Here is a 72,089-nt window from a genome sequence, read left to right on the forward strand (position 1 = left end):
CAAATAAAGATATTAAGCACTTAGGAAAAGGGAGGGGGAGGGAACAGGGAGGAGAAGAGGGAAACATAAGGAATATTGGGTGGGGGAGGATTGGAAACCTGAGGGCCAGCAGAAACCATGGAAACAGGAGGTAGGATTTGGGAGGACCCTCCAGAATGTACCAGAGACCATGGAAGACACTCTCAGGACTCAAAGGGAGGGACGTCAGATGAAGTGCCCTACAATGGGAAGAGGGGATTTGTAGAGCCCACCTCCTGCAAAAAGCCAGATGAGGGAGGGCTTGCCAACCCACGGTCAAAAATTCTGACCCATAATTCTCCATATAGTAATAAAATGGATGTCATAGCTTCTTGAGTTGTCCAATTTGGATGAACTTTCTGTAACTGAATTGTCTGAACATGAGACTTTTTTTTCAATAGCTATAGAGTAGAATGTTGTTAATCACATTCATTGGTCAATATATAATTTTTTGTCCATGCACATATATACTATTTCTTAGAAGTCAAGAGAAACTGAGTTCAAGGTCATTATGAAAATGGCTAATCTGTACCTCTCCTGGGGATCCACCACAAAAGCAGTTACCAAATCCAAGCACTATAGCTGATGCCAAGAAGTACTTACTGGCAGGAACCACACAGAGATGCCCCCTCAGTGTCTATGCTAGAGTCATATAAATACATGTGAGGATGCTTGCAGCTAACCATTGGCCTGAACTTGGGGATCCCAATGAAGTTTTTAAAGAAAGGACCTAAGGAGCTGAAAGGAGTTGCAACCTCATGGGAAGATAACAACACTATCAACCAACCAAACCCTCCAAAACTCTGATGGAGTAAAACACCAACTTTTATGGGCACTTTGAGAGAACTATTGATCCAGTTGTGTATGTAGCTGAAGACAGCAGTGTCTCACATCAATGTGAGAAGAGGCTTTTGTTCATGAGAGGGCACATTTTCCCAATGTAGGGAAAGAAAGAATACTAAAAGCAGTAAGGGAAAAAGTTCAGGTAACATTGAAAGGCAGGCCAATCAGACTCACACCCGATTTCTCAACAGAGACTATGAAAGCTAGAAGAGCCTGGAAAGACATCATGCACTCCTTAAGAGAGCACAAGTGCCAGGCAAAGGTGTTATACCCAACAAAACTATCAAACACCATCGATGGAGAGACGAAGATATTTCAAGACAAATCAATATTCACAAAATATCTGACCACAAACCCAGCACTACAATAATTATAGGTGAAAACCCAATACAATGAGGGAAAATACGGCCTAGTAAAAACAAGAAAACTCCTAAACAAGAAAACTAAAAGAAGAAAAAAACACAGACACAACTCAACCATAAAAGTAATAATGGCAGGTAACAGAAACAACTATTCCTTGATATCTATTAACATAAATGGACTCAACTGCCCGATAAAGAGACATAGACTATCAGACTGGATACATAAACAAAATCCAGCCTTTTTCTGCATATCGGAAACTCATCTCAGATACAGAGACAGACACTATCTCAGAGTAAAGGGTGGGAAAAAATCTTCCAAGCAAACAGCTACAAGAAGCAAGCTGGAGTGGCTATTCTAATATCGAATAAAGTAAATTTCCAACGAAAAGTTATCAAAAAAGATAAGGAAGGACACTTTTTACTCATTACCGGAGAAATCTGTCAGGAGGAACTCTCAATCTTTAACATATATGCTCCAAATAAAAAAGCACCCACATTCATAAAAGAAACCCTACTAAAGCTCAAAAAATACATCTCACCCCACACAATAATAGTGGGAGACTTTAATACCCCACTCTCACCAATGGACAGATCATGGAAACAGAAACTGAAAAAGGACACTTCAAAACTAGCAGAGACTTTGAACCAACTAGAATTAATAGATATATACGGAATATATTATCTTAAAGTAAAAGAATACACCTTCTTCTCACCACCCCATGTCACTTTCTCAAAAATTGACCACATAATTGGACACAAAACGAGCCTCCATCAATATAAGGAGATTGAAATACTCCCATGCATCCTCTCAGATCACCATGGTCTACGACTGGTCTTTAACAACAACAAAGACAACAAAAAGCCCACATACACATGGAAACTAAACAACGCTCTGTTAAAGGATAGCAGGGTCAAAGAAGAAACAAAAAAAGAAATTAAGGATTTTCTAGAATTCAACAAAAACAAAAACACAACATACCCAATCCTATGGGATGCAATGAAAGCAGTATTGAGAGGAAAACTCATAGCCCTAAGTGCTTCCAAAAAGAAACTGGAGAGAGCCTACATCAGCAACCTAACAGCACAGCTAAAAGCCCTAGAACAAAAGGAAGCAGATATACCCAAAAAGAGTAGACAGCAAGAAATAATCAAAATTAGGGCAGAAATAGACCAAATAGAAACAAAAAGAACCATTGAAAAAATGAACAAAACCAAGAGTTGGTTCTTTGAGAAAATAAACAAGATTGATAAACCCCTAGCCAGACTAACTAGAGGGCAAAGAGAGAGTATCCAAATTAATAAAATCAGAAAGGAAAGTGGAGACATAACAACTAAAATTGAAAAAATTCAAGAAATCATCTGATCCTAATACAAAAACTTATACTCCACAAAATTGGAAAATCTGGAGGAAATGGACGATTCCTAGATAGATACAAGTTCCCAAAGTTAAACCAGGACCAAGTAAACCATCTAAATAACCCTATAACACCTAAAGAAATAGAAGTCATCAAAAGCCTCCCTACAAAAAAAAAGCCCAGGTCCAGATGGGTACAGTGCAGAATTTTATCAGACATTTATTGGGGATATAACACCAATACTCTCCAAACTATTCCAAAAGATAGAATCAGATGGAATATTACCCAACTCATTTTTTGAGGCTACAATAACCCTCGTACCTAAAACACAAAGACCGTACAAAGAAAGAGAACTTCAGACCAATCTCATTTATGAACATTGATGCAAAAATACTCAACAAAATCCTTGCAAACCGAATCCAAGAACACATCAAAATGATCATTCATCATGACCAAGTAGGCTTCATCCCTGGGATGCAGGGATGGTTTAACATAAGGAAATCCATCAACGTAATCCACCATCTAAACAAACTCAAAGATCAAAATCACATGGTCATCTCACTAGACGCTGAGAAAGCATTTTACAAAATCCAACACTCCTTCATGTTAAAAGTCCTGAAAAGAACAGGAATCCAAGGTCCATACTTAAACATAATAAAAGCAATATACAGCAAACCAACAGCCAACATCAAACTTAATGGCGGAAAACTTGAAGCAATCCCACTAAAATCAGGGACTCGACAAGGCTGCCCAATCTCCCCCTATTCAACATAGTACTGGAAGTCCTGGCTGGAGCAATTAGACAGCAAAAGGAGATCAAGGGGATACGAATCGGAAAGGAAGAGATAAAAACTTCACTCTTTGCCAATGACATGATAGTGTACTTGAGAGACCCCAAAAATTTCACCAGGGAACTCCTACAGCTGATAAACAAGTTCAGCAAAGTGGCTGGATACAAAATTAACTCAAACAAATAAGTTGCCTTCCTATACTCAAAGAACAAACATGTAGAGAAAGAAATTAGGGAAAAAGTACCCTAAGTACTTCACAATCCTCACAAAAACTATGAAATACCTTGGTGTGACTAACTAAGGAAGTGAAGGACCTGTATGACAAGAACTTCAAACCTCTAAAGAAAGAAATTGAGGGAGATCTCAGAAAATGGAAAGATCTCCCATGCTCCTGGATTGGAAAAATCAACATCTTAAAAATAGCCATCCTACCAAAAGCAATCTACAGATTCAATGCAATCCCCATCAAAATTCCAACCCAGTTCTTCATGAAACTGGAAAGATCAATGTGCAATTTCATATGGAATAACAAAAGACCTAGAATAGCGAAATCCATCCTCAACAACAAAAAAACATCTGCGGGAATCACTATCCCTGACCTCAAGCTATATTACAAGGCAATTGTGCTGAAAACTGCATGGTACTGGTACAGAAATAGGCATGTGGATCAATGGAATAGAATAGAAGATCCAGAAATGTGCCCTCATGTATATGGTCACCTGATTTTTGACAAAGGAGCAGTAAACATTCAATGGAAAAAGGACAGCCTATTCAACAAATGGTGCTTGTTTAACTGGCACTCAGCATGCAAAAGAATGAAAATAGACCATTTCTTATCTCCTTGTACAAAGCTCAAGTCCAAGTAGATCAAAGATCTCCACATTAAACCAGATACACTGAAACTATTAGATGAGAAAGTAGGGAAAACCTTAGAACACATAGGCACAGGAGAAAATTTTCTGAACAAAACACCAATGGCTCAAGCTCTAAGGTCAAAGATTAACAAATGGGACTTAATGAGATTGCAAAGTTTCTGTAAGGCTAAGGACATCATCAAGAAAACAAAACGGCAACCAACAGAATGGGAAAAGATCTTTACCAATACCACATCAGATAGAGGCCTAATATCCAAGGTATACAAGGAACTCAAAAAGCTAGACACCAGAGAATCAAATAACCCTATTAAAAATAGGGTACAGAGCTAAACAAAACGTTTTCAGTTGAGGAACACTGAATGGCCAAGAAACATCTGAGGAAGTGCTTGGCATCCTTAGCCATCAGGGAAATGCAAATCAAAACAACCCTGAGATTCCACCTCACACCAGTCAGATTGGCCAAGATCCAAAACTCAGATGACAGCAGATGCTGGCGAGGCTGTGGAGAAAGAGGAACACTTCTCCACTGTTGGTGGGGTTGCAAACTAATACAACCACTCTGGAAATCAGTCTGGCCATACCTCAGAAAATTGGATATAGTACTACCTGAAGACCCAGCTATTCCACTTCTGGGCATATACCCCAGAGACACTTTAATACACAACAAAGATATATGCACCACAATGTTCATAGCGGCTCTATTTATAATAGCCAGAAGCTGGAAGGAACCCAGATGTCCTTCAGAAGATGAATGGATACAAAAATTGTGGTACATATACACAATGGAGTACTACTCAGCCACCAGAAACAATGACTTAACCAAATTCTTAAGAAAATGGCTGCATCTAGAGAATATCATCCTGAGTGAGATAACCCAGTCACAAAAGAACAGACATAATATGCAGTTACTGATAGTGGGATGCTAACCCCAGAGGCTTGCACTCCCCCAGAAACAGACTGTATGAAGTCCAAGAAATAAAGAAAACAAAACAAAACAAAAAAAATATTTACAAAACAAGAAAACGTTAACTATTTTCATGTTACACTTTGTTTTACATGTACTTTATGCTCATTGTAACTATTAAGTTTTCTAGGCATACTATCAAACCTTGAAAAAAATCAAGTATTGACTGAAAAATATATTCATATAGTTTTATGTAAAAATTATGTTAAAATCTGAAAAAAGTACTGACAAAAATGTACAATTTTAAGCAAAAAATGTTTAAAATTTGTACATTTATCTTTGTTTTGTAAAATAAAGTTGTTTAAAAAAAAAAAAAGACCTAGCAAGCAACTGAAAGAGTCAGATGCAGATATTTAGCCCCAGCCAATGGACAGAAACTGCTTACCCCTGTGGTTGAATTAGGAAAAATCTGGAAGAAATTGAGAAGGAAGTTGACCCTGTAAGAGGACCAGCAGTCTCAACTAACCTGGACCCCTGAGATCTCTCAAACACTGGATAACCAACCAGGCAGCCTATACTAGCTGGAGTATAATAAAAAGGTTAGATAAAAATTTTAAAAAGAAAATGATATAAATCATTTGAACTACCAAGGTGGGAAATTTTTAAATGAAGCAATTACTCAGTTTATGTGAGAATATCTCTCAGTTATTGACCCAGTCTACATGTTTGGTAAAGAAAAGATGAAAGAAAATCCAAAAGTGTGTGTGTGTGTGTGTGTGTGTGTGTGTGTGTGTGTGTGTGTGTGTGAAAGAGAGAGAGAGAGAGAGAGCATCTGTGCAAATGTGCATACATCTGTGTAAAATATATAATCACAAAAATAATGAACAGTTATTAAGTAGTCACTGAGTTCCATGTTAAATACCTGGCAGGTATGAGCTTCCTTCTTACATACTACATCTTGAGGAGGAAGGAATTGTCCACACTTTGAGCACAAGAAACCTCCGGTGGCTGAAATTGGACCAAGTTTTAAATCTGCATGTATTTGATTCCCTCTGAGGGTTGGTCATCATCTTGGCATAATCATATTTATCCTTCTCCACAGATGAAGAAAACAAACTCCATCCCAATGGAGTTTCTCATCTCCCAGTAGAACACTGGTCCAAGTGGTTTAGCCACGGTCACGGTGCCATTGTCCATGTACTACTGCCAAACTGACAAAATGCATTCCTGGGAAAGAGGTGACAGCCAACAAACTCTGTACAGAGAAATATCAGACTATCGAAGAGCAAACCAAATTATGAGGAAACCTAAGCAGCTCTAATAACCATAGGGAAATAGTTTCTCCAAGGAATGAACTCTGTGGAGCACTCTCTCTGTGCTTGTAGCTGTAGGGTGTCTTGGCTTCCCTTTTATTAATGGCAATGCCTGAGTACTTATTACAAGCTCTCTGTGGAACAGCCACACACCATTCAGCCCAACTCGCAATGCATTCTAACATGAACACATCATTTTCTATTCTGTTTTAAAATCTGACCCTTTCCATTTAAAATTTGGAAGTGGAAGCCTAAGGATATTCCTCAGAGAGTAAAATTCTTGCTACATGAGTATACAAACATGAGTGTTAGATAGCCAGTACTCATTTGAAAAGCTAGAGGTGGCAGCGTGCCACTGTGTTCCCAGTGTGGGAAGGAGACAGGGAAGGAGACAAGATGGTGAACTATCAATGCTCACATTCAGCAAGACACCCTGTGTCAAAAAGTAATATGGAAAGAGAGGGAGAAATCCCATGTTGATTACTGGCCTCCACAAGGGAATACATGAACATACCTGTATATATATGTACATGTATGCATAACACATGAGGAAAAGCACAGAGGTACATTCAATAGAAATATAATTTGAAAAGTGAGAGTAAATGCTCTGGTTAGTTTTTCTGTCAACCTGACTAGACTTATACTGAGAGCATGCCTCTATCAGATTGGACTGTAGCAAGTCTAATCAGGGAGGGGTTTTCCAGATTAATAATTAAGAAAATAGTCAGTCCACTTTCAGTAGTGCTACCTCTGGACACGTGGTCATAGGTTATATAGCTAAATAACCTGAGCAAGCCTTGGGGAACAACCTAGTAAGCAGGATTGTCCCATGGTCTCTGACTTAGCTCCTGCCTCTACATTCCTGCCTTGGGTTCCTGCTCTGCATTCCTACACCATTGACTGTGATCTGGGAGCTGGAACACTGGAGTTTACTCTCTCCCCTTTGTTTTTGTCAGTGTTCTATCACAGCAGTACAAAGCAAACTCACACATAAAGTAAGCACAGAGAAAGACAGCATGTCACTTAGCAAACCCTCTGTGTTTGGTAGACAATAAAATAGTTTAAAATTTGGTCAATATGTCTAAAGTATCTACAAATTGTAAAGTGATGTCTATTCCAGTACATGAAGCACGAAAACCTTGTTTTATTGACAATTTCAAATATTCCATTTAAGAAGTAACATGATAAAATATATTTCTTGCTGCAATCAAATGTTTAGGCAGTTATCATAACTAAAATATAAATATTGGGGGAGAAACAAAATTCTTTATCTTAGTGACCATATGAAGTTCCAGAAAAGCCAAAGGCAATAGGTAAACTGTTTTCAAATATTGACCATAATATCCTAAAATCATGTACAGTAACACCGATAGCTGTCCTTTAAGATATTGGAACTCAATTAGGCAACTTCTGAAGGCAAACCAAAAAATGATTTGCCATACTAAGCAGAAAAGTAGAAAGAGGATAACTTTACTGAAAAAAAAAAAAAACTGGTAAATGCGTGGGCTTTGCATGTTTAGCTCACCATTTTAGCATCTCTTCTGTTGTGCAACCTAAGTCATTGGCTTGCTCATGCTTACCACTTACTACTGCTGGGGAAGGCTGAGGAAAGCCACCAGAATTGGGGGTTGAGGACAGTCCCCAACTGAACTATCCATTGTATTCCATGTGAAATGTAAGAGGGGAACTGTCAAAAATAGATCTCAAAGTGTTTTTATTAATTAAACTAAAGTTAGAACACTGAGTAAGAGAGCTCTAGATGAACTAGGAGTTTGATTTTGAAAACAGTAAGTTTGTAGTATCAACACCCTGCGTAGAAACATTGAGAATGTATTCATGATATGAAGTTCCATATTGAGTTGCATTCTGCATTGTGATTTGGAAATGCATTGCTTAAATATAATATACAAAAAGCTAAATATGTCAAGCTACACGTTAAGCCGGGTGAATGGCTGAACTCAGAAATGTAATAAGTAGAATGAAGAAAAGAAATTGAGTTCTCTCACACTCCAACATTCTTTAAAGAACAGGAAGAGGGAGACAAAAAGGACAGAAGGAGGTAAATTACTTGTAATTTGTCCAATGGCTAATGGAGCCATTTATTCTGCTGTAACTTTGAGTTTGCTTTTCCCATAGACAAGCCAAAAATGGTTCTGTGCCAGATGCAGGCCTAGACTATAAGGGTATGGGGTTTCTACCTTCATCACTAGTTATCCTGAACCTTCATGAATAAAGTTCAATTTCCTCAAAGTAAACTCCAGGAAAAATCCTGCTCTATAATATTTGAGTTAATTTCACCAAGGAACCAGCTGAACAAATAAAGATCATACATCATAAACAGACCTTCAGAAATTGTGTTTTGTTAAAACTTCACTGTAGCCAAGCCTTGTCCTAAGGCCAAGTCACAATTCTTGTTAGATACAATATATACATAAAGTCGTCCTGAGGAAGAAGGAGCATAGGTGACCATCATGGACAAGAATAGAGGAAGTGCCAGTTCAGCATAATAAAACCAATAGCCAAATCCCAGAAGTCAAATTACGACAGAATTCAAGAATTGCATTCATTTGTAGTATAAAATGGTACTTGAGTAAGAAGGAAATTGAGAATTGACCACTAATTGGTTTAGTGACATAAAGGTCACTGGCAACTATGTCAAGAGTTAAATCCTTAGAAGTTTGGAGACAAATCCTTTTGGAAATGGATTAAAGGAAATTTGGACTGATGGGAGCTAGAAGTGGAGAATTTGTAAAATTCTTGGACAGTCTTTCTAAAAGGAAACAATAGAAGTATATACAAGTAGATGATAATATGTCAACATGAATAAAGGGAGATATTCCAGTGAGGCTATGCAAATACAGAACAGCACCATGCTGTTGGGGATGTTCTCATGGGTATGAGGAAGTTACTGGAAAGGCAGAGTGAGGAAGACCACAACAGCACTGATCATGTCTTAAGGTTATAAATAGATCTGCCACACAAGTCGGGATGTTAAAACATAAAGCCCTATATCTATAGTAACATGAATAAAAGTCACAAGCGCTGAGACATGGAATTGAACAACATTATCATTTTTTTTTCAAAATGTTTTGCTGACACACAACCATATCATAGCTCACTTGAAAGATAGCTTGGCTATAGACAGTGGTAGAAATGGAGTATTTAATTAGAATATTCTAGCCAAAGTAATAAAATCTGTTTAATAAATGTGTGAGTGGTTAGCAAAGTGGGAATACTGCCTTATTGCTTCATGCTACAAAAATAAATTACATGTGCTAATAACACTACATAGCTTAGAATCAATCATGCACTATTTAAAAGCAAAACTAATGAAAACCTGAATCATGACAGATCTGATATAGAAATTACTCATAAGTTGCTAGTGAACCAGAATAACTGGAAATGGGGAGTTATCAAAGTGCATGTTAACCATCAAGTTACTCATTTGGTCTTCAATCACTTATACATAGAACTCTCAACTAGTACAAATATGCATTTTAAGTCACCTCTTTATTCCTGTCTCCACTTTACACATCTGTGAAATGTTTGAACCTAAGAGTTCTACACAGACTTAGGAAGCACAGGCTTCTCTGAGATTTCTGTGCTACTGTGTGAGAGCTGAAGACAGCATTCTAGGTTTGGAAGAGGAAGAAACAAGTGGGGAGATAGAAGAAGCCTTGCAATGACATCATCTGCAACACAAGAGGCATTACATCTTTGCAGTGTAAGAACTTTAGCTCATTGAACTGCCACAAACCCCAAATGTGTATGATCTTCCTGTTCATGGTAACTTTTATTTGGCTTATACATCTATTACTTCATAAAAAATAAATAAATAGACTAAAATGACCACATTTATTTTGTAGTGGTGAAAGAATGCTCAGGCTTTCCCTTTTTTACATTTCATGGTTGTGATGTTCTTTACAATTTCAATGTAGTAATCAAGAGTCATTTAATTACTGTAGCTCCCTCAAGAATACTCAAGTTAATGATTATGGCCCTGGGTTAAAATTTACTCTCCCAACTTATTTATTCCTACTATATACTCTTATATTGTTTCATTTACATTTTGATTTCCATTGATTTGGAGGCACCTGGAGTCAGATCTGGATTAAATCATGGATCCATTTTCCATCACTTATGTGTACTCATCTGATAAAATGAGAACATTTATACCATGTGTTGCAACAAAATTGAGGAGATAAAAAATAGCCCAATGAAAATGTTGTATGAGGCACAAAATCCATGAAATGCGCATTTCAGTTATTTTTACATTAATATACCAACAAGGAGAAACTGTATAGCTGACTTATAATTCAACTCTACTTGACTCTCAAAGCTCAATTTAAAGAGGTCATCTCAAATTAAATATAAGAGAAATGTTTATAGTAAAACTAAGTATATTTACAATTTCAACATGGTAACTGTTTTATTGTGTAATAGTTTGAATCAGTAATGACTTAAAACATTCTAAAAATAGAGAAAAATTTTATATGAGAATGAAATATAAGTGAATATATTTACATATTACTTTTCTAGACTATCCAATAAATAATTACCAATCAGTAAAAATCCTAAACATCTTACTGACTAAATTTTAAATAAAAAGTAATTGTGAATGCTTTCATGCTTACTATGCATATGCTTATAAATAATTTTGTTAAGTGATCTTTGATGAAAAAAATAAAGCTAATACTAAGTTATACCAACACAAGCAAAAGATTCAAAAATGGGAATTAAGAGATTATTTCTTACAAACAAAAATGAAACACCATTTGTTAGTGTGCTTTTACTCAGGTTTGCATGAACATTCAAACCTGAGACACACATACTTATATCATGTCACCGTGATGACTACAGTATTTTATAATGTATGTTCATTTAATTTAGTTAGAAGAAACACAGTCACATCTTTCTAGGTCTATTAAGATCTTACTTTATTCTGCATCTGAGATATTTTTCTGTCTGCAATGAATAACAACTAGGGAAAACCTCACAGAGGTTCCTGATCTATAACAGCCAACAAGTACATTTCCTAAAGAATAACAACAGAGAGAGCAGAAGCTCATCAGTAAAGAGCACTTAGTGCTCTTACAGAGGATCTGAATTTTGTCCCCAGCATCCAGTTTGGGTGGTGTATAGCCACCTGCATCTCCAGTTTCAGGGGAGCTGACTCCCTATTCTGGCCTTTGTAAACATCAACATTCACATGGTATACACATATACATAAAAGTATACACACATACATTCCTACATATATACATACATATAAATAAATCTTAAAAAAAAACAACGACAGAATGACTTGATGAATACAAGTCTGATGTTTTTGACCCCAAGCAGATAAGACTTGGGTGAGGAAAAATGATGTCCAGTAATTTCTATCATAGTTATCACACTGAGTGAAAAGTCATTATCAGCAATGACATCTAGTGGTCTTTTTCATAGAGTTACTACTGCTATGATGAAACACCATATGCAAAACAACTTAGAAAGGAAAAGGTTTAATTGGCTTAGACTTATTTATATATACCATTCATCACCAAAGGAAGCCAGAAAAAGAACTCAAAAAGAGCAGAAATCTGGAGACAGGGAGTGGTGCAGTGTCCATGGAAGGGTGCTGCTCATTGGCTTGCTCATCATGGCTTGCCCAACCATCTTTCTTATTGAACCCAGGATCACCATCCTAAAGATGGCACTACCCACAATGGGCTGGGTCCTCCCCCATTAATCACTACATAAGAAAATGTCCTACAGGTGGAAGTAATGGGGAACTTTTCTTTATTGAGGTTTGTCCTTTCAGAAAACACTAGTTTGTGTCAATTTACATAAAACTAGCCAGCGCAGTCTTTAAATACTTGGATGTTAGTCAGTTTCCCAAAGGGAAGTTGGAGAAGATCTTCAGTTTTCACAAGAGACCAATCCTGCACTTTCTTGGATGGATCCCTTACAGCCAAATTTTCAATAAAAGCTTCAATTTTTTTCAATGAACATATTATTCTACCTTGCTTCCCATTCAATATGAGCTCTATCATCACCCTTATATTTTTATATGTTACCCAACAGTGTTCCTCAAATATACAACCCATTTTCTCTAGTTTCAATATGTCTAAAACTCTCTTCTAGCTTTCAAGATTACTACACACATGTGGTTCATAAATGTATATGGGGCACTCAGACACATAGAATAAAAATAAGGCTCAGAAAATACAAAATAGAATTATATAATTACAAGATGGACAGAGCTCAGCATGAAGGCAAAGAGAAAGTCATTATGAGAAGATTTAATTCTAAAAGTTTTTCTGATTGCATTTAATTTCAAGTTAACTCGGAAATCAAGGGCTGTTCTGGCATATGGCTCATAAACTTGGTTAGTTACAGAACTGAAATTTGACTCTCTTCATATGCCTTCAAGGCAACACAGGAAGGATGTGGGGCAAAGAGACTGAATGTGGGTAACTGAGGAAAGGACAAAATCAACTGATGATATCAAATGTCTTACTAACAATTACTGAAATCAAGTTTTAACAGGGCCTAAATTGTGATGCTGAATGAGAATTTTCAGAAAGAAGCCATGTCTCAAAGACTGCATCCCTGTAGTGATGTAGCCAGGTTGAGATGGGGCAGGTACAGAGGTTAATTACCTCATTGTGGAACAGCTTTAGACCCCTGATTAGCCATCCCTTGTACCATCTTTGTTGGGACTAACATCCTCTGGTTTAACACTTACTGGTGTTTAGGTCAATACATTTTTGGAATCTATTACCTTAGCTGACTAGTAGCTTCCCCCAGTTCTAAATCTGGAAATGTCATCAGATAGCATCCAAGATGGAAAGGGGTTTTCTCATCCTGTTATAACTGCCTCTGTGCTGTTTCCATCAACTTATTTAAATCCTCTGAACCCTGCCCCACCTCTCTTTAGCAGTTCTCCAACTTTATTTGACATCCAGCAGTCTACGTTCCATCTACACTGGTGGTCTGTAGATTCTTTTAATGTGATCCATAGATTGTTTTTTTTAATATAGTGAAGCCTACTGGACAGGAAAAATTATTTTGCATTTTATTGTATATTCAAATGATCCCATGGCTAATCTCGTGGATGTTGCAAAAATAGAACTAGAGAAATGAATATAGAAAAGTCACAAGGAAACAGATATTATTTATAGTTTAACACCAATCTTAGCATGTTTCCCATTTCAATTCTCTCAAAGTGTCTGTGTTGCTTCTGACATAAAATGAAGGCCAGAAGGTAGCTCAGAAGTACAACCTGGAACACAGGAAAGTTGTAGATCCCACAGTTAGCAATGACTCCCAGAAAGATAATTGTTGATGAGAGAGTAGAGCTGAATAGCTTCATACAACAAAAGCTCCTGTATCAGTACTAGCAAGGGGCGCTTACCATTTTTGCAACTCAGGAATCTTCTTCCTTCCATCTTGCTCTGACTCACCCTGTTTGCTGATTGCCACTTGTGGTGGTTTGAATAAATAAGGTCTTCACAGACTCTTGTGTTTGAATGCTTGGCCCATAGAGGGTGGGAATATTAGGTGTGGCATGTGTCATTGTGGGGGTGACCTTTGAGGCTCCTATGATCAAGCTATGCTCAGTGTAAAACACAGTCTCTCATTGCTCCGTATGGATCAGGTATAGAACTGTTGCTGGCTTTGTGCCCAGCACCGTTTTGGCCTGTATGCTTCCAGCTATAACAACAATGGACCAAATCCCTAAACCTGTAAGCCATCCCCAACTCAATGTTTTCTGTCATCATAGTTGGTTTGGTCATGATGTCTCTTCACAGCAGTGGAAACCCTAAGATAGCCATTTACGGAAAACATTCATTCCTCCTCTGTTTCATTGGACTCCCTCAGATTACAACATACAAATGTCCCTTAGATTAATAAGACTTTGGTCATATGATACTAACCTAACTACAAAGGATTCTAAGAAATGGTGGGGAGCATCAGAGAAAGTCAGCATTAATGGCATCCACAGAGGTGAATGCTCAAGACAGTAAATACAGTATATGGCAACTTCAGGATCAGGTGCCAGGACTTCCAGTTTCTACCACAAGGCGGCCTCCAGAAACATCTGGGGCGAACATACTGGTACCTATAAAACTTTTTATATTGGCAGAAGAACAGTTCTTTTCCACTATAATAGCTTTCCTTTCATTTTTGCTTACAAAGAAAAAAATTTATCAAAATATGACCAAGGACTGTTAATTGACTTTCTAGTTGGATTACAAGACCCAGCCTGTATTATACTGTTTTCCGTGATTCATTCCAGAAGCCACTGTGCTATGGTTTGTGGTTGAAGTCCTTTGGATAAATGAGAAATTAAAAGTACTCCATTTGAACTAGCATCTTCCAGTAGCCAAGTCTAGCCTAAGAATCATAGATAAATGAAGGACAGATTCAACTTCCAAATATGGAAACTGTTCCATCCCCACCCCAATTCCTTCTAAGATTCCTGCTGCTTTCTGGGCACAATGCCTGTTTTATTGTTGTTGATGTTGTTGTTTTTGTTTTTTTTTATTTCTTTAAATCTGGAATAAAGAAACACATAACTTTGTACACTGGTTATTGTCAACTTCCACTTAATCATTCTTGGTTCACTGGTTTAGATCAGAAGCATGAGAGGCAATTTCCTCTACTTAACATTTGATGAACATATGTGGTTATCCAACATCTGAGTTATAATGAAATCCTAAATCAATCCCATATCTTAGGCAAGCCTATAAATATTCTTAAGAATAAAGCTTTATATAAAACTATAATGAAGGATGAAAGAAGACAGGACTCTCTTCCATTGATTCTCTTTTGACCATACTGAGATGCTGGGAGCACATTTCTGCCCTGAGAAACTCCAGGCTTTTCATGCTTTCTTTACTGCAGCTGGACAAATTAGCTGTTAAGCTTTCCAAGTTGGTGAACATTATCAGAAACTCCCATTCTTTGCTCCTGTAGCATTCACTTTCTGGATCATCATTGTCATTGCAGAGTTTAAAAACAGAACACTTTTACATTTGTGGTGTTCCTCGGTCACTACCTTCTGGTTCCCTTTCTCTTGGGAACAACAGGATTAAACTGTTGGCCATGGGCTTGAACATGCTATGTAGACCAGGCTAACCTTCAACTCCAAGAGATGTCTGCTGCCCAAATGCTAGGACTAAAACTGTTTTCAATCCTGTCTTTCCATGTGTCAAAAAATAGTAGTTCTATCGATCTAAGTTCTGTAAGACATGGAAAAAAACTTTAATATGCAGTCATTCCCTAAAGTTTAAAAATCTCTCTTTCTAATGCAGTGAAAGAAGTACCATCATTCAGAGTAGTCTGAGATAATTCTACATCAGTAAAACATGCTTAGACAAAAGCTTGAGCTACTAAGACTTTGTTAAATTTTACTTTATTTGCCTTTATATTTGTATAATAATAAGTGCACATATATTTACACACTACTAAATTAGGGTCAAAGTCTTTCTTACTCACCACATAAGTTAGTAGATTAATAGGAAAATTGAGATGGTGCACATTAATTCAGATTCTATAGTAAATCACAGAATAAACATTTTTACCAAAATAACTACTTAAACTTCCTTCAAGATAAATTTAAATTCCCAAAGTCAAAAATATTTTAGCATTCCCCAAAAGAATTTTAAAGCACATGTTATTCTAAATAAATTAAAATACCTTGTGTAATTGAATGGGTAAGATGAATGGACCCAAGATACTATTTAAATAAAAGAAAATGCATGAAAATTGTATTCACATTGATTCCAGATGTCACTAATTTTAATTTATGCTCCATCACAAGGAATTAAGGCACAGCTTTCAACAAAAAAATGAGAAGAAGCTATAGATCTTATTTAAACTTTGTTCTGTACTGTTTAAATTTTTTAATGATAATATAAGCTATTACTTTTATTATTAAAGCCAGAGCTGAGAGACACTTATTTAAGAAGTGACTAGCTTTTGATTTATGGATAGTAAATGTAAAAAAATTCAATATTATAAACAAATAAGTTTATAATTGCAGGTTAAGTAGACAGTCATAACAGTATAATTAATCACATTCCTGTATCTGGTAGTAAAATTACGACTATAGTCATTATGTTTTTAGATTCATGTGTCTAGCTAGTATTTATATTGTCTTGGCATTGTATTAAACATGTGGAGGTCTATTTTCTAATGCTGTACATATAAAATCACTAATGTCTGAAGCTGGGAATTTATAATTTAGAAAAAAAGAAATTTGCAGTCAACTGCCCACACCACCTTAATTCCATGCTCTCCTGTTTGCAAGCATTCTTCTAGTAACCTGCTCTGCTTTCTTATCGGCCATATTGTATTGCCCTCCCTCCATTAGCCTATTTTATCCTCTAATAGTCCTATATGTAGGTTCATGACCAATAGCCACAGACAGATATACTAGAAAACACACATGTGCACACATATGTACACACTCAGACACACACACACACACTCACACACACAAACTCCTTATATGAAGAAAAACATGGACAATTTGTGTCTCTGCTTATAGGTTACTCTGTTGAACATAAAAATTTCTAGTTCCATCCATTTTTCCCATAAATGTCTTGATTTCAACTTCTTAGGCATCACTATTTTGTGGGTTATATTTCATTTACTCATGTATCTGTTGTGATGGTTTGTATATGTACAGCCGTGGGAGTAGCACTATTAGAGGTATGACCCTGTTAGAGCTGGTGTGTTACTGTGGGTGTGGACCCTCATCCTAGCCAATTGGAAGTCAGCTTTCCATTAGCAGCCTTCTGATGAAGATGTAGAACTCTCAGCTCCTCCTGCACCACGCCTGCCTGGGCACTGCCATGCTCCCGCCTTAATGATAATGGACTGAACCTCTGAGCTATAAGCCAACCCCAATTACATATTGTCTTTATAAGAGTTGCCTTGGCTATTGTGTCTGTTTACAGTAGTAAAACCCAAACTAAGACATCTGTTGATGGACATTTGACTGATTCAGTTTTTTAGCACCAATAAACATGGATGCCCAGATCTCTCTCCAAAGCGCTAAGAGTCTTAGTACATCTCGAGGAGGAGTATACTGAAGCCATATGGTACTCATATGATACTTTTACCTTTCCAAAGCCCCTGTACACTGATTTCCATATGGATGTGGCAGCCATCCTCTGAACACTGATTAATGGTTACTTTTTGTTTACATCATCCTCTGAACTGGTTTTGATTTATTTTCCTGATGTAGCTTTTCTGAGTGGGATAAGAATGAATCTCAGAATAGTTTTAACTTAAAAATTTCCCTGATGCTTAAGATAGCTTAAATCTTTTAAAAATTTTATTGGCCTATTGTTTGTCTTCTTGTGAGATTTTTCAGTTCATTGGTCCATTTTCATACTCATCTTTACTTTTTTTAAATATATTTTAGATATTAATTTACCACTTGATGTATACCTGGCAAAGACTTTCTCTCATTCTGAGAGCTGCAGGTCTCCTCTCCCAAGTGATCTAACGGGTTCCTTTACACATCCCTGCCAGAGCAGATATCTTCACAGGAGCAAAAATATAAAGCTTAAGTGCATAAAGTCTTTTATTGAGGATGGAAGAATATCAGAAATTAAGAACGTACACCAGGTTGTCTTCTGAGGACTGAGAAACACAACCCTCTTCTTTTGAGTGTACAATACAGTATCTTAGTTCCTTCACAAATATGCATGATTTAAAACTTATGTGAAGCAGTATTATTCTGTCATGGTTTGTGGTAATGAAATAAACACAATTTAAATAAATAGTTCTAATATTCTATAACCATGTAATATTAAAGGAAATATCTTACAAAAGCAAATTTTTGTATTAAATGAGTTCTAAATACACCATATAACTACTTGTCATTTTATTGCTATTTAATATATATGAATACACTGTATCTTCTTCAGACATATGAGAAGAGGGTATCAGATTCCATTAGAGATGGCTGTGAGCCACATAATGTTGTTGATGGGAACTAAAACGCTGGACATCTGGAAGAGCAATCAACGCTCTTAACCACTGAGCTATCTCTAAAGCTCCAAAACTACTTATCTTTAAATCAAAGTATTATACATAATGTCCACATAAATAGAAACTATTTTACACTTTTATAATGACATAATTCTTATTATGACCTTGGAGTTGAATGGAAAATTTCCATTGTTAGTGGAATAAAATAATGAAATATATTCAAAATATAACAAAATCTCACACTTTGCTTTATGGTGGTATACTCTACCATATTTTTCTGTGACAAGACTAGTTGTTCCAGCAAAGAAAATATTACATTTCTCCATACTAATGGGTCATTTGCTTACTTAAGAAACCCACTTTTTTTTTCAAGAAAACCATTGGTCTGTCTCAAGTTTTAATCAAAACCAAATGAACCTAGTAAATCTAAAGGAAAAGCAATCAAGCCCTGTGGCCATACGAAAGGAATACACCCAGCAGTCTCACCTCCCGTTACAAAGTTCTCGAAGATTTTGTTGGAATACTAAAATCCACCTTAAAATGCTGCCAATCCTTATAAATGAGACATAATATATTTCCCTAGTACTTCTATAAATGGTTAAGTCACAAATGCAAAGCTCTTCATCCTAGACTTATACCTTGGCTATTTAGAAATACAGGTGATGAATCAATTCATAAAAAATAATAGCTAACATTAACTTAATAGTATTAAAATGCATAAAGCACATTAACACTATTCATTAAACAGAAATTTCAGGAAATCACTCCAGAAAGTCAATGAACAATTCCCAGAAATAGTTCTCCAACTGCTGATGTTGAAAACATAACACACTGAGGAGAAAAACCAGTAAGAGTCAGAAGGGAAAGAACAGTGAACAAACTCTGAGTTTAAAGTCTGAAACAGTTGCCCACAATTACAGTAGAAAGAACAGAACAGTTCACGTCCAAATTACTAGCTGAGGACTTAGGATTTTCTGTTTGTGACTAGTGCTGATACATTCCAATGCAAGTGTGCTGGTGTGTTTTAGTTAGACAGCATGAAGTTTATTATTATTCCTCTGAGATATTTGTTCTCACAAGAATACCTTCACAATCATTCAGAGTAGATGGCAATGGTGGTCATTTTCTGACTGAACCAAAGGCATCACAGAGAAAAGTGATTTAAAAGAGCTGACGTTGTGGTCCTGCCTAGGCTCAAGGACCATGTTTCTTTCCGTGTGCTTGGGTTCCTGCCAGACCACTTTTAAAATTATAGAGTGTTAAAAAAACAAAGAGACATAAAATATAACAGACTGTCTGAGGGAAAAACAAGAAGGAAAGTTTCCTTTCAGGAAAATGTTAGGTAACCTGCCTTTTTTACAAAGTGGGACCTATGGTGTGTGTTTGCTACAGTAATGTTCGTTACTGATTTTTTGCTGTAGAAGCCCTCTGGCCAACCAAGAACACACAATTTAATTATTATCAGACTCATAATTTTTATTGGTAATAATCTAAACTAAAATGGTAAATCTGATCACTTTCTTATATTAATGAATTAGTGTATAATGAAGTTTGATAATTTAAATATTGCCTTTAGTTAGTTACCATTATGCATACCTATGGTCAAAGAAATCTTTTTTTTTTTTTTAACTAACTACCACTGTCGTCTAACTAAAACTAAAAATTACCAGAAAATTTTTGCTTCTGTTGGACAGGCCTAACAAGCTTAATCATTACGTATTAAAACAAAATGTTTTAAATGTGCCAAATAACATGTATTCTTGATAAATTGCTGAGATAATACCCAAAAAAATCGAGAAACTCATTAAAAGACACTTGATTCTCTAAGTTACTGGAACTACTTACAGGATATAAATGAAGAACTGAGAAAATAAACTGCCTTGCAGTTATCATGAATCACATAAGGTGTTTGTCCAGGGTCCTAAATGATTGTGTATGTTGGGGTAAAAAGTTCTCTTAACATCAGGATTATTACCTGAAAGTACTGCACCCTAAGAATACTAGAGAAATAAAACTACATGTGCCATTGTATATAAAGCTCAGCTCTGCATTATAAGGGTCAAGACACTGTGTAACTTGAAAGCTTATGAAAGATGCCTTGTGCTCCTAAGTCCTCTGGACAGTAGTAAGACCAAATAGTTATTATCTGTATACAAAGACAATATAACACAAGGTTCCAGTGCAATTCTAAAGTGTTTCCTGGGATACCAAGTCTAAAACACAGTAAAAGGCAAGGTATTCAAGAGGTATACCCAGCTTTAAAGAAACAAACAAACAAAAATGACAAGCCCAGATAAACCTCATATAGTGGAATTTCCAAGAGTAAGTATAAAAGAACAGTACTTACAACTTTTACAAGATCCAAGTAATTTCAAGTGACATTATGCAGTTTGGAAAAAAGAAAAAAAAAAAAAACAAAACAAAACAAAGAAAAGGGTTTGCAACCTCATGGGAAGAACAACATTATCAACTAACCAAACCCTCCACAACTCCCATGGATTAAAACACCAACCATTGAGCACACATTGAGAGACCTATGACTCCAACTGCATATGTAGCAGAAAACAGCAGTGTCTGGCATCAATGAGAGAAGAGGCCTTTGGTTCAGTGAAGGCACATTTTCCCAATGTAGAGGAATGCCAAGGCACTGGGGTAGAGAGGGTGATTAGGAAGGAGTGTCTTCTTGAAGACAAGTGGAGGGGGAGGGGAGATGGAATCAGGGTGGGGGAAGCAGATAATATTTCAAATGTAAATAGAGAGAGTATCTAAAAAAAAAAAACAAGAGTATCATAGTTAAAAAGAAGACATATCTGGGTTCAGGTTAAATGCACTTAACCCTTAAGAGACTGGAGGCCCCAGGGAGTTTAGAGGTCTAGCATGGTAAGTTGGGTGGGAACATCCTTCTGGAGACTGGGGGGCTGGGAGGGGTATGGAATGTGAAACAATAGGAGGGTGGATTGAATCAGGAAGGGAATAAAAATTAAAAACTATATAAAAAATTTAAAAAAACAGAAAATTCAAGAATTTTTAGTGTTAAATTTAAAATTATTCAAATTTAGAAAATGTAGAGGCTGTATAATTGTGAGTACAGCAGTTCTGGAACACCCATAAAAACTCTACAGGAAGGCAGTCAATTGTAGCCCAGCAGTTTTTCTTCAGTGTGTTAAAAAAATGAGATAAATATTTCTGATCTTAAACACTAAAAATTAAAAACTGGAAATGAATAGAATACTTTCAAATCTAATTTTGTGAGTCTAACCTGTCCCTAGAATAAGACAGAAAAGGCAAAATTAAAAAAAAAATCTCACTCTTACAAATTCACAGAAAGTGTTATGTAACATCTGCAAAAGATCAAGGCAAGAAACATAACAGAATGGATGTCTGAGGTCTTGCCCTGATGAAAAGCTCTGGGGCAGTTGGGAGATGCTGGGAGAAAAAGTAGTTTCCTCCTTAGAGGTATGGCCAGTGGTTGGTCCAACATCCATTTTCCACACACATATTGGTAGCTCCAAGAGGACTCAGTGAGACACACTTTTCAGAAAAACAAAACACATGATGTTGGAGGGGTTTGTATTGAGGAGGGGCTGCCCAAAAAGAGTTGGAAGGGTTAATAATAGACATAATAAAAACTAATTATATACATGTATGAAAGTTTCAAAAAATAATTAAAACTCTTCTTTACAAATCAAGTAATAGGAAAACAATCTCAAATTGATGTGCAATAAATCCATACAATGTATACATATGCTTGTGTGTATATGTATGTATATTTATTGAGATCAATTAATAGTATAAATTGAGAGACACCATGTTTATGAATTTGAACTCAAGGAATATGTCAGTCCTTCAGAAATTATAGAATCCTTGGTAGAGCAAAGATTACAAAATGATTTATAAGTGTACAACCAACTCTAACTGGAAATGGTACGGATACCCATGAACAGCTAAGCACTCATGGATACTAGCCTTGCCTAATGGCATATACCTCTAATGTGAGACTGTGGGAGGCAGAAACTGGCAGATCTTAATGAGATTAAAGCCAGCCTAGTCTACACTATCAATTCAGGACAGTCAAGAATACACCAAGAGACTGTCTCAGAAAAACAACCAAATAAATAAGCAAAAAAAAAAAAAAAAAAAAAAAAATCAGGCAATTACTCTAAGTTATAATAACAAGGTCAATAATATAAAATTATTCAGGTTTAACAGTATATAAAGTTTAAAAAATCATAATGCTGTCATTTGGTATTCATTATTTCTACTGCTTGCTTAGAAAGATATGTTCAATGTCCTCCCACAAACTGACCAGATATTTTAATATCAGTTTATCTTCTAACTCTCAGCTCAGAGTCTTATCAAGAAGAAGGCTATAGTAAATATAAGGTGCCACACTCATCTATACAGTGCAAATGTATCTAGCAATCTGAAACTGTCTCAAAGGTGGAGTTAAATATTTAATTCATATTTAATTAGTGTTTTTAAAACTTACAAACTCCTGTGAATTATGATTGACCACTTAACTTCTAAGGCATTATAAAGATTCCAATGGACCAGCAAAGTATTCAAAAACATAGACTTTATGGAATTTTCCTAATTTTTATAACCCTGAACATTAATCATTTGATAAAACTTATAAAGAGGTAAACTCTTCTCTAATATTCAAGCAAAATAATACTTTAAGTGACCCCAAAAATTCCACCAGAGAACTCCTATAGCTAATAAATAACTTCAGCAAAGCGCTGGATATAAAATTAACTCAAATCAGTAACCTTTTTCTACTCAAAGGATAAACAGGCTGAGAAAGAAATTAGGGAATTGACACCCTTCACAATAGTCACAAATCATATAAAATACCTTGGTGTGACCCTAACCAAGCAAGTAAAAGATCTGTATGACAAGAACTTCAAGTCTCTGAAGAAGGAAACTGAAGAAGACCTCAGATGATGGAAAGATCTCCCATGCACATAGACTGGAATGATCAACATTGTAAAAATGGCAGTCTTGCCAAAAGCAATCTACAGAATCAATGCAATCCCCATCAAAATTCCAACTCAATTCTTCATAGAGTTAGAAAGAGTAATTTGCAAATTCATTTGGAATAACTAGAAACCCAGGATAGTAGGCTATTCTCAACAACTGGCAGTCAACATGTAGAAGAATGCAAATCCATTCTTATTTCATTGTACAAATCTCATAGGGGATCAAAGACCTCCACATAAAACCAGACACACTAAAACTAATAGAAGCAAATGTGGGGAAGATCTTAAAACACATAGGCACAGTGGAAAATTTCCTGAACAGGACACCAATGCCTTATGCTCTAACACCAAGAATCAACAAATTTGGCCTCATAAAATTGCAAAGCTTTGGTAAGGCAAAGTATACTGTCAAAAGGACAAAATGGCAACCAACAGATTGGGAAAAGATTGTCACCAATTCTATGTCCCATAAAGAATTAATATTCAATATATACAAAGAACCAAAGAAGTCAGACTACAGAGAATCAAATATTAAAATATGTATTACAAAGCCAAGTAAAGAATTATCAACTCAGGAATATTGAATGGCTAAGAAGCACCTAAAGAAATGTTCAACATTCTTAGTCATCAAGGAAATTCAAATCAAAAAAATCTCTGCGATTCTACCTCACACCAGTCAGAATGGCTAAGGTCAAAAACTCAGGTGACAGCAGATGCTAGGGAGAATGTAGAAAATGAGGAACTCTCCTCCATTATTGGTGGGATTGCAAGCTGGTACAACCACTCAGAAATCAGTCTGGAGGTTCCTCAGAAAATTGGACCTAGTACTACCTGAGGACCCAGCTATACCACTCTTGAATATATACCCAAGGAATGCTTCAACATATAACAAGGACACATGCTCTACTATGTTCATAGCAGCCTTATTTATAGTAGACAGAAGCTGGAAACAAAACAGATCCTTTTTCTGTATCCTTTAACAGAAAAATGGATACAGAAAATGTGGTACATTTATACAATGGAGTACTAGTCAGCTATTAAAATCAATAACTTCATGAAATTCTTAGGCAAATGGATGGAACTAGAAAATATCATCCTGAATGAGGTAACCCAGTCACATAAGAATTCGCATGGTATATGCACTCACTATAAGTGATACTACCCCCAAAGACTCTGAAGACCCAAGAAACAACTCATAGTCCATATGAAGCTCATAAAGAAGGAAGACCAAAAATGTGGATACTCCAGTCCTTCTTAGAAGGAAGAACAAAATACACATTGAGGAAATAAAGGGACAAAGATTGAAGCAGGGACTGGAAAAAAGTCATCCAGAGATTGTCCCACCCGGGAATCCATCCCATATGCAGCCACCAAACTCAGTCACTATTGCTGATGCCAAGAAGTGCTTGCTGAAAGGAGCTTGATTTGGATGTTCCCTGAGAGGTTCTGCCAGAACCTTACTGATACAGATGAGGGTGCTTGCAGCTATCCCTTCAACTGAGCACAGAGACCTCAATGTACAAGCTTGAGAAAGGACTGGAAGAGCTGAAGGATTATGCAACTCATGAGAAGAACAACAATATCAACCAACCAAACCCTTAGGAGCTCCCAGGGACTAAACCACCAACCCATAAGTGTGCAGGTAGGAATCCATGGCTCCAGTCCCATGTGTAGCAGAGGATGGCATTGCCTGACATCAATAGGAAGAGAAGCTTTTGGTCCTATGAAGGCTCATTTTCCCAGTGTAGGGGAATACCAGGGTAATGAGGTGAGATTGTGTAGATGAGAGTGGAGTAGCTCATGGAACCAAGATTGTGGGGGAGGGAGAATTGAAGAGGGGGCAAAAGAGGATAAAATTTGAATTATAAACACATGAAATATCCAATAAAATTTTAGAAACATGTTAAAATATGTATTAAATATTAATTGCTTAACTATATATTAATCTTATATTCTTGCAAACTCAAAATATTCAACATTGCTTTATCAGCCATTAACTAATTATAAAATTAATTATTCATACGACAATTTTGAAATAACTTAGAATATTTTAAATCAAATACTATTTGCATTTTTAAAAAGTTATTTACGAAAGATTAGTTAATGTTACAAATCGTCATTGAAAAGTTATTGTCTTACATTAGATATGAGACATTGTTGAGCACTTAGCATAGCAATCTGTTTCTAATTACAGAAACTGGGGCAGAACCCAGCTGTATTGGAGAATTGGAAAATGAATTTAACTGTGTTCCAAAAGTTTTGGTTTCAGTAAAGCTTCTAAAATCTTTTCTCATGTCATTTCCTCCCCAACTTTAAGACACATGGATTTATCCATGTTATTCCAACAGCAGTAGACAGAGTTTTTATATCAACTGATACTTGTAGTTTTTTTCTCTCTTTGGTATACAGGGACTGAAAAAGAAATTCATAAGGTTAACTTTGTAAACCACAGAGTGCATATGACAGTGGCAGATCATGTTAAAAAGTGATTCTCTTTTGGTAGAACTAGAAAATGCTGCTACTTTGCCAACAGCTGTGGGCACTCAGACTACAATTAGCTTGGAACAAGCTTGAGACTGAAAAGTCAAACAAACCAGGAGGTGTTTTGGGATAGCTTTATGGTTTCCACAACTGCTTCTTACATCCTGTGCGTTAACCATATAGAAAATTTCTAAAACTCAATTTGTTACCACAAAATGGTTCCTAGAATCACCAATTCAAATGAAAAGAATGCAGAAATTACAATGGGTGTTCAGTTTGAAATGGGTAGAATGAAAATATTGGAAAACCTGTAAATTTAATCCAAAGAGATTTACAAAAGAAAGTCATGGCATGAAAGCTAACATCATAGTTATCTTTCATCTTTACACTCACATCTTTACACTCACGCCTTTTTCATTGGCTCACTCAGTTAGAATGCTTGAATTTCCAATTTTTAGTAAGAAAACTTTCTATTAGAAAGACACACTTCACACTTCATATATTTAAATGCTCACCTGCAAGGGGCTACTTTTAAACTTGGGATTGGTACAAGTGGAAAGTAATAAAACAAAAACGTTTTAATATGGCTCACTACAAGATTTACTATATACCAAGCACTATTACAGAATTGTTAGCACAACTACATTCACAGCCGTCTTCCATTCTAGTCACCCCTAAGTTGTTTGCTAGAGACAACAACCTCGTCTAAAACAATCCCCATCTCGGGGACTTAACAGACCTCAGATCCGTGCCAGCTCTGAACACCCCAGAAACAACTCACAGACTATATGAAGTTCAAGAAAAAACAAAGGCCAAAAATAGAAAAAAAAGAAAATGAAAAACCATTATGCTTAATCTTTACACACCAAGAAAACATTGACTATTTCCACGTTACATCTTGTTTTACAGGTACTTTATGCTCATATTAATGAGTAAGATTTTAATGCACACTATCAAACCTTTAAAAAAATTAAGTACTGACAAAAACGTATTCATATACTTTTATGCAAAAATGCTTAAAACCTGTACATTTATGTTTCTTTTTTAAAAACAAAGTTGTTCAATTAAGAAAAAAGAATAGTAAGAGTGATGGTAATGATAGGGATAGCAGTCATAGTGATAATGATGATGAAATGACAGTGACAGTCATAGTGATTATAGTAATAATAATAGTGATGATAGTGATAGAGGTAGTGATGAAGATAGTGATAGTAACAATAGTGGCAGTGTTAGACCATAGTGATATTGATACTGATAATAGTGATAATGATGATAGTAAAAGTGATGATAATTATAGTGATGTTAATGACAATGACAGTGATAATAGTGATATTGATAGTGATAATAGTTATAGTGATGATAGTTGTAGTGATGTTAGTGATAGTGATAGTCATGATAGTAATAGTGATGCTAGTGAAAGTGTTGTCACTGGTAAGAGCACAAGATGAGGAGTACATTGAATACTGGTTACATGCATTTCAAACCCATTAGAAATATGCCCAGAAATATGGAAGCTGTAGCTCCTCTGAACTTCATAATCCTTGTCTATATGTTAAAAGGTTTAAAATCTTTCATGTTTTCCCAAATAGAAGTTTACAAATATAATAATGCACTAAGAGCAATCTGTAAAGCACCTTAAATTGAATGGGTTTATAAAAGAAATGAACAATATCTTAGAAGACAAAATGCCAGACAACTGGTCTCTAGAACGGAAAGGAGCCATCGCCTGTGGCAAATGAGGGCAAACAGCAGGCCAGCTCATTCTAGAACTAAAAAACAGCCATCTGTACGTGGGCAAAATATTACAAGTTAGACACAGTCTCATGGTAGTACATATGAAGTCAAGTATTTTGGGTTTCTCAAAACTCATTTTTATTACTCTGTGTTCATATGTAAATTGTGGGTGTGTATGGGGGTGTTGCTTTCATATACTGGTACATGTGTGTAGAAATCAAAAGCAGCCTCATGGGATAACAGTCTGACACACTGTGAGGATTTCTGTCTGGCCTGATGCTTATCAATTCAGCCATGCTGGCTGGTCCAGAGGAGTCAGAGCGCTGCCTGTCTTCCTCCCCAGTGCTGGACTGTTTCTGTTTTATTCACCATTCTGTCCATTGTCTACAACAATAAGTGGTACAGAGCATTTGTTTGATATGTGTCTTTTTATTAAAAGATGGCACTAAGAAGAGGTGGGTAGAGTAAGAGACTTATCAAAACCCATCCAACCCATGTTGGGTACATCACAACATCTGGCTTTTTATCTAAGTGCTAAGCATTAAACTCAAGTGCTTATGCTCTCTTTGTTTTCACCTTTACTGGTTGAGCCAAATTTCCAGCCAGTAAAAAAATAAATAGAAATCAGTAAATATTTAAAAGAAAATCTAATATAGTTTATTAATATAAGTTAAATGCATGAGGATTTTTTGGCTTCTTGGGAGTTATAATAGATACTTAATTAAGTAGTGTAAAGGCAGAATCTGTTAGGATAACTACTCTGCAGCTAAAAACTATTCCATCTAATTAGTTATCTTAACTCTGATGTGCCTTACTGATTCTTTTTCTTGTAAGTGAATCAGAAGAGTAAAAGAGAGAGAAGAGATTTGGAATGTTGGCATTTCTTATGAAAAGCATCTTTGACTCTAGGCACATAATGCTCTTAATATAAGTAAGAACACAGTGGAAATTGGAGATAAGGAAACAAAGGCAAATGGAGGTCTGTATATATATATATATATATATATATATATATATATATATATATATATATATATATGACAATCATTATTAAAGCAGACTGTGAAGATTACATTTAAAAAACACAAAGTAGGAATTGAAGAAATAAAAATATTTACCTCTAGACTAGCACCAGTTGTAATCCCACAAAAACATATCTATTACTTTAAAAGGAAAATCCAAATCATGAAATTGAGTCTTTTCATGCAGGACTGAAATTGACTGAAATGACTTTCTCACATGCATTTATCACCCATGGAATTATTTGAATTCTTTCAGGCTCTGAAACCAATATGCTTCAATTCATTACGTAAAGAGCCTTCAAGCATTTATTTTCAATGATTATGTTTCCTAAAATAGACAAAATCCGATGCAAAACTTGCATTCAATTAATTTTAGGCATGTGTACCATAAATATGTCTCAGATTAGTTCAAAAGTCATTCTTCCCTGAATGTAATTACAGTTTGGACAGCTAAGTTTGAATTTCTAATACAGAATTACAAAAAGAAAGACAATCAACAAATCAGAATATATTTTGTTTTCTTTTAACTATCTTAGCCACTCCAAATTTAGCCATACCACACCCTCCCACCTGGAAGTTTTGTCTCGTTATTAGTGCAAGAACACCAAACAAAGCCATGTAGGTTGTGGTACCTGAAAACACAAGTAAAAAGATTTTTCTTTTAATTGAAAATAAATTCTTCTTTCATGTGATACATTGTGACAACAGTTTCCCCTCCCTTCACAGTTCCCAGCCATCCCAACTTCCCCCTCCTTTTCCAGATCCTCTCCCCCTCTACTTACTCTTCCAATAAGAACAGGTCTCTAACAGGTAATGACCAATGAAAAACAAAAAGAGATAAAATAAGACTAAGGCAAAAGAGCTCATACAGAGGCTGAAAGAGGCAACCAAATAGAAGGGAAAAGGTCCCAAGAGGAAGAAAAAGAGTCAGACACATAAGGTATCACACATTATTATGAATCCACAAAAACATCAGACTAAGTGTCATGCCGTATAACCAGAGGATATGGTGAAATGTCTACAAGTCCTGTCCTTGCTGCTTCTGTCTCTGAGCCCAAGTGTGCCCTGCTGAGTTGATTCAGTGATCACATTTTCCTGCTGTTTACCATCCCCTCCACTCTTACAGTCTCTCCTCCTCCTCTTCCATAGGGTTTTTTCTTGTAAGTGGAAAAGTTTCATTGCTAAGAGAAAAATCCATTTTCTTTGAAATAGGTGTTTCAAGTTGCCACACAGTTTACATGACAGGTGTTATCTTAGCGAGTTGGTGCTTCCAGAACAGAATGCCACAAGCTGTGTGTACTAAAATATAGAAACTTATTTTCTCTCAGGCTAGGTCCGGGGGCTGAAATGTTAGGATGAAAATGCTGAAAACTTTGGACTGCTCTGGAACCATATCTTAGGCTTACCACTAGCCAGTTCTTTGCTGTCTGCCTCAGAGCCATTCAATGCATGTGTGTCTCTCTGTGGTCACTGCTGGTTTTCCTTCTCTAAGGCTACTAGTTATATTATATTACAGATAAACCTAAACATTTTATTATAACTAAATTAGTTCTTTAAGATTAAATTTCTGCATGTAATCATATTCTGATTCATGGGAAATCGGAAATTTGACATATGAACTGGAGGCATTAGAACCCCCCAATACAGTACCCCCCCATAACACACACACACACACACACACACACACACACACACACATAATGTATACATATATTACATTACATTAGGGAGTAAAAAAATATACAGCAAAATATGCATATGTTATATTCAAGTGTTGTAATATTATATATATGGGATTTGAACATCAGGGGATTTTGAGCTATTACCTATACATACATATTTATATATATATTTATGCACTTTACAGATATTTCTCTTTGTTTTCAGAAGTTATATACTCATGAGTAACTGATGCTCTAACATTTAGATGTAGCTACTATATCAAATAGCACCTCAGATACACCAGCTTTTACAATGGCCAGTCATAGACTTTAATCTCAAAAAAATAGAGATAAATATCTTCCCTAAACTATGGATAACACTTTATAATCTTCTGGGGTGGTCTCATCTCTGAGTTGGTGATGTCTTTTTTTTTCTACATGAACCACATTGCTGATTTATTAACATTAACTTCTGCCTAAACAAAGCTGATACACATTACAGATTCACATCCTAAGGATCTCAGAAATATTGCCCGCTAATATACAATGCACACTATCCTACTTTAAACAAAAAAATCCTATGATATTTTTATGAATATGGATTAAGAATGGTATCTGGGAGCTGCTTTCTCCACCTCAATATATCTAGTCACCTTTGTGTACTGGCCGAGATTGGAAGGAATGAAGCTTAGCCAGGCAGGTGGGAAGATGGGACTTTCTTCATCTGAGATGGTTTTCAATGAGATGGCTCTCTTTTCTGGGGAGAATAGTAGCTATGTAAACCTGATGGGGTAGTTAAGGGTTCTCAAGGTGAGTTATATTATTGACTGGGACCAAGGTTCTAGGAATGCTTCATTTGCATGAAGAGAAATTCCATGTCCTTTCTGGATATGTCCTTATAAGTAGAAAGGAAGTTTAACTTAAAACATGGCCACCAGGCTATGTGACTATCTAAGGGCTGCAAAAGTGTTTGGTGTGTGTGTGTGTGTGTGTGTGTGTGTGTGTGTGTGTGTGTGCATGTGTATGCAGGTCATTTGGCTTACATGTACCAGAATATGCTGATGCAGAGCAAAGAGTAAAGTAATCATTAAATTTCCCAGTTATGGATCCTTCAAACTACAATAATGACTAACCTAGCAAGAAGACAGTCTAGTGGCAAAGATCCTGTAGGAACAACTAACCCCTTTTGTGCATGGATATTTCATCTAAAAGAAAAACCTATATCTAGCACTATTATTGGTTAAATAACTAGTGATTATACAGATAATAAATCTGAGGGGACCCTACTACTATTTTGCTAGGTGGACATACTATTAAGTAGACTCATAATTGCTGACATATCATTATAATTATACATTAATTCTTCTATCAATCCTTATCAGAGAAGACTCTACTTGCAGTAAGTGGTGATAAACACATATACCAACAACTAGTTGAACTGCAAAGAGTAAAAGAACTGTAGAATGGTGATCTGTAAATGGAACATATATGCCAATTTTTCTCCTTCTAAGGCTTAGGGATCATTGCAGAAAAGAAGTTGAGTATCAGAACTGGAAATAGTGAGTCCAAGGAAATAATCTTTTCTGGATAGAACAGGGTAACTGCAACATGAGTTGATAGAAATTATGGCAATATGCCTCAAACCTGTGCAATTCCAGGACAGACAAAATTCAAGCATAGAGAATATGGTAGATCAGAAAGTCCTATAACTAGCTAAAGATCTATTGATAATTGATAGCTTTTGGAAGAGTGTAGCTCCTGGTAAGACAATCATGCTCCAGTAGAAGGCTATATATCCAAGAATATTATGTTGGAACAAACTGATATTGATGGGTTTGAAGACTGTAGGAAGCAGTTTACTGAGTTAACTTCTTGCTTCTTATTAATCACAAATCACTTGCTTGATATTAATCACATCTGTCTTTGTTTTTAGTTAAGACATGTGTTATGTATTGCCAAGTTCTTTCAATAGATATATGTCCTTAAGAGTCTGTCCAAACCTGAAGAAAATGGTCTCAGTCAGACATAGAATCTGTGTACCATAAACTTTCCACATAAGCATTTGTGGTCATTGTTTATCTTCCTGGAATTGGTCATGCTTCATGTTGCTTGCCTTTAAAAGATGAGAAAAATACACGTGCACACAGGCATGGTATTAACCAGCAGCCCTCCCATGTCGATCTCTCGCATCTTCTTTTTATTTTACTACCATCATCCTCACTCTCCCAGTCATGGTTCCCATGTTGACTGACTGGAAGGGTCTGGCAGAATGGTGTCCAGAATGGGGTTGAATTATGGGCAATGAAGAGAAGGGCACTTCGGGAAAAGTGAGCCCTCAAAAAGATAAAAGGGAGCTTGAATAAAGGAAGTTTGGTGTGGTGAGTATTTCTCAGGACCTAGGAAAGCATAGATAAGGGAGCTCAAAAAGAATAAGGGTGCTTGGAAAAAGTAAATATCAAAAGGAAAATAAAAGAAAGGAAAGGGAAAAAGAAAAATGGGAAATGGAAGATGGGTGGGTTTTTTTGGGGGGGTTGGTAAATGCTTCATATGCTTCAGCGAGGGCGATTACAAAGGTTTGTTTTGTTTTGTTTTCTTCAGGTTTTATAGAAAACGTTTCCCTTTGGTTTCCCCGAGGAAAATACAATAGATTTAACACCTGGAAAAAAGTTGAAGAAAGACTTCAAAATTATTATGATGTTCATGGACGAGGTAAAATACCTGTCCATACTTTTACTCTTTGGATCTTGATTGGGGTTAGGAAAGAAAAGAGGGTTTCAGGGAAGCCTGAACCCTGTCCAGCACACTTTGGCAAAGTGAGAAAGCAAAAGTAACCAGTCCCACATCATCAGCCAGGGCTCACTACTGTCTCTCTCTTCTCAAACACCGGTCGAGCTCTCTCCCACCTCTCCCTTCACACCGGTCGAGCTCTCTCCCACCTCTCCCTTCTTCATCAGATGCAGAGGCACCCGCACTGTGCTCTGACATCAATGACTTATCACTCAACCCAGCAGCCTAAGGTCTAAGAAAACATTTATGGAATATGTTGGAGATTGATAAGCGTAAATGATGAAGATTAGAGGATAAAAAGTCTTGGGTGATGATGAATTAGAAATAGAAAATGCTTTAGATGAAAGATGTGAAAAGTTGGTAAATGCAGGGAAAGGAGTTTAAAGTTGGTCAATGGTAGTTATACATGTTAGAGTGTCCAGGGAGATTCTTCAAAGTATATAAATGCAAGCTATATAGATATAAGTAATGGTTTAAAATTTTAACTTTGATCAATGGAATTCTGATAAGTTAATTGTAAAATTGGCAGTTTACAATTCAGCCACAAGCTTAGTGTTTTAATTTCCCTTTGGTTGTTTTCTGAACATAAACTTAAAGATGTTTCTCATCATGCTAAAAAAAAAAAAAAAAAAAAAAACCACACAAACAAACAAACAAAAAAACCTGTGATCTAATCTCTCCTTCCCCCCCCTCTCTCTCTCTATCTATCTATCTATCTATCTATCTATCTATCTATCTATCTATCTATTGTTTTAGACCTAAGCTTTTTACTAAGTCTCAGAGGCATGAGTCTACTCCTGTTGTTAGAGGAGAAAGTGTTTGAAATTAGTGAATTACACTGGTATGTGTCAGGGCCTGCTCACTCTTTTTACTATAAATAGTACCAATGCTGATGTGATTCTGTGGGCCCTCAGATTTGGAGGCAGAATGTCTCTAAGACTGTAGTAAAAGCTTTGAGATGGGAATGCCTATTGTTCAGACTGGACAGGCTGCCTTGCAGAAGGCACAGAGACTATGGAAACTCAGAAAATCAAACAAATGGAGAAGTTATTATAATGACCATCCTCTTTACTTTAATGTGACAGAAAGTACTGTATATTTTTGTAGGATCTGGAGAGCTGAACTAGAGGAGCCCAGTGAGTAAGAGCACAAATTGCTATTACAGAAGATGTGAGTTAGGTGCCTGGAACAATAAAGAAAGCAACCAATGCCTCATCTTTTCAGTTCTACAACAAGTCAGTAAAGCCACAGTAAAATTCACCCGTGTACTCTGTAAAATTTATATTTTCAAAACTAATAAAGCAATAAGAAACGTAATTAAGTAGTAAAGAGAGGCTAAGTAATGTGGCTTAAACGAGAAATGTCCTCTCTCTAAGCTCAGATATTAGAACACTTGTCCTTCAGCTGCTTGTGGTGTTTGAGAAGATTCTGGAACCTTTAGAGGGTGCAGCATTCTTAGAGAGGATATATGACAATAGGAGCAGTCAATGAAGGTTTGTAGCCTCACCCCACTAGCCACTCATTTTTTCCTTCTTATATGCAGATGAAAATGTTTTCATCTAGCTTCCTTCTCTTTCACATGCCATATTTCTGATCATATTCCACTGGATAGAACCAGGCATATAGTGCTATGTAACTGATCAACTACCTGATCAATGAAAAATAAATTTGTTTGTTTCATTCAAGGATGAAATCTGACCTTCCTAATCAGAAGTTATGTTCTTTTCCAGAAAGATACAGGAGACTTAAAGCAACTTGACAGGAACATCTGAGAAGTCACAATGTCCACCACCCTCATGCCAGCCAGTTAAGAATTAACCACAATAATCAAATGAGTCTTCAACAAAATTCTTAGTACAAACTCCTCAGGAGCACATAGTGATACTGTTCTGAATAAAATAACTTTTCATATTTTTGTCTCTCTTATGTTTGACATAGATATGGGCAAAAGGCGTATGTCATCTTATACACATATTCTACTTATTAAGGGATGTCATCATCAAACCTCTTCCTTATATTGAGCATTTCATAAATGAATTAAACTTGTATCTATTTTAAATTTGTTCCAGAGGTATAAAAAGACATTGCGGTATGATTCACTATGTACCTGGATTTGATTAAGATGTTCTGGGACTAATCTGGGGTAAATGTATTCAATGTTCTAAAGATAGGATCACTTGAGAAAGATGGAAAGGTAACGTGTCAAACATTTAGCAGTCTCTCTGTTTTTGTAATGAGTGGTAATTAAAAGCTAGGAAAAAGAAGTCAATGAAATGATTCCTAATGATATTCTGTTATTCTTGCAGACAGGAGCCTTGAATAATCACCATCACAGAGGATTCGTCTGGCAACTGATAAGAGCAGATGCAGAGTCACACTGCACACCTTAGGTAGAGCTCAGGATTCCTGCAGAATAAAGGGAAGGAGGGTTGTGGGAGCCGGAAGGTTCAAGGACACCACAAGAACAAGACTGGCAGAAGCAACCATTCTGTGCTCATAGGGGCTGAGTGACATTGAGGTGACAATCAGGGAGACTGTAGAGTCTGACCTAGGTCCTCTGTATACATCTTAAACCCGTGTAACTTGGTTCTTATGGCAGACTTTAATAATGGGAGGAGGGGGCTTTCTTTAACTCTTTGGCCTGCTTTTGGGGCTCTTTCCATCCTAATAAGTTGCTCCATCCAGCGCTAATATGAGGTTATAAAAAGTCCTATTGTAACATGTTATGCCATGTTTGTTTCATACCCTTGGGAAGCCTGTTCTCTTCTGAAGAGAAATAAAGGAGTGGATTTAAGGAGAAAAAAACTTGGAGGGAAGAACTCACAGGAGAGAGAAGGCATGCAATGAAAGAAGAAAGAAAAAGAAAGAAGGAAGGAAGAAGAAAAACAAAAGAAAACCCGAGTGAGTTAGTTAACCTAAACACAGAAAGACAACCCTGATCGGCTGCAGGGTTGGTGGGGTCCTGAGTCTGCTTGCCAGCAGGGCTCAGCAGCCTGGGGACGTAGGACATTGACTGTGCTTACCCATCACTGTTGCCGGGCTAGGACACCATAAGGAAGCCATGGAACACTGCTCTCGGGATGGGGAAATGCAATCTGAGGCACAGGATAACCAGGAGTTGGTTTGGTGGTCCCCAGGCCTGCAAGGAGGCCAGAGTGATCTGGTTCTCAGTGGACAAGCAGGTGCCACTGGAAGGTGGAGAAAAGCTGAGAATGGAGTAGGGGGCAGGTCAGGCTGGATCTAACCTGGGGGATGGAGGGGGGCAGGTCAGGCTGGATCTAACCTGGGGGGATGGAGGGGGGCAGATCAGGCTGGATCTAACCTGGGGGATGGAGGGGGGCAGGTCAGGCTGGATCTAACCTGGCGGGATGGAGGGGGGCAGGTCAGGCTGGACCTAACCTGGGGGGATGGAGGGGGGGCAGGTCAGGCTGGATCTAACCTGGCAGGATGGAGGGGGGCAGGTCAGGCTGGACCTAACCTGGGGGGATGGAGGGGGGGCAGGTTAGGCTGGATCTAACCTGGCGGGATGGAGGGGGCAGGTCAGGCTGGATCTAACCTGGCAGGATGGAGGGGGGCAGGTCAGGCTGGATCTAACTTGGCGGGATGGAGGGGGGCAGGTCAGGCTGGATCTAACCTGGGGGGATGAAGGGGGGCAGGTCAGGCTGGATCTAACCTGGGGGGATGGAGGGGGAGAAGGTTAGGCTGGATCTAACCTGGCAGGATGGAGGGGGGCAGGTCAGGCTGGTCTCTTGGGGAGATTCCTTGGCTTGTCCACTTGAGGTTTGGGCTTGGCTTAGTGGCAGCCATGGCTGGGGGCGCAGAGAGGCCTTCTATAAGAGATTAGACTGCAGCTCTATAGGTGAAGGCCTTCTCCATGGCTCCCCAAGGCGATTCTCGATGGAAAGAGGCAGTCCTTGTCTTTAAGGCATTTATTGTCATGGCAGAAAGTAGATGAGTAAAATCAAACCCCACTTCACAGGGTGGGCCTAAGGTTAAATATCTTTTGCAGAAAGGAGTGTCTGGGAAGGAAAGCATATTGGCTAAGTCCTCCAGGCCTTTAGGTACCTCATTTAAATGGAGATCTGTCTTGAGCCTATGTGACCTCAGCTCTCCTCCTCTACTGTGGAGGGGCTTTGCCTTACATGACTGATGGCCACAAATCCATTGGTGACTGAGGCTTGTGATCGGGGCCTGGTGCCCAGGAACAGGCAAAATGCCTACTGTCCCTTCAGGGTCTCGAGCCTTAGCTCAACCTGGAACCAAGATAACCTTTCACAGTCCCACAATTGGTACCTAGCTCAGTCTTCATCAGAGAGGAGTCACATAGCAACCAATGAGAGGAGTTGCAGAGATTTGAACACTAGAGAGAGCTAGGGAACCCAATACAAAGGGGGTAGGGGAAGGAAGGAGTGTAGGAGCCAGAGAGGTTTAGAACACCATGAGAACAAGACCCTCAGAATCAACAAAGCAGAGCTCATACAGGCTCACAGATACTAAAGCGACAATCACAGACCCTGTATGCTGCTGAGCTACATTTTCTGCTTGTATCTTATAGTTTTATACCTTAGTGTTTTTGTGGAACTTGCAACAGCAGCCCAACTAGTAACCCTAGTAAGAATTATTATCCTGACAGTTAGGCTTCACTTCTTGTTTGCCCTTATGAGGACTCCCATGCCCCCCCCCCCCCCCACGGTTCTTGAGTAGGCCGATGAAGCATCTTCCGATCTCTCTGTTCTGGGCAAATGATACACAGCCCACAAACCTTGCCCCAGAGACCCTGGCCACTTTTCCAGGGGCATAAATACTCATTTCTTTCCCTCAATAAACAAATCGGCTTATTAGCTGAAGCTGTTCCGTGCGCATGCGTGCTCACCACCAAGATCCTGCACTGCACCTACCTGTACTAGGCTAAGCTTCCCTCTCTTCAGTACAGCTTGGTCTGCAACAGGCCTGGTAACCCTCTGAAGGGGGAGTGGACACAGACTCAGGAAAGTCATGACCAAAGTAGAAATAAATTTAGATTCTCGTGTAGATATATTGATTAGAACATTGCGTAGTTTTTACAGAAATTGTCATGACCAAAGCAAGTAATAATTTACGAAGCACTGTAAAAACTGAACTAACCAATAACAGTTTCATGGTGTCTTAAAAAGAGGACATCAAATAAAAATAAATTGAAAGGCTAGGGAAACATTTTGAAGGTTGATATAAGAACATAGGATTCCTTGGGAAGGTGAGCTAATTGTGTGCTTACGTGACTAAATACAGAAGAACTTAGCTATTACAGGAAGACTTGATCTACTGCCATCTAGTGGACATTTAATTTCTATTTTTTATTGACTACCAAAAAATTTTTTTTTCAAATGCCACAGCTTCTAAATAATAAAGGGTACCAGGGGCTTTCAGTCTATAGAGAAAGGTAGCACTGTGCCCATAGCATCCCAGACAGTGCACTGAAGTCCTAACTTAAATACAAGCAAGGAAGTTGCACTTTCCAGTGTTTTATAGTTTGACTTATGAACTTATTCATTTTAACGACCTTGCTTGTAACAAAAGAAACAAAAGGATGCTGGAAGATCTCCCGTCAACCTTATTCATACTCCTGAGAATGAATGCACTAAATATGTTGATAAACCAGTGTCACGTGAAAAGCTGGTGGCGTGGCTACAGCCGAACCCACTGATACAGCAGAACTCTTCTGATAATCCTTCTCACTGAAACACTGTAGAGGCAACAGACTTCAAGTCCAGTGCCCCTTGATCAGTGCAGCATTGATTTCTCTCTAAAGTGGGTTTATGACTTTGGCTTTATTTAAAGTTGCTTGACCCTGCTATCTATTTCCCCTGTAGCATTTGAAACCTGGGTAAGAACAGAATTGAAAAATAAATCAGTAGAAATGGGGCCAGGGCTTTAAATGCTAAACCTATTATGAGCAATATATTTCAGCCTTGAGTGCCTTAAAAGTAATGATGAAAGGTAACTTATGCTTGGCATTTTCTTCCCCTCTGCAGACTTAGGGTTAGAAGCAAAGAAGACAGTACCGTGTACTTAGAAGAGTTATTATTTATGACTTCTAAAACAAACTAGTAATTGGACTAGCATGTAAGGAAGTACACTATTGTCCCAAGTGAGTATTTGACTCTGGCTCCACTCACTTCCTGTTCAGCAATCAGATGCGTTAGCAAACAAGGAAGCAGGATCAGAGGGGGTGGTCACAGTTGCTTTGTGTTTTCTGGTTTACCCTTTGTAGAATGGAAGCTGGTCCTCATTAAGTGCTAGAAAAAAGGAGCAAATTTAAAAGAACAGTGATGAAACAGGAGGAAGACTCATTAATTGAAGAAGTTCCTTGATTTGATGGAAGGTACAGTCTAGAATGCTAAGAGGAAATACCACATCTCCAGAAGCAGGAAGTGACATCAGAGACAGCATTTGTTTGATTTGACAAATTTCATTTGAAGTTAACACACAAAAAGAATATTTTTTATTGAACTTTAATGAGATCTTTATATTCAATCTTTAGTGTCTTATAAATTTCTAATTTAAAAATCCATATTTTAAAGTGACTATCTGTCTTAGTCAGCATTGCTATTCCTGCACAAAACATCATAACCAAGAAGCAAGTTGGGGAGGAAAGGGTTTATTCAGCTTACACTTTCACATTGCGGTTTATCACCAATGAAAGCCAGGACTGGAACTCAAGCAGGTCAGGAAGCAGGAGCTGATGCAGAGGCCATAGAGGGATGCTACTTTCTGGCTTGCTTCCCTTGCTCAGCCTGCTTTGTTATAGAACCCAGGTCTACCAGCCCAGGGATGGCACCACCCACAATGGGTTGGGCCCTCTGCCATTGATCCCTAGTTGAGAAAATGCCTTACAGCTGGATCTCATGGAAGCATTTCCTCAACTGAGGCTTCTTTCTCTGTGATAACTCTAGCTTGTGTTAAATTGACACTCAAAACCAGCCAGTACACTATCTCATAAATTTCTTTTTTGTTTTTATTCACGTGGGTATTTGTCATATGAATCTCACATCTAGTGCTTAGCAGGAATATATACAAGTGATAATAAAATGAATTTTAATAGTTTTAAAATGATGTATAAAGTTTTAAAGCATTGGTGTAACCCAAATAATTTCGATTATAAAATTATGTATTTTCATTTTTTCACATTTAATTTTCAAATTTATGCTAGGGAAAATGTTATTTTATAATCAGAATGCTTTCTAAAATTGCAGTTTAATAAAAATATGGTTATTTTTCTGAGTCTACCACAAATTTCTCAGTGAATTTGGACAAGCCAAAGATCAGTTCTTTCCCACACTTCCCTGTGCACATATGAAAAATAATGGGATTAAGCCATTATTTTCAATCTGTGTCAGACTCTGAATGGTTCTGTGTTTATGATAATATTGTTCTCATTTAAATAAGCATGAATTAGTATATATATTGCTGATTATTTCCTTTACACTCATGAGTCATTAAAGTTTTAAAATATCCAGAGGCTTTATGAAGACCTAAATAATAAAAGAGTGTGCTACCACAGCAAATATATAATACTCAATGATGCAAGATGTGTTTCAAAAGATGATTTATGAATCTTGGTATAAGTGATGATAATCTATTCTTGATGCAATAAATGACAAATAAGTTTTCTATTCATACTTAAAAGTTAGGTGAACAGAAGAAAATGTGACAATTACCAGAAAAAAAAAAATGGTTTTTTTTAGATCCTTACTAAAGGAAATACGAAATCATGAACAACTTGCACAGTCACTATAGAGAAAGTGAACATGCAAGTAATATAATAAATGGCAGAAAAGAGAATAGACCCAGTTCATAGTACAAGTCAATCTACTTCCTGAACCAGATTTATTGTCTTTCATCCACAGTCCAGGGTCCGGTGCAAATTAGATCAAGCTAGTTATTAAAGGCTATTTTTTTTCTCACACAGGTACTATAAGACAGCAGAATCTTATCAGTAAAATTTAATACTTTTTCATTCCCTCATTGTTGCCCATGTTAACAATGGTTTACCTTTTTGAAATTCTAATTACTCATGATCTACATCAGTACAAATGCGTGTCACACAGGCAAGCAATGTTAGCACATATATGAAATTTCATCACTAAGAGGCTAAGTACTTCAACACCAAGTTTTCTTCAACAGATATTCCATGTTCTTTAGCTCTCTAATACCTAGCAACTCCAATGGATCTTAGGGCTTCATCTTCTTGAGTCTAGGTAGTCCATGTAGGCAATCTCATGTTTCTGCATATTGTGTGTCTTTCATGCTTTTCTATAGAAACTTGCCACAAACTTCTGCCCCGATATAACTTCTTAACTGTTTCATTCTGCGTGCCTAAAAGATGAGCACCATGTGGCTAATCTTGACTCCTGCTGGCAATTCAAGATATACTCTGGTCCACTTTGACCCAAACTACTGTCGCCTCCCAGTACTAGTGTGTTCAGAATTGAGAAAATATTTCTACAGGCATCCCTATTTGAGTCTAGATTCTAGTGGTTGCATTTTCTTTCGAAAGAAATGTACAAATGGGTCTTTCTATCTATAACTTGGAAACTTTCATAAGTAGGTTTTTTCCTCAAGGCATTTTCTCTATTATTTTAATGCTAAGTCAATGGATTCTCTTGGGTGAAGCAGATCAAAAATAGATGCAGCTGCCTTGCCCATACCTACATTCTTCACAAGCTAAAGGAACTCACACACTCTTTCTTCCAAACTGGCAGGTTTCTCTGATCTTTCAGTCACATGGTTTTATTTGTTCTGGATTCTCACGTAGACCAGGCTAAGTGCATCTGGGCCATAATCAGGCATAATCTGAACTCTGTGTCATCCTCAACTTTCTCCCCACCCCAAATAAATGGGTTCTGAACTTTAAATCAAATTATCTCAAACTTTCAGGACACAAAGAGTATATGTTTCTTAACACATATAAATATTATATTATTCTTTTCCCCATACAGTCTTTCTTCTCATTTGTAACATTATATGCATAGTTTTTAACCCTCTATTTTCATCAGTATTTTGGTCTCTCAAGTGCTCAACAGAGTCATTCATGAAGCTCTGTTTACAGTTTTCTCGGGCTGTTCTAGCAAACATCTCCAGTCTCTTCCACAATCATCCCATGAACAAATTGCCTAAGACTCACAAGGTCAACCACTCAATGCAAAAATCCAACATCCAGAAACAAGTTTTCTTATGTTAGTTCCTTTTGTCACCATAGCAAAAGTATTTGATGGAAGCAACTCAAGGGACAAAGAGTTCATGATGCTTCATCATTTCAGAGGAAGCAGTATCAGTGCATGCATGGTGAAGAGACTCAACAGCCGCAAGAGTATATGGCTGTATTTTCTCATGTGGTGGATGAACCACAAACTAGACAAGAAGTAGAGAACCATTGCAAATCCTCAGAGCCAATGCCCACTTATCCACATCTAGCTGATCACCTGACCTCCTTAAACAGCATAACCAGCAGAGATTCAAAAATTCAAACACATGATCCTGTAGGAGACATTTCATGTCTATATGGTAACTGTATATGCAGAGATTGTAATATTCCTCATTGCAGAAAAATACTGTATGGTTTGTGATATTTACCAGTTATGTTAATGTAATAGAGGTTAATTGGACAGAGGAGAGTTCGGCAGAGAAAAGGGAGGAAAACGGAAGAGGGGGCAGAGAGAAAGAGAAATCAAGATGGAGCTGGAGAAAGCAGACCTAGATCTCGGTGACCGTAATTGGCGGTATAAGTAGATATGAATATTCTTAAGGGATTCTATAGGCCTTTTTGTCTCTTATAGAAGGGCAGTCTGTATCTTTATCCATTGGATTTAATCTTATTGAGTAGAGTGTTTGTAAATTGAGAATTTAATATATAAACATACAACAAAAAGGTACCAGGTTTTGGAGCAATGTTTGTGCCAGGTGGTGGGGTAAAGAAACACACCAGCAAGGTCATATCCATCTGGTACAAAAGCAACAAGGCGGGCAGAGTGAACTGCCTGGGAAGAGAGTCATGTGGAGAGTGTGGCCTGTGGTCCAAGTGACAGAGTCCGTGTGCTCAGCTCCATACTAGAGTAGCATCCACAGAGTGAGACCAGGTAGGGCCAATAAAGGGATAAACCATTCATTCTATTATTTACTGTGACATTTTTCAATCAGTATTTGATGAAAATTTATATCCCAGATTATTGTTGTTGTTGTTATTGGTATAGACCACAGTACTCATGAATGCTGGTGTTAAAAAAATAAATGGGTGAACTTAAATCAGTGTTATTTCTGGCATGACCAACCCATAGTTCTGAAACTTAATTTTTTTCTCACCAGGTGTTGTGGAACATGATAAGGTGAGGCTGAAGAGGCAGAGGCAGAAGGGACAGAGGCCAGACTAGGATACAGGCTGATGAACTGGAGAGATGGCTCAGCAGGTAAAGCACTTGCTGCTCTTTCAGAGGACCTGAGTTAGGTTGCTAGCATCCCTGTCAAGTGTCTCACAACTGACTGTAGCTCTACCTTCAGAAAATGTAATTGATGCCTCCATCCTCCAGGGGTACCTGCCCTCATATAAACATAGCCATAAACAGAGAAACACCCACTTATAATTAAAAATAATAAGTGAAATCTTTAAAGATATTTTTAAATAAAGTCTATTTATCAGTATAGTAACCATAGTTTCAAAGCCAAAACGGAAGTTGTAGTTTGCACTATGTGAATGTCCTCCATGAAAAATTATACACAGGAGCTGGATCATTGGCTTAGAATTTGAGCAGTCTGTGGCTTAAAAGGACCATATTTGATTCCTAACATTCAGAAGGCAGCTCACAACTATTTGTAAATATGTCCCTAGGGGCTCTAAAGCCTTTTCTGACCTCTATGGGCTCTTTGTGCACCAAATACACATGCATGCACTCAAGAACATACACACACACATACATACACACACACAAATATATATTTTTAAAATCTTTATTATATATGAGAATGCTTGAAAATATACTTTAAACAGGATTTCAAAAGTTTACTTTATGTTACATATTGGCTATATAATTCATAATTTAAATAAATAAAAATAAATCATAAAAGGTCACCATGATATATGATAAACCAGAATTAACTGAAAGAAAATGGAATGTTTGATCTTCTATAATATGCTAAAGCATATTATAGAAAAAAAAAAGTGATACATCCAAGGGAGAAATTTTTCAGTTAATCAATTATAGAAGGTTAATTCAATCACAGAAATCAAGATTAAGTAAGCTTAGTAAAATATTCACATACTCCATGTCTATTAGTGTAGCAGGTATAACAAGTCCCAGGCCAGCCCTATATCAAAAAATTAAAAGTAAGTTAAAAGTTAAGTATATCCTAATGCCCCCAAACAATGTGCAGCACCATCTCTGGTGATGTTTTATAGGACATTTCCTAATTGCTATAAATGAAAGGATATGACAGGAATTGTTTAAAAGCAACAATGCTCCTAAGTAATTTAAAATGGAGCATGAGAGCTGGGAAATCAGTGGGTAAACCTCTTGCCCTGCAACCACAAGGACCTGAATTGAGATCCCCAGCACACACATAAAACAAAGGCACAGACCTGGTATATTTATATCCCCGGTCATGGGAGCTGGAAGAAGATCATTATAGCTCACATCATGCTAGCCAACCAGTATGCTCCAGGTTCAATGTAACCCATGCCTCAAAGAGAAAAATCAAGGAAGATGTATAATGTCAACATCTCCCATCCAAAATCACATACACACAAGTAGTGCATGCAATGCCTCCGCAAAAAAACAAACACTATGCATTTGCAAATAGATGTCAAAAATAAAGTGATAGTAACTTTTATTTTTGCTTTTCTTATACATATAAGCCAACCAATTAAATGCATCTATATGACTGCAAATTTAGTTAAGCTCTATAGCAATCATACTGCAAAAGTAAATAATAAAAAATAAATAAATAATAGCATAGACAAAGCTTGGAAAAGTAATAAAAAAACCTTAATATAGAGATGAAGCTTATTTTTTAAATGTACATGTTCATCATTACTACTGATTTTATGTTTGCCATTGAAAATCTGTTTGCCTTGGGGTCAACCAGCATATTCGAGATTCTATTGTCTTATTCCATCATAGATGGAATTAATGACAAAAGTATAGAGGAAGTGAGGAAGAGAGTTAGACTGAGAAGAGAGAAATATATATCTACACACAAACATATACGTATATATGTATATATAACACCTTTATAAATAAATATAAATTTTTGTTACTCATTCTTAGGGTAAGATATGAAAGCAATCTGTTGTAACTAACTTGCATTCACAATTTCTTGAATCAATAGAACTAATTGGAGTTTTGATTAGACATATAAATAAAGGCAATTTGTCATTTTTTATTATACTAAAATTTATGTCCTCAAGGACAGCATTTTCAACATCCTCTTGCTTTCATTAACACCTGACCTTACACTGACTCTAACCAGGATTTTCTATTTGAGTCTTTTCCCAATAAGAACCAAAATCACTATAGGAAGTTGACTGGCACTAAGAATCTGGTCATTGAATAACAGATGCTTAGACTGTGGCTAAGAATGTTAAGATGCCATTGACTGGGACCTATACTCTAGCCTTTCTTTATTCCACTAATCTTAAATATTAGGTTTACTAAAGAATTCTGAAAAATATAGAAACAGTTCCCTAAAGTTTACACGTAATCTGGGATGTTCATATTTATTTCAGATAAACATGAATCTTATAGGGAAGAGAAAGCAAGCTGATTTAATGGTAAATATTATCACCTTATCATTGCTATAAAATTATGCTGCTGTCACTAAAAGACTCTACATCTTTTAAATAATAAAAGAGGGGTTTATTTGTTTTTATACTACCATGAACAAATAAAGGATAGGACCCTCAGAATCTTTTAAGGTGGGTGCTACTATAAACAGGTGTAGACTGAGCACACAGAATCTGTATAGTATATCAAGATCTAAGGTATGGGGGTGTAGAATCAGAAGCAGGCACCTGTCCAGGAATCATGCCCTTGTAAATCTCCATGCTACTCGGAAGAATTCAGTGATCACTCAGCAATAACAATAGTACAGCTCTTCCCACAGTTTTCTTTATGTATACATAAGCAGTCACACATTTCTAAGTTACTTCACCCACCATGCACTTTCTTCATAAATTTAGAAAGCCATAAAATAATGAGCTGTTGTTCTAGCCCACAAAGAAGTAATTTTTGGAAATGCAAAAGTAAATGAAGCTTAGAAGGAAAAAAAAATGCTGGGGAGTTCTAAGTAGAGAATTATGAAGGGCAGATTTGAAATCACAGCACAGTTCTGAAATTCACTAATGAAATCTCAACAGCACATGGATGATGCTAGTGCCAAACTCAAAAAGTCTGCTTCCAAACTTGGATTGCCCAGTAGCACTGATGGGAGCTTTCAATGTCAGGAATGTGATTGAGCAACAGCAAAATGGATTAAACTCAAGTGGGAGTCACAGAGTTCAAAACTATCACTTTTCTAGTTTTTATCTAAATATAAAATAATAAATTACACAATAAAACCAAGTGCTTTAATTTAGCCTATACAATAACATATATTTATATAAGAGATTTGCATAATGAACAGAAATAACAATGTTGAAATTGAAGTTAATAAGGTGAGGTTTATTGTTTGTACATTTTTGTAGAATACACACACACACACAGTGTATGTGTGTATTTCTAAATATAATCTGCCCAGTCCATATAAGAACGTAACAATCTAGCACACAGTGGTCTGAATATATATATGTATATATGTATGTATGTATGTATGTATGTATGTATGTATATTATATACATAAATATGCTAAATGGTAAAAACTAGTTCAGGCTATTCCAGGAAGCTGACAGTACATATTTAGAGCTGAGAAATTTTGCTTCTTTTTTCTTTTACAAAATATGCTTTTAAAAAGCTGATTTCCGTGCATTTTTATATTTTCCAAATTAAAAAAGATGCTATAGATATTCTAGTTTATTATATATATATATATATATATATATATATATATGTATATATATATGTATATATATATAACAAATTGTGAAAAGGGAGTCTAAGAATCTGAGAATTTGAAAGATGACACAAAGCATATATAAAAGTACTTGGTGGAATGACATTCAGAGGGGACATTATGGAGATTAGATTAGATTATAACATCAAAAGGAAGCATACTGCTGGTCTAACAGTGGACTGCAGCAGGAAGCCAGTGAAGTGCACTATAGTGTGGCACACAATATACAGCCTAGCCACAGAAAATGGCAATTCATTGTCACCTTTTGGTTTCTTTTCTTGTATAGTATCCAAGCATACAAGCAAAACATCATACTTGCAAGCTACCAGATCTTGGTTTCAATACATAAAGACACTTTATGTGCCCCAACATATTGAGCTCTGTGCTCAGTATTGACTGTGCTTTCATGTCTGGGTAGAAAGGAGCGCCAGAGTACACATATGCTTTGGTCCTGTGTCATCTAATTAACTTTCCCAAATTATGAATAGCTGATTTGTCCTTTGAAAGTTTATCTGGTAATTTTGTGCCAGCACCAGTGTTTGTCCCTACTTTAATAAGTCAATACTTAATTTTAGAACAGGCATCACAGATTATGATATTAATGGTGGCAACATAAGGGGAGAGATTCTATTAATTCTCTCTAGTCTTTCACAACTTTAATAAGTTTAGAAAGACAATAATATTGAGGGGTCACATCTCCATCCATGAAGTAGGTCAATTGCCCTTTATGGGAGACACTCCACATCTGCTCTGCCTATCTCTGTTCTCTGACATATAATTTTATAAACAGAAGATGTTGGGAAGGCCCGACTCTTTTTCCTGTCTTTCAGAAGTTTTTACTCCAAGTGGCCACAAGTTGGTTCCCTGTATTTAAAAGCTTCAAATTCATCTTTAACAACTGAGTCAGTGGAAACATTTCATTGCTGAAATAACTAGAGATTTTTACAGAATAAAAAGGATCAAAACTAACATGATTATCTATTTTACAGTGAAACTCAAAGAACTGAAATTTATTTGAACAATCTTGTACCTTAGAATGAATTAAATTAATAAAAGCCGCTGCAAACTGAACCGAGATGTCAGATTTGCCAATTTAAAATAAATCAAAACTATAATTACTTTAATGAATATCTGGATAAATAATGAATCATTTATACCGATAACATTATTATACTATAATTTAAAATAAAATAAGATTTAACCTTCTTCTCCATCCACCTATAGAGCCCACTCCCTGCTCGTAGTGATCAATTTCTTAAGCAAATACAATTTACCTTAGGCCTAAATGATTACAGAATCCCATCTTTCTGACTTTTCAAGTAAACCTCATTTGGCAGAGTAAAAGTGTACTTATTCTGCAAAATAGTAAAAGCTAGTTCAGGCTATTCCTGGAAGCTGAAAGTATGTATTTAGAGCTGAGAAATTTTACTTCTCTTTTCTTTTACAAAATATTCTTTTCAAAAGCAGATTTTTTTGCATTTCTAATATTTTTCCAAATAAAAAAGATATTATAGATGGTCTAGTTTTTTCATTTCCTTTGCACAACAGGTGGGAATCATTGCTGCGCAATTTTTTTTCAAATCCTAATGACAAAGATTTAAAAACCTTTTAATGTGATCATTGTCTACCAAGGAATTAATTGCAATTATCAGGATTACTATCACCAAAAGGAAACCTAACAGAGAAAAGTAGCATAAAATAGAATAGTTTAGCCTTATGCTGTCAGGCTTCACTAAACTATCTAAAAACACATTCAAAGAGGTATTATACTGGATTACAGATATAAAAGACATGTACTAATTTTAACAGGATAAAACTGGAGTCCATGAATCCTGACCTCTTGAACTTCAACTTTAATTGCTCAATTTCCCCACATAATTAACTCATTCATGTAATTAATAGTAGAGTTTGATACCATAATTTTCTTGCAATAGTTACTTTGCAATTTCATTAGATGAAGTTCACTTTTTTGAGGTTTTTAAAAGCATCAAATTCTGTGAGCTTAATTCTGCATTTGACACTCAGTGAGTTACATTTTCCCTACAGCTGGGTTATTAAAAACACACACAACAACAATGACATTGTGTTCTTCTTTTCTGAGCTGCATACTGAAGGTCCATTGAATGAATGGCACAGCGCAGATATGGTAAAAGCTGACATCCACGGTGCCTAGTGCTAATAGCTGACAGCGTTGGAACAATCTCTGTAGTTCTCACATTTTCTATACTGATTTACAATATGTTAATAGTTCATTAACTGAAATACGAATTCCAAACGTGGAAATATAAGTCATTATTCTAAGACCTAGAGGCTCAAGGTCAATTCAAGGTGGTCTCTGCCTGCGAGTGTGTAGTCACACAAATATACACACGTGACTCCATAAAACTGTGAACAGCCACAAACACAGCGATGGAGATACAAAGAGAAGGGTAGAGAAGGAGGAGACATGGCCATGATTTGCACAGATTTTACAAGAGGCAGATTTAACCAGCTGCACAGAGCAAAAGAAGATTTCAGTGGTTAAGAAACAGAAAGATGTTACATAGAGAGAAATCCTAAGGTGCAGCCTGAGCATCTGCTTTTCACTGGTAAGAGAAACAGATAAATTCAGTGACCTCATCAAGTTTACAACAGGAGAGTCGGAGCCATTGGTGAAATTAACACCTAAGGCAGAATGACATTTTCTCCACTACTTCACTGACTTCCTAAACCTAGACAATGCCTCTGCCTGCACTGTGGGCTCTAGCCTCAGTTCCATTTTGCCACACCCTTTATAGTAACCTGGCTAGGATATCCACAAACCACACAGACAACCAAGCCCTCACCAAGCACATGCCACTTTAGTGGTGTCTAGGCAAGCAAACACATATAGGTGTATTCCCTTCTCTCCCTCCATCCAATTGCCCATCAATTCAAAGGGATGGGAGCTTGACCCGTGGTCACCTGGCATGCTCTGCATAAAATTTCCACCCGTTTCCTTCGGCTTTTCTAGCGCTCCCAATTCTAAGAAATCATAATTCATAACAAGGGGGAGGTTGCAGAATTTTGGCTGACGAGGTTGTGCAGATGTTATGCCTTAAGGGGGACCACTGTGACTGTCCGTGTGAGTAATGTCTGTGGGTCGGCCAGCAGCCAAAAGTTCTCTTATACCAGAATGTAGAGACCATTCTCCTACTGAGTGAGGGCCCCAGGAGGATAATATATTATTACACATGATTCAAATTACAGGATCTGCAGCAGGAGAGCTCATGACTGATTCAGGACAGTCGCCCCCTGAATACTGATGACGGGATGATGGAATGCCTCATGAATTAAAAGGATTTCTTGTCTAACCCCTTCATGGGACTATTACCCATCACTGTGCTCACTAAGCTTTTAAAAACCGTGCACAGTTATGAAACCTCTGTTGGTGTTTTTTTTTTAATTCCATAACTTCAAATAATTATATCTGACGCATTCCTTTATAAAAATAGAAATTGGATCTTTACTATCAGTTAAAGACAACCACATGCCTTTAAATTAACAATGCAAGAAATCCATGAATTAATGGAAATTACACCCAAGTCTGTCCCAGTTTCACTCTATCGGTGTCTTTAAAGCAAATAGAAATCTTCCCAGACTGCATGTTTCAGACCTTTTAAGTCATCTATCGAACAAAGTACATTATCCTGACCAGCAAGACACAACCGTGTGATACAACATTGTGCCTCCAAATGCTTTCTGTAGATAAACAGATTCCTTCGTGACTTTGATTTCCTTTGCTCAACTCTAGTTAGATAATGATCCCATAAATTCGCTTAAAGGTATTGAACTATAAATGGAGATCAGGCACTTTCAGAGACACATGAAAGCAGCTGTTACATATTATGCCTCGTGAGAAACAAATGGCCCTGTCATATTCTGAAATAATATGTAAGCTGCACCCTGCGCTTCTTTTCAAGGTGGTTCTTGTATTCAGTGTTTGTGGTAAATGGATGCAAATCGGGTGCATTGTGCTATGGTGGGAAGGGAGAGATTTGTTCAGAAATGACCTCAGTTCTATTCATTAATAAGATGGCATGTTGGCTGAGACCAGTGAAGGATGGAATAAAACAAGAGCGAACTTTCCTTCCTGTGACAGGCGTACATAGAGCTTTTTCTTGGAGAAAGCCCTGTATGTAAAATGGCCACTACAACATCAAATCTGAAAACGTGAAAGGGACCTCCAAGATGCAGATTGCTTGAAAAAAAAAATCACAATTCTGTGGCAGGGCTGCCCCCCACCCCCCATACACATGATTCCCTATGACACAGTACAGAACTAAGTTGCAACTTGAAAACATGTATTTCATTAGAAGGGACCATCTAAATAAATAAACAAAGTTTGGGATTTTTTTTTTCCTGAGAGGTCCCCACTGCCTTTTTAAGAAGGAGAAGAAGACAATATTTGCAAGACCAAAGCAAAATAGCATTGTACTTAGAACCACTTCAGTTCCTGCCGACATCAGTTGGAGGCTGGGTAAGAGCCTCCAGAGAGAATATAGCCACATTTTCACATGGCGTTTGAAATTATGCCACCAGAATAATTAATGGAAGGACCTAATCGTGGGGAGGGGAGGGGAGGGGGAGTACCGGGAAAAGGAGAAGGCTATGTTAAACAAAGTTCATTACTGCATGATGTAAATGAGTTTCTCACCAATGATGTCACTGATTGGCTGAGCTGCAGGACTGGCTTCGAGCATGGCCGGATTGGCTGCTTGCTCTCCTGGTGCCTGCCTGCTTGGGCAGCGGTTGAATCAGATACTTTCTGTCTCTCTTGTTGTCGTTTGAAGCAAATCTTGTTCGGCCCAGCTGTGTCTCCATAGTAGTGGCACCCTAAGAGAGGCTCTCCCTCCAGCTTCCCACAGCTCCCGTGTGAGGCCGTCGTTGCTGAGTGAATACCAGCCCTTGGCACGGAGCCCAGACAGCGTTCTCAGATCCATCTATAACACACACATACAAAAAGAAAAAATATAAAAGCAGTTCTTTCATCCGAATTGCATCCTAAGGAGGATTAAGGCTTCTTTTGCTACTGATTTGTGTTCTTTCAATTTGATGGTTAAAATCGTTTTTGAAACACAGTATCTTCTCATCTGCAGCAGAACACCATTGGTTAAGATTGGATAAAAAAATGGGGGAATCCCCCTTTTCCCATGTTTACCTTGATTACAGAAACATACTTCATTTTCTTCCTAATCACCATAACTGATGCCTTTGGTCCTCTACCCGAATTTTAAACTCTCAGCAGATTTCTAATTACAGCCGAGTCATTATTTTCAGGTTAAGACATGGGATCTTAATTAGCATTCTTTTTTTAGCTATGCGAAATGAGACAGGACATGAAGCAGAGATGATCTATGGAAAGGCAGAGAGGGAGAGGGGGAGAGAGAGAAAAAGTGAGAGAGAGAGAGAGAGAGAGAGAGAGAGAGAGAGAGAGAGAGAGAGAGAGAGAGAGAATCTGTATAGCTTTTACAGTTGAGCTGATACCCCCTCCAAGCTCTCCCTCAACCCCAATCCCACCCCCAACCCCCTTGCAAAATAATGCAGTCATATGAACTTTACCAGACAATGGAGTACCTACAGGCTCTCCCCTAGACAAGTCCTTTATAATAAGCCAGTGCTATGTGCTGCAGACAGTGGCCAATCGGCAGGCTCCTTTCTGCAGCAGGGACACAATAGGTGCATTGGCCACACTGTCCTCCTAGACCCTGACAGCAGTTCAGGTTCATTTATTGTACACTGAAAGGCACATATGTGTTTAATATTCACTGTGAAATTATCAGTGTGGCTGTCTTTATTTCACTGTGGTTACACCAATCTAATTACTGCGTCGAAGCTGCGGGAGCGCTGTTTGCGCTGAGTGACACACGGGCATGTATGCAGAAAGAATATGCAAGAACATGCTTGCTTGTTTCAGGAATAAAATCCACCTATTATGTCCTTCCCAAAGCTTAATGCTTCTTCCACAGCACTTGAGTGAATAGAGATATCATTTTCTGCTTCAGAGGAAAAGTATGTGTTGTGTGTGTGTGTGTGTGTGTGTGTGTGTGTGTGTGTGTAAGATTTAAACATTAATCTAGTTATTTATTGGTGTGAGCTATGGGGGTAGAACCTAGTCAGCAAATAAACGGTAATTAAGGACCTAAAGAATCTTTCTGTATCACTAAGCATCGGAGTAAAAGAGCTAAGTCATCTGCAGGATTCTCCACAGTGATGCTTAGCTGCTCATTTATTTGCAGTTCAATTGTTGGGAGCATTTGCATAAGCCCCATTTGTACATTTCCATGTCGCATAACGATGTCACATAACGGGCATATATATCTTGCCACGCTAATTTGACTGCTTAAAGATTAAATTTTCTGGACTATACGAGATCAGTATACTGTAGCAAGGTCTCGGACAAACTGTTAGTATTTCTGTGCATATTATATTTACATACTCATAAACAGAGTAGCAGTATGACCAGAGCATTCTACTGCAGAGGAAAAGACAGGATCCATCTTACAGAAGTGCTCATTGGTAGAGCATACTGGCAGAAATATAGATTAGAACATTACATGCTTGTTTTACTTTATTCTCCAACATAGGATGGGGAATCTAATGCTTGCTAATTTTTTTTTTTTTTTTTTTTTTTTTGGTGGTGTTGTCTTATCAATGTTTACATGAATTGATTGGAGTGTTTGATTTTTGGCTGATCATTCCCTATTTAGGTACAGAATTCATCAGTATGGTGGGTGTTCAAAGAAACAGTGTTTCATTTACACACCAACGAGTACATGTATGTATTATACATCCATAGTGGAGTGTAAGAGGCCAAACAGCATTTTATAAATATTTATTTTATAATCCTCTTTTGTAATATTTGGGAACTTTCTATGAAATACAGAATTAAATGCCTTTTTAAATATATTGTATTTTACTAAGTGCTATAATCATCTTTAAAAAGAAAAATAAGCCTTTACGTCTACACTTCCCAAAATGAAGTTAGAATAAGAAGGAAAAAGAAGATAAAATACTAGTAAGTCTGAGAGATCACAAGGCTCAAGAATAACACAGACAATACAAGAAAATACAACATTTTATTTCTGAATTGTTACATGCTTTGAAGTAATAAGATCTGAAAGAAAAGGTATAAATTAGTTATTTGTTAAGTGGGTTGAAGAAAAAGGAAAAAAGTAGCTAACTTCCTGCCATTTGCATTGAAGATTTTTTTATTAAAATGAGTTTCACTAAATATTTAATAAAATTATGCAAAATATTATATAAAAATAAATTTAAATATATAATCTTAACCCTCTTTGTCTTGGTCCTGCTCTTACATAAACATATTCATACACATGTCTATATGCATTCACATAAGGCTACACATTCACATATACACATACATAGAACAATAATGTAAAAACATATTTGGGAATTTGGGAAGTAAGTGTGTGTGTGTGTGTGTGTGTGTGTGTGTAAAGAAATTAACTATGTATATTTTTAAACAAGATCATTTGTCTATCCATACCTGACCAGGTTAAGTTAATAGGAATTTATAACCTGTGAATATCATAAATAAGAGAATTATGCACATCATAAGTAAAGTCAGTCAAGTTCATAGCAGTCTTGTTTGTGTTACCAGATATATGTGAATTCAGTATTACTCTTCCTAGTTTTCCTTATACATTAATCATTGTTTAAAAAAGGGTGATACTTTATAATGTCATCTAAATGTGAAATAACTTTATAATCAAATATTATTCGGAATTATTTTTACTAGAGAAGCTAGACCTAGTTTACAGTTTATGGATTTCAAAGACTCATTTCAGCTATGTGACATCCAGTGACAATTAGTAACTGACTTGGTATATGTCTACTCTCATGCTGCCTTCCTTATTAAAAACACAGCTCTGACCTGCTACTGTCAGAAGAGTCTTAATTGGTTGAGTTTTACTACAGATAAGAAACTGATGGCCTCCTCCCTGAAGATCAAAGATATTCATTTATAAGATAACTGCATAGGGAATGCCAGTGCCATCTGGGCTCACAAGATGGAGGCCAGCAAACTTCTTTATGAAGATCAAAAGCTTAACCTTAAGATTTACAATCATGATGATCTCATCAAAAGAGTCACGTCAGCGCAAATTGGCCGTAAGGCTGTAAAATAACAGCCAGTCATCTTAACCTTATAAATAATACAATGGCTTCTATAAGATGAGCCAATTTGGAATGAAATGAAAAACCAATAAATTAAAAGACAACTTGTCAGTCTCCTAAAATGACTCATGCTTTCAAAACAACCTTACTGTGTTTAATAGGTATGGAAAATATGCGTACTATAGTTAACATCAAGAACCACACTGTACGCCTCTGTTTCCACAATGACAAACATTCAGATCATAGAATGGGATAAAATTCATTTTCAAAATGGCTCTAACTTGAGGGGTTTCTCTGTGCACAAATTCACAACTTGAAATTTCAATGCTAATGTTTTAGAGTCCAAATGTGCAAATTTATTTAATAGTGATTCTTTTGGGGATATTTGAGAGGCATACGTTCATAATGTTTTCTCAGAAAAATTTTGGGTAATTTGTCACAGCACAGTTAGTATACCACAGAAGGGAAGTTTATTAGACATCGGGTTTGGAAGATGAAGTTCTCTCCAAAAAACTGCAGTTCTTTCATTAGCATTATTTTGGGTAAGGTGGTTTTCATTAGAATAATATAATAAATAGTGCCATCTAGATAACCAGAAGAAAACTGCAAACTAATGAAGAATCTAGCTAAAAATACTCTATTTAAAAAAAAATGGCCACATGACTTTAGCAACTGTTACCATAATGGGCTATAATCCATGTCTTTTATTCACCCATAAATTACAAGGAATATCAGAAAACTTAGAACAATCATTAATATTAATTAATAATAATATCATTAATTTTAATTTTAAAACATTCATGCATCGAATGAAGTTTTGTTGTTTCCATCTCCCATGACATTCCCTCATTCCGTCCCTCCAAGGTCCAGAAACTTCCTCACCCCACGCAAGTTGTGCTTGCAACTAAGAAGTTGCACCAAGGTATTAGAATCATCTCATGCTTTCGATGATTATTTATATCTAAGAAAACTCGCTTTAGTAATATCATGAATTGGATGAAAACATTGCTGCCACGTGATAAATCTTGAATCATTCTAATTTGTGACTGGGGTTGTAATGAGAAGGAACATTCATGACAAATTATATCAGTACATAGAGAGAAGAGAGTCTGCTCAAACAGCACAGGTGTGCAAAGGAAGCAGGGTCTTGATCCTTTCAGAAAACGAGGGACTTTTGTTCATATAGGTATGGTGCTTGACAGGTAATAGGATGGGAAGCTAATTTGCCAACTAGTTTCTCTCTGTATTTTATTGTCCACAGTTTCTTTTGACTCATTCCTTCTGTGGTAGCTAGATGATAGGCCCTCCAAACTTGTTCACATCCCTGGAACCAGAAACTATAAGGTGTCTCCTTCTGTATCAAAGAGGAATTAAGGGTCAGATACCACAACATTTGCTATCCAGCTGTGCTTTCAAGAAGAAAATCATTATCTGAACTGTTTTACCACAATCCAGTGACTCTTTTAAAGTGGCAATGTGAAACAGAAGGACTTCTGAGAAGTTTTAACAGCACACCCATGATTTAGACACAACAATGGCTTTCTAGGAGGGAAAGGCAGCTGTCAGCATGAATAGGAGTTGTTTTCACTCCATGACCATTTTCATACTCTGTACCCACTCCTTCTTAATTTTAGGCTTCTGTTGGACCATCAACCCTCTTCTTTTCACAGTATTTTCTACCAGCGCATGTAAGAATCTCTCTCCTCTACACCATGTGGCCATAGTGACTTGATAGATTACCGTAGTCCTACATGTTGTTAGCCCTTAAAGATTGCTAGTCCTCTGGTTTGTACTGCTATACCTCTGAATTAATCACATCCAAAAAGAATGATTGTTCCAGACCATGTCTGTTAATCTCTGTGGCTCTGGAAAGTCTCCTGTTTGCTCTACCAGTAACTGACACCAGCCAAATTTTCTGGTATCATATGTAAAAACAAGTGCTTCCCATGAGATTTGTCTTCCTAACTTTGCAAGTGCTCATTTATTTTCCTAAGGGAGGCATCAGGCTAAACAAAGAAAATAAGATGAGATTTTGAAAGTAGACTGGGAACAGCTGATGGGTTTCTGAACCCAGGTTTGGGAAAACTAGTTTTAACCAGCAGTAGATACAGGTAAAAGATGCCAAATGCATCCTAGGTGCTTTGGGAAATCAAGATAAAACAAGGTACAGTTAAGAAACCCTAACACTGTGCTTACAGGAAAAATACCCTGCATTTGTGGGCAAAGACATTTGCTTCCTTCAGAAGGAAGGCCAGCTATTGGCTCTCTAAGATGTTTACTGTGTAAATACTAACTCTACCCATATTGTTTTCTTCTCCAAGTTGGCTCTTAAAGTGTTAGTCTTCACATGCTTAATCTCAAGAAAGATGAATACAAGGTTCTTTAATGCATAGTGACTAAACGTTCCCCAATTTATCACGTAAAAGCCACTTAATGACAAACAATAGAACAAAAATTGATCACACATCAAGAAATGGTAACTGGTTATTTCAACATATAAATGTGTATTTAAAGTGATGGAGGTAAAGTATGATTTAAAATCAATGTGTTTCTCTTCTAAGGGGGTCAGAGTCACTAAACATACTTCTTCAAATCTTTTCCCTTTTCTGAGATTTAAATAAACCTGTGGGTTAAGACTTGACAGTCATATATAAAACTTATCAATTTTTGTTTATTTTTGACCCCCTAGATGATTATGCCAGGGCAGGGTTTTCCTACATAATTCTCAGCTCTATACTCTTACATGTAATAAAAACACTTTGGCATATTGGGTAGAATAAGAAAGTAAATAACAGAAAAAAATATTCAACAAAATCATTTGTATTAGTCATATTGCATGCTTTAGGTCATAGTTGATAATTCTCATCATGAATATCGTATTCCTATGACCGTTAAAGACCCCACTGCTTAATCAGAAATACAAGTCAAATTTGACAATATAGGATAAGAATATAAACAAAAGCATGCTATGAGAAGAGAACTAGAATGGTGGGAAATAATTACATCGGAGAAATAGTACTTTCAAATTTTTATTTTCAATATCATTAAAAAATAGCGAAGCTATTAGATCCATGGGGTAGGAGGATTTAGATAACAAAAGTGGTATTGAAAAATAAAGTTCATACTAACAAGCAACAAAATTTGTAATTTGATATCAAGACATTCACATTTTAAGAAATATGTTTTGAAATAAATGAATTATTGGCAATGAAAAGCAGTAATAATCCAGATTAGTGAGTGTTCTGCCACTATGAAAACTAATCTCCAGAAATGGTTTTAAATTTTTTTAAATTAAATTTCCACCAAAATTAATGGGCAAGGAATCACACCTACCACACTATGTTAGTAATTTCCCAACACCCAACAGGACTCTGGTTATGACCGTGGAGAGAGTATCTATCTGGTACTGACAAATATCTCTATCAGAAACACCTTTACAATTGAACAAAATATAAATATTAATTTATGTATCTGCATAATCCCTGTAATAATATTGAAAGCTTTGAATGACAATCATTACTACTGAGAACTGAAATGCTGTGGCCCTTGGGAAAAGTCACATGCATCTCAACACAATTCTATATTCACCCTAACTTGTTTTGAATTATAGTTCCCAATTATAGCACATGGAACTGGAGACAAAGCAGAAAAGTCTTACTCACTACAGAAGGCACACTCGACATTGGAAGCACTGGAGGACCTGATGTCTGCTAATATTCTCACAAGATGGAAAAGACAAATGGTTCTAGATCTTCAAAACCCATAAGTAATTTCCCCTCAAATCAGTCTGGCCCTGCCTCCTCTTCCATGCACAGGCATCAGAATCTAAGACAGGGATAGGAGTTTGTTTCTAGCATCCACATCAAGTGCCTCAAAACCACCTGCAATTCCAGTGGAATCAGAGACTCTCTTTTAGCCTCCAATGGAACCTGCATACTCTCACGCAAACACAGACACGTCCATAAAATACAATTACATCTGAAAACAAAACTGGAGGAAGAAATTATACACCAAAATTAATGATGTAAAAGCGAGTCTAAAATGGAGTGATTCAAGATGCACAGTGAGGATGTGCATTTTCAGAGTGTTTCTAAATCGAGTGCGATAAAAACTTATCAAAATTGGAAAGTTCAGAAGACAAAGTCAGGGACGTGCTGTGTGTGTAAAAGTTTATACCACCATGAAGGTTCTCTGAAGAAGAAGAAGAAGAAGGAGGAGGAGGAGGAGGAGGAGGAGGAGGAGGAGGAGGAGGAGGAGGAGGAGGAGGAGAAGGAGAAGGAGGAGAAGAAGAAGAAGAAGAAGAAGAAGAAGAAGAAGAAGAAGAAGAAGAAGAAGAAGAAGAAGAAGGAGAAGGAGAAGGAGAAGGAGAAGGAGAAGGAGAAGGAGAAGGAGAAGGAGAAGGAGAAGGAGAAGGAGAAGGAGAAGGAGAAGGAGAAGGAGAAGGAGAAGGAGAAGGAGAAGGAGGAGAAGGAGAAGGAGAAGGAGAAGGAGAAGAAGAAGAAGAAGAAGAAGAAGAAGAAGAAGAAGAAGAAGAAGAAGAAGAAGAAGAAGAAGAAGAAGAAGAAGAAGAAGAAGAAGAAGAAGAAGAAGAAAAGAAGAAGACAGGAACCTCCCTCTACAGCTCTCCACATTATGGCCTTGAAGCAGAATCTCCCCTGAGCCCCAGGATCATCCCTTGAGTTAGGCTGCTGCGTTACTGAGCGTTATCATGGATACTGGAGCTTTAATCTCAGCAAACATTCTCACATACTAAGCTATTTTATCAGGTCCATATTTTCTTAACCTTACAAATGTTTGCTGTTGTCTTGAGTCTTCTCTTGATATGGATTAAGGAAAAATGTGCTTACTTGTCTGCCATTCTCTGGCCTCATAAACAGGACCATTAATCCCACAGTAATGTCCTGCTTTGACCTACTTAGAATTTAAGTAGCCCTGTTTAAAATTAGCAAAGTTTTGGGCCCATGCCCCTACTCATATTTCTGACAGCTGTTTAAAGGTGAGCCAAGAGGATATTCTCAGATGATGAGAAAGTAATCTCTCATAATAAAGTCACAATTTATGACATGCAATAAAATATAATCCTAACTTATATAAGTATAATACTTACATAATTATTAAAAGTCAATAAAAACTTTCCAAAATTAAACATTGAGGCAAGAATTATTTTGAACAATGCAGTTCATAAATAAAGATGGACTTGAAATATTTAAAATTATAAATAATGGATAACAATTTTGTATTTACTACTGAATGTCTGTGTTAATAGAATGAAATTTTCAAGTCAAAGGGGACTTTTTCAAATATTCATAATAGCATACCCTATTGAGTTGTCTAAATTACACACAATTTCCAACTCTCATTCAAACAATAAGTAAATATGAGGCAGTTACCTTTCTTGAAAAGAGTTGATAAAATATTCCTAAGTGGAATTTAAGAGCAGACCATGAACAAGCTCAAGTCTGCATATGTAAGTGAGTACTGTATTCATGAACATAAATTTCAAACCTTTTAGAGAACATGTATCAAGGTATTCAGAGTGGCTATAATTTAAATGCTTTGACAAAGGAAACCTGGATTTATTTCTTAGCTGTAGCTCTAATAAAATCATAAGTAAGTAAAATGTTAAAAGCATGAATGACACCAAACATTTTGTTCGGCTTCATGATGAGAAATGTGCAGGGAAATGAATGTATAGGTACAGTTTCTCTGCATGTTTTCCCATGTGTTTCTATAGGAAATGTTGATAACAATGCACAAAAGAAGCCAATGATTTTCACAGTTGAGAGGCAATGACTGTTAATGTCTGTAACATCCTTTTCTATGTGGCACATTAGACATGGGTACTTCCCCTCATCCTGTTCCTTTCTCTGTGATATAATCAACCAAGTGCTTCTGAAGTAGAAAGTCACTGCAGAAGAAAACAGTAGGAATGCCACAGGCTCCAAACCATGGACTTGTGATAACATGGAGTTAAATTTCATTCTGCTGTCCAGCCTAAAACATATACTTGAAATATGTTATTTCATTCAGTCTTTCTGATAAATAATATACTTCTCTAAGTATTATTTTATGATAAAATATTTTCTAAATATGATAGAGAAGTTTAATGATCATCAGTATATATTTATGAATATATGCATAACAAAACTTAAGGCAAAATTAAAAACCATTTAGAATTAAGAAAACAATTTGTTCCCCCCCAACCCCCAGAGAAGTCACTGAGCCTCACCGAAACTTGGTGTGCAAGAGTGCAGGATATTCAAGGGGGCCACCATCTGCTCAGAGAAGGGGGTAGGGAAAAGAATGTGGGAGGAGGTGACAAGAGGGGGACAGGATGCAAAGTGAATTAAGTAAAATAATTAAGATGAAGAAATAAGAAAAGAAGGGTCTCAGCAAAAGAGAAGGTGGACAAGTGTCAGTATAAACTTGTATGAAATTGTCCAAGAGTAAAATTAAGTGAGTTAATTAAATTTTAAAAATGTATATAAAATAATTAAAAATAACATTTGGACAGGTTTCAGATCTGTGCTGTGATGTGAAAATTGTGAATGGGTCCAGAGGGCAGTCAATTAAAAGAGAACCTGAAATAAATTACTGAGTAAGAAACGAAAGTGTAAAGGCAGCATTTAGGAAGACTGGGTGCTCAAGAAGGCCATGCATTAAGAGGCCATTGCAGATGCTATGGCTGTTTACAGGAACCCGACCAGGACATGAGACCATCTGCACGTTGTCACTGGCTTTACAAAAGCTTGAACTTGTGATTACCAAGTGTGCTGCTTAGAAAGTGGAGGGAGAATCCTGCAAAATCTTACAATGTCAAAAGCACGCAGGAAGCATTCTGGGTCCTAGACATGTCCAACCTAATGACACCATTATAAAGTAGTTCCTTTGTTTTCCATTTGTGATCATCAGGAGATAATCCAAAAAACCAATTTCATACTCAGTGAAAAGATTCCATCTATTCTTAGTGCCACAAATTCAGGCACAATGTTGAACATGACAATGTGAAATGTCACACAGAGGCCTGGGTACTTCCTGTACACATTGATCTCCAAACCATGTCACATCATTCAAATTCACTCTTTACGACTTAATACCTAAATTTACTTTTTGCTAATTTTATGAGCATATCCCATCCTAAAACCACTCATCTCCTTTTATGTGGGCTGTGTTTCTCCCTTCTTAATGGGTTTTCTCATCGATTACTTCATCCTGTTCTGCATTTGTTAAGCATATTAGTATGCTTAGGATGTTAAGTGGAAGGGTCCTTGATCATCTGCTCAAGAATCATAATTTTATCAGGTTGACAGATTAATGATCTTTGAAAGACCACTAGCCATAGTCTCTACTCTGATATTAATGTGACATATGAAATAAAAATAACTGGAAACAACTGGAGCGAGTTTCCAGAGAAATACTTAGGAATGAAGACCAGAGAAACACAAATCTGCATTTCTGTGCAGGTGAAAGTTTTGCTCTAAGTTTGCTGTAACTTTTGGGAATCCTTGTGTCACTAGGATGGAGTATAAGGCAAAGGAAAGGAATGGCATTCACCCATTGATTAGAGCCAAGGGCCAAGGAAGGAACACAGACTCCATGGGGGCCACAATAGATATAATAATATGATATTTTTTAATTTTAATAGCATCTTCTTACAAACCTTCATGGTTTTGTTAAAATCAAGTTTCACCTTTTATAGTTGGAAATCATTACCTGAACTAAATTAAACTGAAGCTATTGGAACTTTCTAAATTCCATTCTGAATAAAAAAAAAAAAAATACTGCAAACCTAAAAAGAAGCCAGGTCAAAAAGAAAGAGTATTTTTCTTTTGAGACAGATTTCCACTATGTGGTTCTGGCTATCTTAGAACTGACTATGCACTACAGAGTGGCACGAAATTCACAGAGACCTGCCTGCCTCTTTATTCTGAGTGCTGAGAATAAAGGCACAAAACTCTATCACCAGTCACAAAAAGAAAATCTATGATACACAGAAATGGCAGAATTTCAGAAGTATTTGGAACTGTCAGAATTGGAAACTATCAGAATTTTCTATTTTTATTTTCTAAGTAACCTGAATGCAAGAAGTATAAGGTGAAATGCAGTTTAGACAGTGAGGATATATGTTTGTGGGTATAACAAATAGTTATTTATCTTTGTCAACCATGATGCAATGGTTGGTGAAGGAGGAGAAGAAAGGCAAAGAGGAAGAGGGAGAATGTTATCCTTCCTTTTATGGAAATGGAAAATACTACAGCACACAGGTACTATTGTCACAGATTTGTGAATATCACTATAGTAGTAAACAGAAAAAAATTTAATGTTTCTACCTAAACCAATCAAATGTATGTCATGGTTATGAACACTTGATATTTTTTAATTTCATTTTTAATTGTGTTGTTTCGATTTTCCATAAATAACATGGAGGAAAAATCAATCTAAATATATATATATATATATATATATATATATATATATATATATATATGCTACTATATAATATATTAAAATTAACATCACATGTACACAGTGAATATATGAACTTCGTACTGATGTAATCCTTGAAAGTTTCCTATATGTATACAAACACTGTGGACACATTTATCCCATTGAGGTCTTCTACACCTGTCTCACCTCATATATAGCCTTCCTTATCAGGATGCAAATGCTCATAGGATCTCATTCTAGATTCCATAGATGGGGCTGGATGTGTTGAACTTCAGTGCTCAGTATTACTGTATTCTGCTACAGAGAAACGAGGTCATCAGTTCTACAGAGGCCCTTTGAGATGTTAGGTAACATCTAGGGTCTAACTTCTCTGAGGCAAGTTCAATGTGGTAGTGACTTTCTAAGTGAAGAACCCACCCTAGTAAAATTCTGACTCTCCAAAAAGGAAAGCTCAACATGTTTTAGATTTTCAAATGGGAAAAAATATAAAATGACCAAGCACTATAATTTAAGAGAAAAATGTCTACTTATTTTCCTGTTTAAAATTTATCTTTTTAATGTATGAATGTTCTGTCTGCACATACACCTGCATGCTGAAAGAAGGCATATGATCCAAATGCCAGAGAGGGCATCATAGTCTCTATGTAGAAGCTGGAAATTGAACTTATCCACTGAGCAATCTCCACTCCCCATTTATTTTCTAAAGAGAAGTAGATTCATAGACCTTGGATAGTCTATGATGTAAAAGCAACAAGAAAAAAATAAGTCACCAGGAACAGCTGAGATCCATGGGTACAGGCCTGATGAGACTGCAGTGTGAGTAGACAGGGCACAGAGAAGTCTGGGCTGAGTGCCCAGAACAGCAGGGACACAGGCCAGGTACATAGGAGAGATGGGAACCAATCACTGACAACAAGACCACTTATAATCACAGACAAGATGGTAAGAGGAAAGCGAAAGAACATACCCAGTGGAAACCAAGACAAACTGGTAACACAGGAACCCAGCTCTACCATCACAGTAAATAGTAGAATGCCAAACCCTCCAGAAAAAGAAGACTCAGACCAGAAATCACACCTCCAGATGATGATAGATATCTTTAAACAAGAACAGCATAAGGAGGAAAAGCATAAGGAAATAGAAGCTTTTAAAGAGGAAACAAGAAAAACACTCAAAGAAATCAAAGAACTAGAGGAAAACAGAACCAAGGAGATAAAGCAATTGAAGAAGGAATTTAAAATGGAAATGGAAACAATAAAGAAAACACTAAAAGAGACAACCATGGAGGTAGTAAACCTAAAAAGAAATCAGGAGTCACAGATGCAAGCATCTCCAGCAGACAACATATATGCTCCAAATACATGAGCATCCTTAATAATAATAATAAAAAAAAAACCTACTAAAGCTCAAAAAATACATTGCACTCCATACAATAATAGTGGGAAACCTCAACAACCCACTCTCATAAATGGAAAGATCATGGAAACAGAAACTGAACAAGGAAACAGTGAAATTAGCAGAGGTTATGAACTAATTGGAATTAAAGGACATCAACAGAACGTATCATCCCAAAACAAAAGAATATACCTTATTCTCAGCACCTCACGGCACCTTCTCCAAAACTGACCATATAATCGGTCACAAAACAAGCTTTAATAGATATAAGAAGATTGAAATACTCCCAAGCATCCTATCAGATCACCATGGTCTAAGGCTGGTCTTTAATGATAACAAAGACAACAAAAAGCCCATATACACGTGGAAACTAAACCATGCTCTATTAAAGGATAGCATGGTCAAAGGAGAAATAAAGAAAGAAATTAAGGATTTTCTAGAATTTAATGAAAACAAAAGCACAACATACCCAAACCTATGGGATGCGATGAAAGAAGTAGTGAGAGGAAAACTCACACCTCTCAGTGCTTCCACAAAGAAACTAGAGAGAGCATACACTAGAAATTGACAGCACAGATGAGAGCTCTAGAACAAAAAAAAAAAAAAAAAAAAAAAAAAGCAGATATACCTTAGAGGAGTAGATGGCAAGAAATAATTAAACTCAGAGCAGAAATTTACCAAATAGAAACAAAAAGAACCATTCAAAGAATCAACAAAAGCAAGAGCTGGTTCTTAGAGAAAATTAACAAGATTGATAAACCCTTAGCCAGACTAACTAGAGGGCAAAGAGAGAGTATCCAAATTAACAAAATCAGAAAGGAAAGTGGAGACATAACAAATGAAATTGAGGAAATTCAAGAAATCATCAGATCCTACTACAAAAGCCTATACTCAATAAAGCTGGAAAATCTGGAGGAAGTGGATGAATTCCTAGACAGATATCAGATACTAAAGTTAAACCAGAACCAGGTAAACCATATAAACAATCCCATAACATATAAAGAAATAGAAGCAGTCATCAAAAGCCTCCCAACCAAAAAAAGCCCAGGTCCAGATGGGTTCAGTGCAGAATTCAGTCAGAAATTTATTTACGACCTAATACCAATACTCTCCAAACTATTCCAAAAAATAGAGTCAGACAGAACACTACCTAATTCATTCCTCAAAGGCCACAATAACCCTCGTTCCTAAACCACACAAAGACCATACAAGGAAAGAGAACTTCAGAAAAATTTCAAATATGATAATTGATGAAAAAATACTCAACAAAATCCTTGCAAACCAAATCCAAGAACATATCAAAATGATCATTCACCATGATCAAGTAGGCTTCATGCACCACAGGAATGATTCAATATACAGAAATCCAACAACATAATCCACCATATAAACAAACTCAAAGAAAAAAACCACATGGTCATCTCCCTAGATCCTGAGAAAGCATTTGACAAAATTCAGCTCCACTTCATGTTAAAAGTCTTGGAAAGGACAGGAATCCAAGACCCATACCTAAACATGATAAAAGCAATATACAGCAAACCAATAGCCAACATCAAACTTAACTGTGAGAAACTTGAAACAATCTCACTAAAATCAGGGACTCGACAAGGCTGCCCACTCTCCCCCTACCTATTCAACATATTACTGGAAGTCCTGGCTGGCACATTTAGACAGCAAAAGGAAATCAAAGGGATAAAAATTGGAAAGGAAGAAGTAAAAACATCACTGTTTGCAGATGACATGATAGTGTACCTATGTGACCCCCAAAATTCCGCCAGAGAACTTCTACAGCTGATAAACAAGTTTAGCAAAGTGCTGGATACAAAATTAACTGAAACAAATCAGTAGCCTTTCTCTACTCAAAGGACAAACATGTGGACAAAGAAATTAGAGAAAATATACCCTTCAAAATAGTCACAAACAATATGAAATACCTTGGTGTGACTCTAACTAAGCAAGTGAAGGACCTGTATGACAAGAACTTCAAATCTCTAAAGAAGAAAATTGAGGAAGATCTCATAAAATAGAAAGATCTCCCATGCTTATGGATTGGAAGGATCAACATTGTAAAAATAGCCATCTTACCAAAAGCAATCTACAGGTTCAGTGCAATCCCCATCAAAATTCCCACCCAATTCTTCATATAGCTGGAAAGAGCAATGTCTAATTTCATCTGGAATAACAAAAGACCTAGAATAGTGAAATCCATCCTCAACAACAAGAAAACATCTGCAGGAATCACTATCCCTGACCTCAAGCTATATTACAAGGCAATTGTGCTGAAAACTGCATGGTACTGGTACAGAAATAGGCGCGTGGATCAATGGAATAGAATAGAAGATTCAGAAATGAGCCCTCACATATATGGTTCCTTGATTTTTGACAAGTGAGTTGTAAACATTCAAGGAAAAAAAGGACAGCCTATTCAACAAATGGTGTTGGTCCAACTGGCACTCAGCATGCAGAAGAAGGAAAATATACCCTTTCTTATCTCCTTGTACAAAGCTCAAGTGCAAGTGGATCAAAGATCTCCACATTAAACCAGGTAAACTAAAATTATTAGAAGAGAAAGTCGGGAAAGTCTTAGAACACATAGGCTCAGGAGAAAATTCCTTGAACAGAATACCAATGGCTCCTGCTCTAAGGTCAAATATCGACAAATGGGTCTTCATGAGATTGCAATGCTTCTCTAAAGCTAAGGACACTGCCAAGAAAACAAAATGGCAGCAAACAGATTGAGAAAATATCTTTATCAACCCCACATCTGATAGAGGCCTAATATCCAAGGTATATAAAGAACTCAAGAAGCTAGACACCAGATAATCAAATAACCCTATTAAAAAATGGGGTATAGAACTAAACAAAAGTTCTCAATTGAGGAATATCGAACGGCTGAGAAGCATCTAAGGAAGTGCTCGACATCCTTAGCCATCAGGGAAATGCAGATCAAAACAACCCTGAGATTCCACCTCACACCAACCAGAATGGCTAAAATCAAAAATTCAGGTGACAGCAGATGCTGGGGAGAATGCAGAGAAAGAGGAAAACTTCTCCACTGTTGGTGGGGTTGTAAACTGTACAACCACTCTGGAAATCAGTCTGGGATTCCTTAAAAAAATTGGACATAGTACTATCTGAAGACCCAATTATTCCGCTTCTGGGCATATACCAGAGAAGCTCCAACTTACAACAAAGACACATGCACCACAATGTTCATAGCGGCCCCATTTATAATAGCCAGAAGCTGGAAAGAACCCAGATGTCCTTCAGTAGATGAATGGATAAAAAAAAATTGTGCTGTATTTACACACAATGGAGTACTTTATGCTCATTGTAAGTAGTAAGATTTTAATGCATACTATCAAACCTTTAAAAATATCAAGTTCTGACAAAAGTGTATTTGCATACTTTCATTAATAAATGCTTAAAATCTGTACATTTGTCTTTGCTTTTTAAAATAAAGTTGTAAAAAACACAAGTTGTACTGGGGAGGGTAATATTAATTAATCATTGTTATCATTAAACTAGTAAACAGTAAATTTCAAATACTTAAAATTATACTATTATAAACAGTCAAAAAAATAAGTCAAAGAGTAAATTCAACTAATCTTAATGAAATTCAGTTCATGACTTACTGTTCATAAGGAGTTAGAAATTGATTCTACGCTTGATACTTCATAAATTTACAATGATTTTTTAAACAAAACACTGTTTTAAATATCTAACGCACTGGTTGGAAAAAATAGAGTTTATGAACAATCAAGGGCTAAAGGTCAAAGTTAAAATAATATGGATGTATCTTCTTTCCCCAAAGCAGTTTCATTGGCACTTTTCTAATACTTCAAGGAACCATACATTCTAAAGTAGTCTCCAGGAATAATGCGACCACAGGAGGAATTATAAGGGTCAGATCTAATCCCGAGATGGCAGAGACGTTAAAATGAGGTCATATCAAATGATGGCAACCCTCATGCACAGCTCTTACTATTACGACTATTATAATCATATGAATTTGCATGTATTTATTTTTATTCATTCTTCATTTCTCATGCTTATTTTGGTTTGAAATTTTGTACTAACTGCAAGATAAATCAAAAGGAAAATGAACTAGGCCATACAAGGACACTAAAAAAATATAAGTGAGTAGACAAAACATCCTCAGACATGCCAATCTATGAAAGCAGAGGTTTTCTAAACAACTCGTTAAAGGAAATTCTAGCAATAAAAGAAACTTACAAATTTGACTTAAAGTTCTATGACAAGCATTAACTGGGGAATAAAAAGTAAAAGAGAAAGAAGGACCCCTTGATTCTAGACCTACAGACGTACCCAATTTTAGCAGAACTCACAACACAATTAGAATCGAACTAAAAAAAAAAAGAAGAAGAAGAAGAAGAAGAACTGTACAAGCTAATGCTGATTTTCTGCACAACATGTTTTTGTTTTATTGGACATTCTATGTATTTACATTTCCTCTTTACCCCCACTCCCATCCTCCCTCCCATTGCCTCCATGAAGGTGCTTCCTCTCCCAAACACCCGCTCCCACCTCAGTGCCTTGGCATGCATCCCATTATGCACAACATGTTTTAAGTTTAGAGTAAACATGGGGGTAAGTTCCACTGAAGCTCAAGTGGAGTCTCTAACTTAGAAAAAGAAATAATGATTGTCACACTAGACCTGGATGACACATTTCATTTGTGTCACTGTAACCAACCACCTTCCAATAGTTTGAAGATGAAGGGCTTGTGTATATACCGGTCAGTGCGGAATCCCAGCAAGAAACTCTAACTGGTGGCAAAGGAGGAGGCATGTTCATCTAAAAGGACAAAACAGGCTGAGATCTAGATAGTGTGTGAAAGTAAGCCCATGCCATAGAAACAAGGACCAGTGGGGAATAATTTTGCAGCAAAAGGTATCAGGATAAATATTTTGTATCTTAAGATAGCAAATTTTGGCATAATATTAAGGAATTTTCTCTCCAATACATATCAGGAATTGAAATATAAAATGTTTTGACCAATGATATTGCCCCAAAGCAATAGACATCAAACAACATGATTGTTTTGAAGAAAAAATTTCAAAGGTCTATTTATTCAGCCATAACTACAATTTATTTAGCCATGTCCTATAAGCTGTGGCAGAATTGAGAAGGACCTTTGGTGTCTGAGTCCTGTGTCCTGCCCAGCATCACCCTTTAAAACAGTGGGTGAGAAGGCATGGAATCCAAGGCTCAGACTCCAGGAGCAGGTAAGAATGCTGCAGCAAGCTTGTATATTAGTTCTCAGGTAGCACCCTTCATGTTCTCTACCTGCATCCCATTGGTCCCTCCAAGTGGCAGTTACCCAGTGGCTGTCATCATCTGCATCCCTAATCTCTAGACTCCCAGGCAAACTTCAGTTAGTACCTTATTCAGAAATTCCCTCCCCAGCTCCATGACCCTACTCACTGTTTACTGAAGTTTATACAAAAGCAGCTACCACCCTGCCAGTGGGGCCTTTTGTTCTTTTTAAAGATCATTCAGTGATATTAAAGTGTAACAAAGTAGGTAGAAAGAAGATGCTATAGGAATTATAGATGTACCATGATTTCAAATACACACATACACACACACACACACACACACACACACAAACATACACACACACACACACACACACACACACACACAGGAAAAATTGGTAGACAAATACCCTGTTGAAAAAAAAATAATGAAGTTGAAGACTAGAATCCATAGCCAATGAGCTACAGGAATAAAAAGGTGTCTTAATAGCATTTCATAAATTCAGAGGGCAGAAAAACAGTGAAGTCTCTCAATATATCCATGCTTTAAGGAGAAGGTATCTGAATACCCAAGAATATATAACATTAGAAGAGAAACTTAATAATACTTTGTCTGAGGAAGGAGAAGAGAGTAACAGACCTAAAAAATTATTCACGGGTAACCATTGCTTTTTAAGGACAGTAATATAAATTCCATTTCTGTTAGTAAGATTTAAAGTAAAGGATACATAACTGTGAAGTGAAGATGAGGGATAAATGAAGAACTTGTTGAACACAAAACCCCAGCAGGACATTCTGAAATGATGACTGAATCACAGGTCTTCATAGGTAAGACAGTGATAAAGTAAGAGAGGCTGCTTTTTAAGGTTACCATGGAGTTCAGAATTCAGCTTCTATGTCTCCATTTTGATCTTGATTAAAAGATCAGTTTCTTAGTTAGGGTTTATATTGCTGAGATGAAACAAAATGACCAAAGGGCAAGTTGGGGAGTGAACGGTTTATTTAGTTCACACTTCCATATCATTGTTCTTTATTAAAAGAAGCCCAAATATGCACTGAAACAGAGCAGGAACCTGGAGACAGGGCTGATGCGAAGAATAGATAGATAGATAGATAGATAGATAGATAGATAGATAGATAGATAGATAGATAGATAGATAGATAGATGATAGATGGATGGATGGATGGATGGATGGATGGATGGATGGATGGGTGGGTGGGTGGGTGGGTGGGTGGGTGGGTGGATGGATGGATGGATGGATGGATAAATGGATGGATAAATGGATGGATGGATGGATGGATATATGCTCATTACTGATTTGCTAATTGTGGCTTGCTCAGCCTGCTTTCTTATGGAATCTCAGACTAATATCCCAGGGGTAACGACCTAAAATGGGCTCAACTCTCCTCCATGATCACTAATTAAGAAAATATGACACAGCTGGATAAATCCTATGGAGGCATGTTTTCAATTAAGTTTCTTTCCTTTTGGGTAACTACACCCTGTGTCAAGTTGACATAAAATTATAGAGCATAAGCAGTTGTATAATTGTTCTCATTTGATTTCTAGTTTTCTGTAATAAAATAACATAACCAAAAACAACATGGGGA

Source organism: Micromys minutus (genome assembly GCF_963924665.1).
Source record: "Micromys minutus genome assembly, chromosome: 7".
Lineage (NCBI taxonomy): Eukaryota > Metazoa > Chordata > Mammalia > Rodentia > Muridae > Micromys > Micromys minutus.